The following is a 70,497-nucleotide window of genomic DNA, read 5'->3' as shown; positions in this document are numbered from 1 at the left end:
GTTTTTCAACAAAAAAATAGCAATATCAAAAAGTTACCATGTTTCAGCTAATTAAGTTACCAGCTAAGCGCTGTGTATATTACCATGCTTGGGATAGATGGCAAGAACCACTAAATTTGGAGCAAATCTCGCCCAACCCATCAAATTACGATTTCATTTTATCGAACTAGTTAACTCAACTAGAAATATGCATAAAACCAAGACAATTAACATTAGTTAGTGGGTTGGTCTGTTCGCGCTGAAACTTTCAAGGGGTCGTGGGCTCGAGTCCTAGTACTCACAAATTATTTATTTTTCATTTTTTCCATCAAAACCAGCAACCACCAGAAACGGGATAAGTGGGAGGTGAAGATCACGGGCAGGATAAGCGGGACATGGGAGATCATGGGCGGGATAAGCGGGACGTGGGAGATCACGGGATTAGCAGGAAGTGGACGCAAGAAAGAACAGATTGGAAGACGCGATCAATCGTAGGATTCAGATCCAACGGCGCGCGATTCGTGCGGATCTGTTGCAAACTGACAGTCGGCAGGAATTTAAACTGGATAGCGTGTTGATTATCAGAAACATTAGGGATTTTCTACAAAATATTATGATTGACAAGAATATCACCTCTCTTTATTAGTTTTTCTAGAACACCTCCTTTTATTACTGGGTATAGATTTTGACCTTTTTTCTCTCATTTTGGAATGGGAAATTCTTTAATATCGGTGATAGTTATTACTTTCATATTATTTGTGCACGACGACTACATGTTTTTTGCATGTGCGGCATAGGAACATCATTTGTAATCCTCGCTAGGTGTTCTATGGATCTGGATGTGTTTTTTATTATTTCGGTGTTTGTTGTACTGTCATGATTGAAGATGAATAGATCTGAAATTTCTGGCAAAAAACAGGCATAGAAACATCCTTTTGGATTGATGTATGCAACCTTTTGTGGTTGGTTGGAAACATAATGTAAATGTCATGGAAAAATAGGGAGCTATGTCTCAGATATTCTCGATTGATTTTACAAATGTATTCATACAAATTCAAAAACAATGGATTCATGCATATTTGTTGACTGAGAATTCACTAATTCTTGATCGATTTTATAAATGTCATAACTGTGTGAAATAATGTTTGCCGTGATGTAATAATTCATCCATCTAGTGATTTTTTAGTTTTTCTAATAATTCATAAAAATATGAAGTTTTTGCACGGATCTCATTGCTAGATCAACGATCATCGGTGTCAACCGAGATGTGAATAATTATTAGGCGACTAATAATAATAAAAAACATTATTGTGTACATTGCCTTTTTTATTGCTTCGGACATTACTTCCCTAAAACAACTTTCCCCCAAAAAATCTACTTTTTTTTTGGGAAAACCTAATCCAAATGATCCTCAACATCAAACAAAAATAGGGGACATAAAGATATTGACGGGCTGATTCATCAGCACCCGCAGGAAGAGCTCAACGCACGCCACGGGCTCTTCAATGTCAACAGAAAGATATTGACGTAGAACGATGCATGGTCCAAGAACAATCAAGCTGCGTCCCGTCCCGCCGTTGATAATGTGGCTTGTTGTCCCCCTTCGTCCATCTTGATGCCTGAAGAGACTGTTCACAAATGAGCTTGATGTGGGCCTCAAACTCTTCATCATCAACAAAGGCAACCGTCAACATAGAACAGTGCATGGCGCAAACACGCTCAATGCAGTTGGCAGTGTGGCACTGTATTGAAAACAAAGAAGCAGGACTCAAACCGGTTGGAATGAATTGTTCTTTTTTCCTGATTATTGATATTTTTCTTTGAAACTTAAATCAAGCTTATATAACCGCAAATGAGCGAATACCCGGCATCTGCATTACTGCATAGCAAAATGCACACGATCAAAATTGGAATGAATATCCTGGTGGTAGACCGTTGGCCACATCTACTTTAGTGTTCGTTTGCGAAGGAATTTTGGTCTCATCTGATGATCTCCCATCAACGTCTGGCTAGCATCGTTCTCATTGCTACTTCGGTTCAGCAGTGGTGGTCTAGGGATCAGTATGAGCACCCCAAAAGATGACCTTACCTTGGACATAACCATCACTGTTTATGCTGCCTGGAATTTGTCGAACAGGAGGAATAGAAGGGTTTTTTCAAAGTTGGACTATGATATTTGGCACATGTGTGCCATATAAGCAAAATTGCCACACCTCTACTTTTTTCATTTTAAAGTACCACACGATTCATCGTCCTTTGACCTCGCCTCCTCCCAAACGACCCTGTAGGCTCGCCCGAGAAACATGCTTCTCCCGCACATCTCGGGCGCCCACCCCTGAGAAAACTGTCACTTCTTCACGTCTACCACATGATTTCTCCTCAGGACAAAGTTACCATTGTATTTGTATGCAAGTTATCAGGCCTGTGTTGCATAACTTACCGTGCTATTTACATAGAATGTACCAGGTATCTATGCTTCAACAACTACATCCCTTCAAAGTTACCATTGTGTTTTGTACACAAGTTATAAGGTATTCGATGTGTAAAATACCATGGTACTTACACATAAGTTATCAGGGTATATGTACATCAACCTCCCCTGGTCAAAGTTATCATGAGGGATTGTACATGAGTTACCGGGTCTACAGTTCGTATATTATCATGGTACTTGCACCTAAAAACCTGGATGTGTTTCGGTAGCTTTTTCATAGGTCAAAAATTACCACGAAGTTTTTGCGTAACTTATCACGCCTATAGCACGTGTGCCCCTCATGACACTAAATATTATGTGACTTTCTCGTGGCACGCATGCGTTCTGTTCATCCAAGAGGCCCACGCGCGAGGCGAGTGTGTGTTTTTAACAACTTAGTTTCCTTTGATAAAAAGTTACCATCATGTTTATATTGCAAGTTATCGGTTATTTGGTGCTTATATTATCATGTTATTTACACAAAAAATAGAGGATGTTTTGAACAACTTTTTCCCAGGACAAAAAGTTATCATGGTGATTCTAGGTAACCTATCAAACCCGTAGTGCTTAAAATATCATGCTATTTACACAAAATTTATCAGGGGTATGTTTTAGCAAATCCCCCTCCCCCCACAGGTCAAAAACTAATCATGGTGTTTAGTATCGCAGTGCATATGTTTTCATGCTATTTACACATAAAAATGCCAGGGAAGGGAGGTATACTACCGTGCTATTTACACAGAAGATGCCGAAGTATCTTTTCAAAAAATAAATCCCTACGGTCAAAGTTACCATAGTGTTTCTACCTCAGTTATCAGATGTGCGCTGCGTATATTCACATAAATTATCGGGTATCTTTTCACATTTGTCTTCCCCAATGGTTAAAGTTACCACGATGTTTGTATCTAAATTATCAGGTCTATGGCGTGAATGTTATCGTGCTATTTACAGAAATTACCGGGGGCGGGTTCAACAAATTTATTCCCAATGATCAAAGTTACCACGAACATGCCAAAAACAATATTTCCCTTAGCTTTCTCAACAATGAGTGTCATAGGTGAGGTGGTTAGCTCTTTATCGATTACCTGCAGAACAAAGATCAAATTAATCCTAGTCCAAGCATTATGTTTGCTGAAAATCGGGAAGGCGTGTGGACCATAATTGACGATTACGAAAATTAGGAAGGCACAAGCGGGTGTGCCCGATAAAATCGGGAAGGGCGTGCGGGAAAGGAAAGAAATCGGGGGAGGTCGTGCGGGAAAGGAAGGAGACCGGGAGGCGAGTGGGAAAGGAAAGAAATCGAGAGGACGTGCGGGAAAGGAAGGAGATCGGGAGGGAACTGCGGCGCTGGATGCGTGTGGCAGTTTCGCAATCTGCCACACGGTTGCCAAATACATTTTTCGTTTTTCAAAATCTGCCGGTGCAGCCTACTGTGCTCGCTCAGATGATCCATGACAATGATGCCCTTTTCGACGAGGCCCTTTCCTTGTAACTGATCCCTGTTTTCATGTATGGTTTCCCTCTTTTCATTCAGTCTTTGTAATTTAACAACCTTTTCTTCCCTTCTATAATGCAAAAGTAGAGCTCCCGCTGGTTTGGGTCAAAAAAATAAATTTGGAACGAATATTAGCAATAACGAGGACGCGTTATGTCAGGACCCCGACTCAATGCCACATCGATCTAGCATGTAACACCTCATATCACTTTGCGGCCTCACGCACGGTATTCCCACGGGTGTCGCCTTACCTTTGCCCGGGACCGTTTGCGCCTTTTGGCACACGTATATGATAGTGTCGCTAGCATCCATATGATAAGGAGCCCGGGCTGACATGGCTAGTCGTAAACCTAAAGTGGCACAAACTTACAGGGACAGGCATCCATGACCCAGCATCGAACGTGTCGGTCATCAGCGAGTGAATCCAGGATGTAGCACTGGGCTAACAGGACTCCGGTGAACCGGGCTGTAGCGGGCTAACAGGACTCCGGTACTCAACGCGTGACATTTCCCCGAAGGGACAGACACAGGAACGAAGAAGGACACATGCCGGCCAGCCTAAGTGTTCCGGAGCAGTAGCAAGCTACCATGGCTCGGTGGAAACACTAGGAGACATTTCCCGGTAAGAGAGGCTACTAAAGATAAACAACTAGATAGTCAGATCCCACACATACCAAGCATTTCAATAACATACACACAATATGCTCGATATGTGCAAATACAACATGGCATCACATCATGACTCTACGACTCAAGTACTTATTCATTAGGCTCCGAGGAGCGAGATATTGCAAACATGGGTCTCTCGACCCAGCATTCAGAGCATACAAGTCAAGCACAAGCGGAAGCTAACATGTCTAAGTACAGACATCTACAAATGAAAAAGGCTTGAAAGCCTGACTATCTACTAGATCCTGCCGAGGGCACAAGATCGTAGCTGAGGTAACAAGCTAAACGTCGAAGTCCACGTGGAACTACTAGCGAGACTGAAGTCTCTCTGCAAAACATAAAATAGGCAAACGTAAGTACAAATGTACCCAGCAAGACTTACATCAGAACTAACTACATATGCATCATTATCAATAAAGGGGATGGTGGGGTTTAACTGCAGCAAGCCATCTTTGACTCGGTGGCTATCCTAAACTATGACTGCAAGTAACTCTTTTGAGGTGGCGCACACGAGTCCACATATTCATCATATCAATACACCACTATGGATCCGCTCCCGTCTCCCTACGAGAACGCCATCCATAGCACTCACGCTTATCTTGCGTATTTTAGAGTATCCACTTTCACTTGTCTATGAACTGTTATAGGCAACCCAGAAGTCCTTTACCGCGGACACGGCTATTCGAATAGATGATGTTAACCCTGCAGGGGTGTACTTCTTCACACACGCTCTCACCACTTACCGCCGTTTACACGACATGTACTCGGCAACCTTCAAGCGGAAGCCCAACGTGGGTGTCGGCCACGACCTACCTAAACACTCAAGTCCCTAGTCCAGGTTTATCGCCTATTCGGGTTCCATCCATGAGGAGATCCGACCGAAGTTTCGCTCACAGCCCCAAACGATGTGAACAGGGTTCCGTGACACCAAACGGGCGCCCGGTTTACCCGGCCACGTGCCTACCGCATCACAGCCCACCCCTACGGTCAGCGCTGCGCACGGCCTCCAGCATACTACAAACACCAGAAACTACTTGCAACTCCTGGACAGAGGACAAGGGTGATTAAGAAGCCGAGAGGGTCCATTGGTTTCGGGCCCAATGCGTGGTAATAGCTGAATCATGGATGACAAACACAGAACTCAGTTCCTGAGGATGGCTGCAATGAGACAACCCACCATGTACTCCGACATGGCCTCTCACCGCTACCTTTACCAAATCGTGTTCACACACTTAGCTCACACATAGTAGGACATGTTCACACACACCTGATTCACCCCCGATGAATCAGACCTGACTCAACTCTAAGCAGTAGCAGGCATGACAAACAAGCATTAATGAGTAGGCACAACAGGGCTCAAACAACTCCTACTCATGCTAGTGGGTTTCATCTATTTACTGTGGAATGACAGGTCATGCAAAGGATAAAGGGGTTCAGCTACCGCAGCAAGTAACAGTTGAATCGTTGTTGTCCTAATGCAGTAAAAGAGAGCAGGAGCGAGAGAGTGGGATTGTATCGGAATGAACAAGGGGGTTTTGCTTGCCTGGCACTTCTGAAGATAACATTGAGTCTTCATCAGTGTCAACGATCACATCATCGGTACAGCGTCTACCGAGGGGGAACAACACCGGCAAACACAGAAGAAACACGATCAATGCAGTGCATAATATGATGCATGCTATGGCATGGCAACATGCTAGTATTTTGAGCTAATGCAGCTAGCAACAAAGTTAAATGAAGTTGGTTTGAATCCAAGATTCAAATTCAAACTCCATATGTGATTATTCAAATGCCCTTTATATGATTTGTGCTAAACAGCAGCTATAAGTTGTTCTAACATGCATGAAAATGGTACAGATGGATTCCTTGAATTTTTCTGATAATTTTTCATATATAATTTATCTCATTTGGAGTTACGGTTGAATTCCTATGAATTTTAGAAGTTTAAATTATTTTCTAGAATTTCCTATATAAAAAATAAATCCAGAAAATAAGTTACTGCGTCAGCCTGACATCATCATGACGTCAGCAGGTCAACTGGGCGCCTCCAGGTCAAACCTGACGCTGGGACCCACATGTCAGTGTAACAGCTAGTTAACAGGATTAAGTTAATACTAACTAAACTGTCAATGGGCCTGGGCCCGCATGTCAGTGGTTAGTTGACTAACTAAACAGGGTTAGCTAGTGTTAGGTTAGTCACTAATCCAGGTTAATTAGCACTAAACTAATCTAACTAAAATTAGCAAGGGTGGCCCACATGTCATTGACCCAGGGTCAAACTGGGCCCACCCAGTCAACGGTCGGCGGGTCAAACCCGCCGGCGTCTAGCCGCCGGCGAGTCCAGATGCGGCGGAGCGGCGCGGGATTCGCCTACAGGGCGCCGTTTGGCGCGCGGAGCACAGCTACGGGATGCGGACGCTCGTCCGCATCCAACCGTGGTGGTGGCGCGGCCGGGGAGTGGCCGGAGTGGCGCCGGCGACGAGCTTGGCGGCGGCCGAAGCTCGGGTGCAAGTGGGGATGGGGCTGCGGTGCGCAAACGAGCGCGGCGAGGTGCCACGGAGGCTCTACGCGATGCGGGGAGCGTGTTGACGCGATGCCCGGGACCAAATGGTCACCGGAGCATCACCGGCGACGAGTGCGGGCGACGGCGCGTCCGGGTGAGTGCGGTGTGGTTGCTACGGTGCACGGCAGAGCGAACGGAGAGGGGGAGGATAGGCAGAAGCTCACGGTGATCGTCGTGGGGTGGACGGCGAGCTCGGGGGAAGGCCGAACGGCGACGGATTTGACGACGGCGATCCTCGGTAGCCGACGAGGGGGAAAACGTCGGGGCGGCGCTCCGGGGCTCTTCTGGTCGCGTGAGACGATGAGGAGGACGAGGGAGGACCGGCGGAGCTCGAGGGCGTGTCGGAGAGGCTTCGGGATGGCTGCGGCCGCGCGAGCGCTGGTCGGCGGCGACGGCTCCGTTCGGTCGCGGGAGGAAGAGAAAGCAGAGGAGAAGTTGGGGACGAGGGAGAGTGCGAGGGGGTTCCAGGGGGTGGCGTGGAGCTGCGGGAAACGCCCAGGGAGAGGAGGAGGCAGCCTGGCAGGGTGGTGGCGTGGCGAGCTCGGCGGCGTCGCGGTGTCCCTCCTCTGCCTACTTGCAGAGGTAGAGGACGACTGGCACCAGGCCAGTGGGCTGGGCTGTCCACTGGGCCGGCCAGGTAAGGGGCCAGGTAAAACTCTCTCTCTCTCTCTCTTTCTGTTTTAATTCTGTTTTCTATTTTGCAGGTTTGTTTTGAATTTGGTTTTGAAACCAATTCAATTTATTTTCCTTCTAACAATATTTTTAGGAGCTAAAAGAATTAAAACAATGCTCCACAAAATATTTCAGAATTATTGGACCTATATTTATTTAATAGTAGATATAAATCCAATTCAAATAATTATTGATTTAATTCAAATGCCCAAAATAAATGTTTCTGAGACACCAAAAATATTGGTTTGGATTTTACCTCTTGCCAATATTTCCAGAGGATAACAGGAACATTTTCTTGGACTTATTTGAAGCGATTTTATCTTGATCATTTTTAGAAGGAATTTGAGGCTTTGAAAATTCCCCAATTCAAATTTCATTTGAATTTAAACATGAGGCAACACTCTAATGCATGCACTAGGCATTGTCAGAACTAGGGATGTGACAACTCACCCCCACTAAACAAGAATCTCGACTCGAGATTCAAGCGTAGGGTAAGATAAAAGGGAAACGCAAACTAAAATAATCTTCACGATCCAAGTTGCACTTCAAATGAACGTTGATTCGATCACCATCATTGTCTCGAAGTCTTGCTCTGAGAACTCCAACTAACATGACAATGAGAGGAAAGGGAAACTCTAAAAGAATCGATCTTCTCAGAGATCAAACAGCTTAGGATCAGCTCACGGGGTGAGTCATAAAAACATCTCGCAAGCTGAGATACAAAGCACACATCTAGAGGAATGGAGTGGAACAGATGACGAGGGTTCACTAGGTAGACAACAATTCCACACCTAAGAGGGTGGTGAACGGTTGTCAACGTAGCGAGATTTTGAGTTGCCATGATACCACAGCGAGACATCTTAGAGGAAGGCAATTCGTAGATATATCCCCTTAAGTGGCAAAAAGAATTACCTTTGATTCAGAGATCATTGAAATTCTTTATACCAGCCTAAGGCAATTCACCATCGATCATTTGAAGGAGTCCGAAAGAATGACATTCTCGGGCCAGAATGGGTGATGTGGATTACCTTGTTGAAGACAACACAAGGGATGATTTTGCTTATCATCGGAAATGGATGGGACCCAAGATAGGATGGCACAATGACGGTGCAAGCTGGGAACAAAATACAAATGCTGGAAATGATCCTAGTAACTGGGGAGAAACCCAACAGCAGAGAGTGATTCCACTATTGGAATGGTTATAGCATAACCGAGGAAACTGAGAGCAATCCCAGTTAGTGCCGATGATAACACCTAGCGCTTGTGGGTGCTCTCAAGAACTTGAGCATTTCCATATTCATCAAGGTTTTACCAACATCCGTGTCAAGGGTGCTGACAACACAACATACCACCATGATGAATAGCGATGGACGATGCAGATGCAAAGGAAGATAACACTTTCTCAGATTTCACCTTAGCGAGGCCAAGGAACAGAATCTGGATGATCGACCGAGAGACATTTAGCACTCCGCTTCTAATATTCTCCTTGATGTACTAGCGTATCCCATTCATAGATATGGTTTGGTATCTAGAACATCAAGTAAAGGTCGGACTTCGGGAGCACAAAAATCCATAAGGGACAACTAGGGAGTAAATCCTACGAAGTCCTTATGGGGAGGTGGCCAACTTCTTCAAACAAGATACTACAATAATAGGTCTTCCGGCGGGGTGTGTTGGCCATGACATCCTCTTTACCGGTTATCGAGAGACCAATATTATAGTTCTTGGGAGATGTTCCATCCATCATATCTGCCTGAGATTCAGATCTGGTTGGCGTCAGAGTATTCCAGACTCATCAAGTCTAGAAAGTAAAATGAAAGTTTGCAACACAAGTCGACGAGAAGACGTTGCGAGATTCTCGGGAAATGGACTACGGTAGTAAGCTCCAAAATATGAGCCGGTTCTGCTGCAAACATGTGAACACGTTGTCCCAGACAGACATGATCCCATGGTAGTCTTACAATAAAACACTACCGAGTTCAGGAGGGGAACCATCATCGAGGATATCGAAGTCCTTGCATAGGGTATACTCTTAAGAAGGAACTTCTTCTCCTTGAACAAATCAATCAGTGGCTTGGTGTGCTAGGGATACATATAGAATGAAGGTTGCAAGTCTTCGAACCACAGAATACTTCGCACGTATGCATGAATGATTTGGGATGATTCCAAAGGAAGCAACATTGTCTTTCTCGAATCCACGGCGGCAACTTGCATCAAATGCACATGAACTAGAGGAAGTCACTTCTTACATTCGAACATATGCTTCATGAGCTAGCATGAACAAATGCTTTTAAAAATTTCCAACACTAGCTTAATGTCCAACAAAACTATGGAGAAGACAGGATGTTGTCGATGGGATCAATAGCAATTCATCCAGACTCCCATGGAGATGGAATTCCATAACTATGTGAACAAGGTGATAGTATTGGTCAGACCCAAAAGATATAATGGTGTATGCTCGAGGAAAATCCACGAGTAAGACAACATTACGAACATCGTTGGTTCTGATTTGATTTGAGAATAGCCCACATTCAAATCAAAGTTTTCGCAAGACGATAGCTCCAACAACTGGTTTCGAGGACCAATTGATGAAGATATCATCTTTCTTCATCACACGCACACAAAAAGATATCCCTTAACCTGAGCTAAGTCGGACAAGCTTTTATCTTCCAACTCTCCAAGTTGTTGTTTGGCTTAACCAACTAGCTCAGGGGTATGCAACACAGATTCTTGGAGAAGGGGTGGTTTATATGAAACCAACTTGATCACGAACTCAACATAGCGGTCAGGTGACAACCTGGTGATACCTCCGAGAAGATATTCGGAAAATCACGAACCACCGATATGTTACTAAGCTCGAGAACAATCTTGCTTTCAGAGCAAGACGATATGATCAAATAAGCAAGGGACTGGATAATCCTAACTCATTGATCGAGGAGTGCACCAGAAATAAGGACTAGGTAGCACAAGCAACCTTAGGGTGACGATTCAATAATCAACACGCTAAGAATGAGGTTATCGTCCATTTAACTACCAAGCAACGGAGTTGCCAGCAGTATTGATTTCACACACCACGATTCACTTGTCGGCATTCCGGTTACAATAACACGGAAACCGAGGAATGAACAATGATGGCGAGGAGTATTACTACATAAAGAATTCATAGGATGGTGCGCAATTCCCATGACATTCTCGACATAAAGATGGTAACACTCCAAGGTAGAACAGAACAAAAGCTGGATTGGCATTTTGATCTGTTGAGTACGACTGCTTTGACCCAATCCTGGAAATGGACAAGGTACTGGAGTTCGTTTCTCCTAGTCATTCTGGAATAGAATGGCTTGACGGACCACAAGAATAATAGGCACCGATGAACGAATGCACACATACTCTTGACTATCAATTGACAGACGAGGGTCAGGACACAACTAAAGAGAACAACTCAAAGGAACATATAACTTTCTGAGTTGTGGATGCATAGATTAGTATGTCGAGCGAAGCTCAACATTTCTTCCGGATAACCCATGCGGAAAGGGTAGAACTGGCAGATTCACAATTATGAATGGAGAACTCCTCAAGAGTACTCTGATTGTGATCCTTCGGTTCAGCGAGGAACTTCTGCCATAAGCGGTTCATAGTATTTGGAAGGAGGAAATACCATGGACCTCGAGGACTAATGCAAAGGTTACTAATAACCTAAAGGAACGAGCAAACACTATCAACATGAAGTAGGTAGGGTGAATCTCGGGTTCAAGAACCCCGGAATGGAATACCTACTAACTAATAACATCACGGGATGCTTTCGAGAATGATGGCCAGAATCATCACACTGGGATACAAATCATGGCTAGATTACTAGATGATCCCCTAAGACACCTAGGGTCATAAATAATAATTCCAACATATACGTCGAGGCAATAGAATACCTCAACTCACCGATTAGTGTGGTTAATCTGGCCCAAAGGGACATCGGAATGGGAGGAAGGGATTTTACAAATGCTTCAGACTATTTAGAAACCTGGGATGACTCGGACAGCATAACGGTTGTAAATGCTCAAAAAGTTTGGAGACATACAACAAAATGGTGGTATAACCACTTAACATCACAATATCAAGGTTTCGAGATCAACAGTTATGAACATACGGAAGTAGTAAAACTGAGCTGAGATTTGAAACTAACAATTCTATAAGTCTATGGATTAGTAACACGTCATCCTGATAGATAGATGCGAAGGCCTCGTTCTTAAACCCCGTAGAAGAGATGAGGTTGACTCAGATCAGAAGGCCATGAGGTATAAGGAGTAAAAAGAGCCTTACGTTCCAACCCACAATAAATTCCCTTACATAACTAAAGCATTTCTAGACACAACTTCGACCAGTTTGGCTTGGTAATCCTACAGGCAGTCAAGCTCTGATACCAAAGCTGTCAGGACCCCGACTCAATGCCACATCGATCTAGCATGTAACACCTCATATCACTTTGCGGCCTCACGCACGGTATTCCCACGGGTGTCGCCTTACCTTTGCCCGGGACCGTTTGCGCCTTTTGGCACACGTATATGATAGTGTCGCTAGCATCCATATGATAAGGAGCCCGGGCTGACATGGCTAGTCGTAAACCTAAAGTGGCACAAACTTACAGGGACAGGCATCCATGACCCAGCATCGAACGTGTCGGTCATCAGCGAGTGAATCCAGGCTGTAGCACTGGGCTAACAGGACTCTGGTGAACCGGGCTGTAGCTGGCTAACAGGACTCCGGTACTCAACGCGTGACATTTCCCCGAAGGGACAGACACAGGAACGAAGAAGGACACATGCCGGCCAGCCTAAGTGTTCCGGAGCAGTAGCAAGCTACCATGGCTCGGTGGAAACACTAGGAGACATTTCCCGGTAAGAGAGGCTACTAAAGATAAACAACTAGATAGTCAGATCCCACACATACCAAGCATTTCAATAACATACACACAATATGCTCGATATGTGCAAATACAACATGGCATCACATCATGACTCTACGACTCAAGTACTTATTCATTAGGCTCCGAGGAGCGAGATATTACAAACATGGGTCTCTCGACCCAGCATTCAGAGCATACAAGTCAAGCACAAGCGGAAGCTAACATGTCTGAGTACAGACATCTACAAATGAAAAAGGCTTGAAAGCCTGACTATCTACTAGATCCTGCCGAGGGCACAAGATCGTAGCTGAGGTAACAAGCTAAACGTCGAAGTCCACGTGGAACTACTAGCGAGACTGAAGTCTCTCTGCAAAACATAAAATAGGCAAACGTGAGTACAAATGTACCCAGCAAGACTTACATCAGAACTAACTACATATGCATCATTATCAATAAAGGGGATGGTGGGGTTTAACTGCAGCAAGCCAGCTTTGACTCGGTGGCTATCCTAAACTACGACTGCAAGTAACTCTTTTGAGGTGGCGCACACGAGTCCACATATTCACCATATCAATACACCACTATGGATCCGCTCCCGTCTCCCTACGAGAACGCCATCCATAGCACTCACGCTTATCTTGCGTATTTTAGAGTATCCACTTTCACTTGTCTATGAACTGTTATAGGCAACCCAGAAGTCCTTTACCGCGGACACGGCTATTCGAATAGATGATGTTAACCCTGCAGGGGTGTACTTCTTCACACACGCTCTCACCACTTACCGCCGTTTACACGACATGTACTCGGCAACCTTCAAGCGGAAGCCCAACGTGGGTGTCGGCCACGACCTACCTAAACACTCAAGTCCCTAGTCCAGGTTTATCGCCTATTCGGGTTCCATCCATGAGGAGATCCGGGCGAAGTTTCGCTCACAGCCCCAAATGATGTGAACAGGGTTCCGTGACACCAAACGGGCGCCCGGTTTACCCGACCACGTGCCTACCGCATCACAGCCCACCCCTACGGTCAGCGCTGCGCACGGCCTCCAGCATACTACAAACACCAGAAACTACTTGCAACTCCTGGACAGAGGACAAGGGTGATTAAGAAGCCGAGAGGGTCCATTGGTTTCGGGCCCAATGCGTGGTAGTAGCTGAATCATGGATCACAAACACAGAACTCAGTTCCTGAGGACGGCTGCAATGAGACAACCCACCATGTACTCCTACATGGCCTCTCACCGCTACCTTTACCAAATCGTGTTCACACACTTAGCTCACACATAGTAGGACATGTTCACACACACCTGATTCACCCCCGATGAATCAGACCTGACTCAACTCTAAGCAGTAGCAGGCATGACAAACAAGCATTAATGAGTAGGCACAACAGGGCTCAAACAACTCCTACTCATGCTAGTGGGTTTCATCTATTTACTGTGGAATGACAGGTCATGCAAAGGATAAAGGGGTTTAGCTACCACAGCAAGTAACAGTTGAATCGTTGTTGTCCTAATGCAGTAAAAGAGAGCAGGAGCGAGAGAGTGGGATTGTATCGGAATGAACAAGGGGGTTTTGCTTGCCTGGCACTTCTGAAGATAACATTGAGTCTTCATCAGTGTCAACGATCACATCATCGGTACAGCGTCTACCGAGGGGGAACACCACCGGCAAACACAGAAGAAACACGATCAATGCAGTGCACAATATGATGCATGCTATGACATGGCAACATGCTGGTGTTTTGAGCTAATGCAGCTAGCAACAAAGTTAAATGAAGTTGGTTTGAATCCAAGATTCAAATTCAAACTCCATATGTGATTATTCAAATGCCCTTTATATGATTTGTGCTAAACAGCAGCTATAAGTTGTTCTAACATGCATGAAAATGGTACAGATGGATTCCTTGAATTTTTCTGATAATTTTTCATATATAATTTATCTCATTTGGAGTTACGGTTGAATTCCTATGAATTTTAGAAGTTTAAATTATTTTCTGGAATTTCCTATATAAAAAATAAATCCAGAAAATAAGTTACTGCGTCAGCCTCACATCATCATGACGTCAGCAGGTCAACTGGGCGCCTCCAGGTCAAACCTGACGCTGGGACCCACATGTCAGTGTAACAGCTAGTTAACAGGATTAAGTTAATACTAACTAAACTGTCAATGGGCCTGGGCCCGCATGTCAGTGGTTAGTTGACTAACTAAACAGGGTTAGCTAGTGTTAGGTTAGTCACTAATCCAGGTTAATTAGCGCTAAACTAATCTAACTAAAATTAGCAAGGGTGGCCCACATGTCATTGACCCAGGGTCAAACTGGGCCCACCCAGTCAACGGTCAGCGGGTCAAACCCGCCGGCGTCTAGCCGCCGGCGAGTCCAGATGCGGCGGAGCGGCGCGGGATTCGCCTACAGGGCGCCGTTTGGCGCGCGGAGCACAGCTACGGGATGCGGACGCTCGCCCGCATCCAACCATGGTGGTGGCGCGGCCGGGGAGTGGCCGGAGTGGCACCGGCGACGAGCTTGGCGGCGGCCGAAGCTCGGGTGCAAGTGGGGATGGGGCTGCGGTGCGCAAACGAGCGCGGCGAGGTGCCACGGAGGCTCTACGCGATGCGGGGAGCGTGTTGACGCGATGCCCGGGACCAAATGGTCACCGGAGCATCACCGGCGACGAGTGCGGGCGACGGCGCGTCTGGGTGAGTGCGGTGTGGTTGCTACGGTGCACGGCAGAGCGAACGGAGAGGGGGAGGATAGGCAGAAGCTCACGGTGATCGTCGTGGGGTGGACGGCGAGCTCGGGGGAAGGCCGAACGGCGACGAATTTGACGACGGCGATCCTCGGTAGCCGACGAGGGGGAAAACGTCGGGGCGGCGCTCCGGGGCTCTTCTGGTCGCGTGAGACGATGAGGAGGACGAGGGAGGACCGGCGGAGCTCGAGGGCGTGTCGGAGAGGCTTCGGGATGGCTGCGGCCGCGCGAGCGCTGGTCGGCGGCGACGGCTCCGTTCGGTCGCGGGAGGGAGAGAAAGCAGAGGAGAAGTTGGGGACGAGGGAGAGTGCGAGGGGGTTCCAGGGGGTGGCGTGGAGCTGCGGGAAACACCCAGGGAGAGGAGGAGGCAGCCAGGCAGGGTGGTGGCGTGGCGAGCTCGGCGGCGTCGCGGTGTCCCTCCTCTGCCTACTGGCAGAGGTAGAGGACGACTGGCACCAGGCCAGTGGGCTGGGCTGTCCACTGGGCCGGCCAGGTAAGGGGCCAGGTAAAACTCTCTCTCTCTCTTTCTGTTTTAATTCTGTTTTCTATTTTGCAGGTTTGTTTTGAATTTGGTTTTGAAACCAATTCAATTTATTTTGCTTCTGACAATATTTTTAGGAGCTAACAGAATTAAAACAATGCTCCACAAAATATTTCAGAATTATTGGACCTATATTTATTTAATAGTAGATATAAATCCAATTCAAATAATATTGATTTAATTCAAATGCCCAAAATAAATGTTTTTGAGACACCAAAAATATTGGTTTTGATTTTACCTCTTGCCAATATTTCCAGAGGATAACAGGAACATTTTCTTGGACTTATTTGAAGCGATTTTATCTTGATCATTTTTAGAAGGAATCTGAGGCTTTGAAAATTCCCCAATTCAAATTTCATTTGAATTTAAACATGAGGCAACACTCTAATGCATGCACTAGGCATTGTCAGAACTAGGGATGTGACATGTTAATAGTACTACTATAAGTGAAATAAAATTCATAGCAGCGAAATGTCAGTACATTAAGGACAGTAAAACTGAACCCTTTTCTAGCTCTCTCACGCCCTCACTAATGTGACCGCCGGATCTCGTTTGTAGATCTTCCCAACCGTTGGATGGCTGCTGTGTGGCTGCTCCCGTAGAAAAAACGGCACGACATGGTTAACTGGGCCTCGATCCCGCACAAAGCCCATTGGATGCTGGCCCCAGCAGCTACACCTTCTGCCTTCGTCTCCCCTTCCTATTCTCTGTCCGTCCGCCTCTCTCATCTGATCCCCATGACCGGCGACGAACATGGCGTGACGGATCGATCCAAACATCAAGGCACGACGTCCTCACCACTCCTCTATGTCCTCTCCTTGCTCCACCACAGCGATGGTGATCACGACACAGATGGTTCCCGTCGGCCATGGCGATGGGTACGGCGCTCAACTCCCCGTCTCCGACCTCTGGCGTCGACCAGACCCCTCCCCCTCTAGGTACGCCATCGCGATCTGCAGAACAGAGCCCATCCCGTACACCGGGTGTGGCATGAAGGGCAATTGCTCTCGTCAGTGGGGAAGAATGCTCGTAATTTCTGATCTGGGATTATACCAAGAGGTCCTAAATCGAGGTGCTTACCGATTCGTTTTATCAAACTGATATTGTGCAATAACGTTGTTGTGCTTTTGGGACCCTCAAATGACTACTGAAACTTGTTAAATAGTCCACGAATTTTACATACAAGTTAGCAGGATGATACATCTTTGATGGTACGTGGAAGGCTAGCTAGCTTTGTCGCACCCTCTTTCTTGCATTATTTCAAGGAAGACCCAGTACATAAAACTGCTCAATGGTCAGATATTGGTTGTAAAAGCAGCTAATTATATGTGGATATAAGATAGACAAGTATGCAATGAAGCGCTGCGGTTCCAGTTCCACGATCATTGAATATTTTGATGCTTTGCAACATTTTAATCTTCCACCGATTGTAAGCTGCTATTACTTTTGGATTTTTCTTGTGGCGAAGCAGTTCGTGCTTGTTCTCTTGAAATGATTTAGCATGGATCTGGCTTCCAGGTAAGTCTAGAACCCTTGAAAATTTTAGTATGATATGCATGTCAGAGATATTTAACTATGTGGGTATGTGAATTGATAACGATTTTTAATCTACATTGTTCATTAAATGTTGTTTCCAAATTTCTTTACCGTATCGTTTTTATTGTCAGACACCAGCAGCTAAAGGAAATAAATTGATGATAGGTACACTAGAACCAAAGATTCCTTCATCAGATGGTACTACACAACATAAAGTTGCAGAATCTAGAGCGCTTACTGTTGTATTTGCACTCGACTGTAGTTGCAAGTCAGAGCATTTATTGATTTATATCAGGTAGTTAGAAATAGTTTCATACACTGTTAATGTTGATACGACACAAGAACTGCTAGATTAGTTTTTTAGTGTTAATCTGTGTTCATATAATTTTATTTAATGCATCAAAGAGATTTTATTAATCTATCATGAACCAACATGAAAATTTCTTAATATCTATTGATTGTAGGAAGGCTTCTTGTGAAAAAAAGGCACTGGGATGGCTGTTGAATGTTGATCCAAAGAACAATGTCATACAAGATAAACCGTCACTCCTACTGTTTTATTTAGAAAAAGTCATCATACTGCTGCTCCCAACATCTTAGGCTTATTAACTAGGAACACAGTTACCAATTTTCTAAAAGCAACTCTTGCCAATATGCCAAAATTCACAACTCTAATCATCACAACTTAATTGTTTCCTTTCGGCGGATGAAAAGCAAAGTCAAGGAACCTTCCATGAGCGCCTTTGGTCGGGTGAGCTTAGCAACTCTTTAATGTTCACTGTTGCTGCGTAGCATTGGCACTGATCGGGCTGCATCAATTCTAACTTATAGGTAAAGAAGCGGAAACAATTGGATGCCAAGAGGTACAAGACGAGTGATGTGAAAGATGGTGTATGTAGAAACGAAAGATGAATCGAGGATGGCAAGCAGCAAAACCGCACTTAGATATGGGTTATAGAGGTGCCATATTTTTATCTATTTAATACTCTTCCATCTCACTATGTTAATTTATTCATGTACTGTTCCGCTCTTTTGATAACGATGGCATAAGTGTTGTTTATACAATGGTGTGCTACAATTGGTTCAGGGCTTGGTTTGCTGAGGTCTCATACTATTCATCCTGAGCTTTGCTGCTGTTCTTGCTCCTATGTATTATTTCCCATGTAACTATAGTGGTTGACATCATTATGCTATTACCTAAGATTTGGACATCCACTAATGTTGTGATAGAAATAAAATGAAACAAGAAATTCGTTTACATGAGTGTCATGCATGTCTCTTGTGTTGTAATACCGATACAATTATGTTTCCTATTTTGTGAAACCGATTCGATCATTCACTTTCATTACTATCAATATATGAGTAACTTCATGCAAATTCAACTTCCATATTCTCTGTATCAGTTTATTTAGAAAAAAAACACATAATTCCATCGTAGAAAAGGATGGGCACGGCAATGTACACTACTTTGAAGACAAACTTCAGTAAATTTATTTTCATATTATAAATTTTTAGCAGTTTAATGTAAAAATGGACGGGCGCAGCAACGCGCGCCTTTGATGATCTAGTACAATAGAAAGAAGGACGGACTATCCTCATCAAAAGAAAAAAGAACGGGCTGACACTACTAGGGAAAAAGCTAGTAGCAGCGCGGGTTTCCAGGCTAGCAGCAGCGTGGGTGGCCGCGCTACTAATAAGGCGCTACAGCTAACTTATAGTAGTAGCGCGGCCCCAACCCGCGCTACTACTGTTGAACGATATCAGCAGCGCTTTTTGGGAACGCGCTACTATTAACTAGCTGTAGCGATTTCTTCATCCCACGCTACTGCTATATCTTTCATCATTTTCCCACTGCCCCATTCCCTTTCAGTTCTCCTTTCACTTTCAGTTCTCCTTTCAGATGCTAGATACTAGGTACTACTAGTAGATATCAAATTCATAAACCATTACTAGGTACGGTAGTACTCCCTTCGTTCCAAATTACTCGTCGTGCTTTTAGTTCAAACTACGACGAGTAATTTGGAACGAAGGAAGTACTAAGATAACAATTTCATGCATAGCCAACATGCATCCTCAAGCAGTACATGGTCATATCAACGGCCATCATCATATGTAGTTCTAGATGATATCGACGACGATCATCATATGTAGTTCTAGATGATATAGCCACACACACATATGTAGTTCTAGCTAGATGATATAGCCACACACACACATATGTAGTTCTAGATGATATAGCCACACACACATATGTAGTTTGATGATGTCGAAGACAATCATCATCCTCAAGCCTGGGCGGTTGGTGTTCCTGATAGTAATTAGGATGGCCTGTCCAACACGAAGATTCTTGCCATCGAGTAATTTCTTCCACCCAACCGAGCTTAAGTGTGTGCGACCGTCCATGTCCACGCGGTAAGTACAGGTTGTGACGGAGCCCCTTGCAGTAAGGCGTAGTCCAGCTGAGCCTTCTTCATCAGGCTCGATACCATAACTCACAGATATGCTCTTTGCCAATTTCTGAATAACAAAAACATATCAATTAATAAGCATGTGATCGAACTCTACACTAAAACATATATATCATCGACTAGATTCCACACAACATACCATATCATTGGACTGTACACTAAGTAATTCACACTATTAATTTGCATTTGTAAGTATAACATACCATATCATGTCGATCAACCATGGTATTTGTCAAGCGGGTCACGAATGGCACCCCGACAAAGTCAGCACGTGGCGGAATTATGTCCCACAGGTTGGACACCTCCTCCTCACTCAGCCTTGTTCTTTGAGCTACGATGGCTTCATGAAGTGGGTCCTCATCATCTTCATCAAGTGGGTCCTCATTATCTTCATCATCTTCATCATCTTCGTCATCTTCATCATCTTCCACCAGGTTGAGATAAATGACAGCTAGCTTGGGTCTTTCTGCTCGGAAGTTGAAGCTGATCAACTCACCACTAGTAAGATGCATGCGAGCGACGAAACGGGCCCATCCATTTCCTCCAATCTGCGACATATTGCGTCCTTTCTCGACCTCCATAGTGTACGGCCCCCCAGGAGCCTCAAATGTCACAGTGTCTCCTGTTAGCTTGTTGAATTTCAACCTCACATTGCATGGGACGATCTGTGTAAACTAAGAAAAATGACACAATGCAGTAATGCCAACTCTAAAAATAAAATAGTTATTACATTTCATCTAATTTCTTACCGCCGCATGACGAAAACTCGGCTGGAAGTAGATGCCGAACAGCTTGCCAGTTGCAAGGCTGCTGGCGCATCTTGACTTGCACAGTTGACATAGTGGTGGTGGTGGTGGCGCCATTCTTCCTAAAGCAATATGAGCAAAGGATTACTAAATCAACTAAATCAAAATGTTCCTAAGTCAACTAGATCAACTAGCCTACTAAATCAACTAAATCAAAATGTTCTAAGTCAACTAAATCAACTAACCTACTAAGTGAACTAAATCAAAATATTCTAAGGCAACTAAATCAACTAGCCTACTAAATCAACTAAATCAAAATGTTCTAAGTCAACTAAATTAACTAACTGAATTAGCCTACTAAATCAACTAAATTAAAATGTTCTAAGTCAACTAAATCAACTAACCTACTACGTCAACTAAATCAAAATATTCTAAGGCAACTAAATCAACTAGCCTACTAAATCAACTAATCAAAATGTTCTAAGTCAACTAAATTAACTAAATGAATTAGCCTACTAAATCAAATAAATCAAAATGTTCTAAGTCAACTAAATCAACTAGCCTACTAAATCAACTAAATCAAAATGTTCTAAGTCAACTAAATCAACTAGCCTACTAAGTCAACTAAATTATATCAACTAAATCAAAATGTTGCATACAAGCAGGAGGGAGAAGGAGGCGAGGAAGGCGGAGCGAGGAGGGGCCGGCCAACGGCGAGTGGAGAGGGAGGATGGAGGAGGAGGCCGGTACCGAGTCCAGCAAGGAGGAGGAGGTGACGGCGCGCGGCGCAGACGGAGGAGGGGCGACGGGGGCGCGCGGCGCAGACGCGCGGAGGAGAGGGGCGACGGGGGCTCGCGGCGCAGATTTTGAGTGGCTGTGTGTGAGTGGATCCGAAGGGAGGAGATCAGGGAGATGGATGGCTTAGCAGTAGCGCTCTTCCGCAAAACACGCTACTGCTAAGCTATCTAGCAGCAGTGCTTTTCACAGTAAAGCGCTACTGCTATATGTCAGCATGCAAAAATACACATTGATCATCAACGATCTTTTTGTGTACAATCTGATTTGACAATATGAGTCCTCACCGGTTTAGGAACAGGTGAAGACTCATATTGCAGCCACAAATTCTATACATAGAGTTCAATGAAGATCAGGTGCTTGTCAAAGTGTGAGAAGTAACATATTTAAGGTGGTAGAAACTCTCTTCACGGAGCGAGGTGGGACTAAATTTTTGTAGGAAACTTAGCAGTAGCGCTTGTCGGGGAAATGCGCTGCTACTGTGCTACGTAGCAGTAGCGCGTGTCGTTTAAACGCGTTGCTGCTATAACTAGCCTCGCGGCGGCCTCGTAGGAATTATAGCAGCAGCGCGTCTTTGGGTGGACGCGCTACTGCTATATTTGTCTCAACAACGAGTTTCACCGGTCCGCGCTACTGCTAGTTAGCAGCAGCGAGTTATTTTGAAGCGCGCTGCTGATAAGATTCTGTGTATAGGCTTTTCCCTAGTAGTGTGACAATGAAGGTTGATGCAGAATTCACTGCCCATAAGAGCATCTCCAGCCGTTCGGCCCCCCAGGGCGCCGAAAAAAAGCCCCCTGGGGACAAGCCGGCGCTAGATTGGCGCATGGGGGCGACCTAGCTCCCAGTCGTCGGCCCACGGGTCACCCCGGGTTCGGCGATGTTGCGTACAAAATATATGTAAACTCGGCGACTTTTGCACGAACTCAGCGAAACTTACTTGAAATTTGTACAAAAACTTAAAACATGCATGAACTAACTTAAAAAACAAACTGAAACGCCTAGTCGATGCCGCCATCGTCGCCGCCGCTGCCGTCTACATGCCGAGAAGCCTGTAAAAGCGGGTGTAGTCGCCGCCGTCGTCGTCGCGCGCCTCGCCCGCAGCGTCCCTGCTGCACTCCTCGCCCGGGTCGCCGACAGCGCATGACGGCTCGGTCTCGACCTCGTCGTTGCTGTCGACGACGATAACGTCGCCCTCCTCGGCACGGCGACGCTCCTCGACGCGGCGACGACGGGCCTCGGCGCGGCTGCGGGCCTGGGTCTCTAGGTACGCCTGACGCTGGCGGCGCACCTGCTCGCGGACGTAATCCTCCCTCGCCCATTTGAGGGTGGACTCATCGTCGGGGGCCACCATGCCGGCGTGCTCCGATTTCATGGGGGGCGTGTCCGTCTCGGGCTTCGGCCGGACAAGGCGAAGGGAGCGCCTCGTCGGTGCCATCGCAGGCGACGGCTCGTTGATGACGAGGGCGCCGCTCCGCGCGCGACGCCCGAGCGGTGTCTCCTCCGGCTCGGGCTTGACTGGGCGGACGGCCGGCGAGCCGGAGCCCAAGGAGGAGGACAACCCCGGCTCCATTCGCCGCGGTATCCAGGAACTACCGCGGCGGCGAGAGAAGGAGGGGCGCGTCGGGTACTCCAGCCCGGGCACATTGCCGGTCTCGATGTGGTCGAGGACGGCGTCAAGTGTGCGGCCGGGGACGCCCCACCACTCACGCCGTCCTTCGGAGTTGAGGCGACCACGGGGGATGACGCCGTTGATGGAGGCGATCTGCTCCTCGCGGCGGCGTTCGAAGTAGAGCGTCCACAGTGTTTCGCTGTCGGGCGCATACCTCGGCTCGTTCCGCTGCTCCTCCGTCGGCAAGGAGCGGATGCGAGCGATCTCCGCCCGCCGTGCGGCTCCTTCGGGGACGGGCGGCACCGGGACGCCGCCGGCGCTTAGCCTCCATGCCCCAGGCACGCGCATGTCGGGGGGCGCCGGGTACTTGGCCTCGTACAGAAGGCGCACCTCCGGCTCCTAAAGGTGTCGGCGGCCGAAGCCGTTCGCCGCTGCGCCGTCGCCTGGGTATCTCTCGGCCATTTCGCTCGTCGGCGGTGGAAGGCAGTTGAGGGAGTCCTGGACTAGGGGGTGTCCGGACAGCCGGACTATCAATGTCCGCCGGACTATCAAGAATACGAAGATACAAGATTGAAGACTCCGCCCGTGTCCGGATGGGACTTTCCTTGGCGTGGAAGGCAAGCTTGGCAATACGGATATGTAGATCTCCTACCATTGTAACCGACTCTGTGTAACCCTAGCCCTCTCCGGTATCTATATAAACCGGAGGGCTTTAGTCCGTAGGACAACATACAATCATACCATAGGCTAGCTTCTAGGGTTTAGCCTCCTTGATCTCGTGGTAGATCTACTCTTCTACTACCCATATCATCAATATTAATCAAGCAGGACGTAGGGTTTTACCTCCATCGAGAGGGCCCGAACCTGGGTAAAAACATCATGTCCCTCGTCTCCTGTTACCATCCGCCTAGACGCACAGTTCGGGACCCCCTACCCGAGATCCGCCGGTTTTGACACCGACATTGGTTCTTTCATTGAGAGTTTCTCTGTGTCGTCACCGATAGAGCGGATGCCTCCACCCGTCTTCAAAGACGGTATTTTCGCCGGAGGGGCCTTGACCGCCGGCCAAACTATCCGGCTTGGTGGTTTTCTCATGACCGCCTGTCCGGCCGCTGCTTCGGCAATGACTTCTCAAGTCGTCGAAAGCAATCTTTGCGTCAGCCCTAAAGTTGCCGAACAGTTAGATCCAATAGGGCTCTCGTCTGTTAACGAGCTCTTGGATCGCATCGCCGCCCTGGGAGTTGCTACGGACTACAACCAGATTAGGCTTAAAACCGATCTGAGAGAGATTAACTCTCCCCAGGCCACCCACCACGTCGCAGTGGTGGAAGAGCAATACGGCAACTCTTTGCCAGTGTTGAAAACAATTCATGTCCGGATTCCCGAACCCTCCATGCCGGATTCCCGCGGAGGGACGGACTTCGATCAAGCATCGAACTTAAAATCATGCATCGCCCCGGACTCGCTGGATTGTCCCCAGCAAAACACACTTCCGAATTCGGAAACCCCTTGGCCTTTGAGCCTCAAGATGGGCAGGGATCCGGATTTTATTCCACCCACCCGCCCAGACATATGCGATCTATCTCTAATACGGCAAGAGCCTACAATAACAGTACATCACTACTGGGCCAGATTCCTCCTGGTTATGGACAGGATAAAGGACTGCCGAGAGGAAAACGCAATATCAATCTTCCGCAATAACTGCACGGACAAGGGAATACTAAACGCCATTGATCGTCGCAAAATTACGCGCTTTACCGATCTGGCATCCATTGTACGAAAGTACTGTGTGATGGAGAGTTTCCGGAAAACCGAAAATCAATTTTGGGATAATCCGGCCCCAAACCCAGTCCGCAGTAAAAGGGCGCCTTACACTCAGGCCCCAGATGCAAAAACGAAAAAACAAAAACCCAGTCAGGGAAACGGAACCGTACTGGAGGGATGGCTCAATGGACCCTGTAAGCTTCATAATACAGAGGGAGCCGTCCCAACACATAGCCTTCGACCATGTTGGATATTACGGTAGGTGGCCAAAAGTGGCGAAGAGCTTCTAGCTCCGGGAAACCACTCCAACAATACCAACACGGTATCAACAGTCTTCGAGACTTTCGCATCAAATAATATGCGAAAACGATCAATCCGCGAACTCGCCGAAGTCTACCAAGTAGCAACAGCAAATCCATGGAGCGACACAGCCATTACCTTCAATGGCAGCGACGAGCCCACATTCCGAACAACCAGAGCCCCAGCCACACTGGTACTTAGTCCCATAGTGGACGGCTTTCGACTGACAAAAGTCCTCATGGACGGCGGCAGCGGACTAAACCTCATTTACGAGGAAACTCTGCGAAAAATGGAAATTGATTGGAGCCGTATTGAGCGAAGCAGCACAACCTTTAGAGGAATAATCCCTAGCCGGGAAGCGCACCGGAAAAATCACACTCGATGTGGTGTTCGGCTCTCCGGACAATTACAGATCCGAAGAAGTCACGTTCCAGGTGGCCTCGTTCAGCAGTGGATATCACGCCATATTAGGACGAGAGGCATTCACAATTTTTCAAGCAATACCTCATTACGGGTACATGAAGCTTAAAATGCCTGGGCCCAGCGGAATAATCACTCTCGCTAGTGATCCGGACATAGCATTCCGCGCCGAAAACAAGACAGCCGCACTAGCCCTCGAGGCACTATCCGAAGCCTTAGCGGCAGAGGAACTCACCGCGCTGCGCTCTATGGTGAACAGGGACGATGTGATACTCGATAAAAGATCCAAGTCCACCTCCTTCAAACCAGCAGAGGAGATAATAAAATTCCAGGTCCATCCAACGGACCCAACAAAGACGGCCTCCATTGGGGCACAGTTGAACCCCGAAGTAGACGCCGCACAGCGCGAATTCCTTCGGGAAAATTGGGATATCTTCGCCTGGCATCCTTCAGACATGCCCGGAATCCCTCGCAGGTTGGCTGAACACAGCCTCAACATCCTAAAAGGATTCAAGCCAGTCAAACAGGCTCTTCGACGATTTTCCGAGCCCAAAAGACAGGCAATGGGAGAAGAGCTAGCCAAACTATTGGAAGCCGGATTCATTAGAGATATCAAACATCCGGACTGGCTAGCAAATTTGGTGATGGTACCAAAGAAGGATAAATCCTGGCGCCTCTGTGTCGATTTTAAAGACCTCAACAAAGCTTGCCCAAAGGATCCCTTCCCTCTCCCCCGCATCGATCAAATTATCGATGCCACAGCAGGGCACGATTCGTTGTGCTTCCTGGACGCATACTCTGGCTATCATCAAATCAAGATGGCGGAAGCAGACCAAGCCGCAACGGCATTTATCACTCCATATGGACCATTCTGCTTCAACACGATGCCCTTTGGACTCAAAAACGCCGGTGCAACATATCAGCGCATGATTCAAACATGTCTGGCCACCCAGATCGGCAAAACAGTCAAGGCATACGTAGACGACGTAGTCGTCAAAACAAAACACGTCGAAACTTTAGTAGACGATTTGAGGCTCATATTCGACAACCTCAGAGCATATGACATCAAGCTGAATCCGGAAAAATGCGTCTTCGGCGTACCAGCCGGAAAGCTGCTGGGCTTCATTGTATCCGGTAGAGGAATTGAAGCAAATCCGGCCAAAATCCGAGCTCTGTCACAGTTGGATATTCCAAAAGACCTCAAACAAATACAAAAATTAACAGGATGCGTGGCAGCATTAAGCCGCTCTATCTCCCGTTTAGGAGAAAAGGCGTTGCCCCTCTATCGCCTCCTCAGGCGCACCGAACACTTCGAGTGGACGGATGCTGCCACTGCCGGACTCGAAGAAATAAAGGCCATACTGGCAACAAATCCGGTCCTGGCTGCGCCCACTCTGGGCGAACCAATGTTGTTATACATCGCAGCAACACATCAAGTTGTAAGCGCAGTGCTCGTCGTCGAACGAGCGACAGAAGGGCATAAATTCCCTCTTCAAAAACCAGTGTATTATGTATCCACTGTGTTAACCCCCTGCAAATCCCGTTACCCGCACTATCAGAAGATAGCATATGCGGTGTTCATGGCGTCTCGAAAGCTCCGGCACTACTTTCAAGAGTGCTCGATAACAGTGGCCTCTGAGGTACCACTCAATGACATTATAAATAACCGCGACGCAACGGGCAGGATAGCAAAATGGGCCATTGAGCTCTTACCATTCAACATTACTTATAAACCTCGACGAGCTATAAAGTCACAAGTTTTGGCTGACTTCGTCGCTGAATGGACTGAAGCCGAACTCCCTAAAGAGTACGGCGCATACTCCAATTGGACTATGCATTTCGACGGCTCCAAAATGTTGGCCGGACTGGGGGCTGGCGTCGTACTGACGTCCCCCACCGGAGATACAGTCCAGTATGTACTTCAAATAATGTACACGGACTCCAACAATGTAGCCGAATACGAGGCCCTGTTACATGGTCTCCGGATGGCGGTCTCCATGGGCATTCAACGCCTAGAGATGCGCGGGGACTCAAACCTTGCAATATCCCAAATAAATGGAGACTTCGACGCCAAGGATCCGAAAATGGCAGCATATCGCAACGCTGTCCTAAAAATGTCAGCTCAGTTTGAAGGACTCGAATTCCATCACATAGCCCGAGATAATAACCAAGCGGCCGACGTCTTGACACGCATCGGTGCGAAACGTGATGCTGTCCCTCCAAATATCTTCCTGGAACGGCTCTTCAAGCCATCCGTACTATGGGAAGAGGAGCCCGGTAGCTACAAACCGGAGAAAACCGCACCAACTGGTGATTCGGCAGACGACATAACACCCTCCGCCGGATTCACACCATTTTTTATGGTATACGGCGCAGAGGCAGTTTTGCCCTGTGACATTATTCATGACTCACCTCGAGTGCGCATGTATGAGGAAAGAGAGGCCGAGCTTGATCGGCAGGACAGCTTGGACACATTGGAGGAAGAACGTGACGTCGCGAAGGCTCGTTCCGCATTCTATCAGCAGCAGGCCCGAAGATATCAAAGCAGAGAAGTACGGGCCAAGACTTACAACATTGGTGAACTAGTTCTACGCCTGCCGGACAAGAAAAAGGACAAGCTCAAGCCCAAATGGGAGGGTCCCTTCATCATCGATCAAGTACTGACCGGCGGAGCGTACCGTCTACGAAATGCGTCGGATCACCGACTCGAGCCGAACCCATGGAACGCAGCCCGCCTCCGACGATTCTATGCCTAGCGCCGGACTAAGAGTTCGTCCCCTTCCCCCGTCCAAAATTTTACACTTCGGCTGTCTTTTGTTTCTCTTTTTATCCTTCTCATTTAAAAGCCCTTTCGGGCCTATTTTTGCATTCTTTGCATACGCATGATGTGCCATCCGCACTCATTATTCCTGGGGGATTCTTTTACAGAAGCTCAATTATACGCATGATGTGCCATCCGCACTCATTATTCCTGGGGGCTTCTTCTACAGAAGCTCAATTATACGGGTTTTATACCCATCACATGTGTCAAGCTTCCACATGTACCTTTTATTCGCCATTATATGCATCGATATGACTTAAGTTTTGGCCAAGCTGGGTTGCCTGGCTCCTGTGCTTACCCCTACGTTCCCGATTGTTCGGCTAGGAGGTAAAGGGAGCACCTCTGCGATTGTTACTGCCGGGTCAGCCGGATGTGTACCTCAGACTGGGTGAAGCCGAAAGCTAGCGTTCTTAAGGGAATATTCGGTCGGTGACTTAAAAGATGACTTTTTACCTATTTATCTATCTGCCCCCAGATGTTTTACTGCTTTCTTTGCAGTCCGGACATGCACTTTAGGGCATGCCTCCCAGCGAAAGGAACCCTTAACGGAACTATTCTCCCGGGAAGATGTTTCTTACTAACCATGTAATATAACATAACTAGTTGGGCACTTGTCTGATAAAGCACTAATGACCCCTACGCCTGGTCTCCATGCATACCACGGTTGTTTCTTAACCAAAAAGGTATTCGGACACACTCCGGACTTTAGGGTCCTGAGGTCGAAGCGAAAAGGTCGGCAAAGACAAACGATCTACAATCCGGCTAGAAGGCATTTCACATGTCACTTTAAAGGATAACATACATTGTCAAATTTATTGATTGTATTCCTCCTCAATCCCGTCTAACAGGCTGTCTAGTTTACAGTCCTGTTGGGAAAATTTAGCAGCCAACTCTACTTGGCTATACACTAAACTCACAGGGATCTCCTTCCCATCGGGCCCCACCGGTCCAACTTCGGCCATGTGGTTGGGATCTGCTTTCTTGTACCGCGTCTTCACCATGGCCCAAGCCTCCCTCGCACCTTGACGGCAAGCCGAAATCTTCCACAAACAGAAACGCTGCCGCACTCCCTGCAGCTTCTCCGCAAGCTCCCCGAGGCCCTCGGGTAGGGTGAGGGCTGGCCATAAAGCCTGAACGACGCCGCTCATTGCCTGCCGAACTCGTTCGAGTAGCTGCAACAGTTCGGGAAGTTGATCACCCATTGATATGGGCATCTCCTCTGCAGGACGATCCGTGAGTATACCTACAAGACATATCATGTCAAAACGCTTCCTCGCCAAACTCTTCTTTTCAAAAGAGTTCGCTCAAGCACTTACTATAAATGCTGCGACGAAGCCGCTGATTCTCCTTAATGGAGCCGGATAGCTCGGCCTGAGCGCCTTTCAGCTCTTCTCCGAGCTTGGCGTAGGCATCTTGGAGCTTGTTCCTTTCCTGCTGAACCCTATTCAGCACACTCTCGCCGGCCTTTAGCTGGCGTAGCAATGCTTGCCTGTCCGGATCTTGTCCGGCGGTACCTGCAAATGTCATTATTAGACTCGCGCGCACGCCGCACAGCGCTTATATTTATTAATAAAAATGTGTTACCAGGAGGGGTCTTTCCATCTCCTCCTGCGGCAGCAAGTGCGGCCTCAAGTTGGGCCTTGCAATCTTGCAGCTCCCAAGACAGCTGGGCGTTCTTCTCGTTAAGTGCCTGAAATTTACAATGATCCTTAAATCAGTTAGCGTAACTAATTTAAGTCTCGGGGGCTACTGGTATATACAACCATTAAAATTCCCTTACCCGTATGTCTTTCACATACTGCTCCGGGGCTCTGGTAAAACCATTTTGAGCAGCATGGAGATGCGCGTCCCCTGCGTTAAAGACATCCAATGCCTCAGGGGAAAAGCACGCTTCTTGAAATACTGTCTGGCGGCGCCTATGGTTCATGGCGCTCTCCACCTCAGACTTGGTGGCGGACAGTCTGTCTGTATCCTCCGTTGGAGAAGGTTCCGGCTCGCCTCTTGCACTTGCCTCCCCCTCCAGGCCGGGCGCTGGAGCCTGGCCGGTGTTGGTTGGATTGGCAATTCCTGCGCTCACAGTCCGGCGAGCGCTTTTTCTCCTACAAAAATTATGGGCACTTAGACGTTTCCTCGAAACGTTGCTCTAAAAATTCATATGCAAGCTATACCTTTGCGGCGACGTTTCCGTCCGCACTGCGCTCCTTTTTCGCCTGCTGGTTCGGACTGACCTCTGTTGGTCGGCCGCCGCGGGCTCGGCTTCCTGCCGTAAAGGCGCTTCCTGCAAAATACCATCGTTCGCGAAGGTCAGAAATGGGCAGGGATGAGATAATGGTGTCCGGACTTCGGTCGCGGTCACCTGGGAGGCCGGACTTAGTCCGGGGTAGTCCGCCGTAATGGCGACCAAAGCATTGTCTATGCTGAGCTGGTGATACACCCCGTCGATCAGCTCCACCTCGATATCCGGGTCCTCTTCGGAGGCCGGACCCAGGGATCCTTCTGGATCCTCGGGTTGCGGAGCAGGACTTACCATGTCCTCCACAATCCGGCGTAGACCCTGCGCCGAAGACATAATGTAAGAAGCTTAAACTTCGAAAGCATGGGTTGGGCCCTTCAAGGTGTTCACTTACCCATCCTCTGGGGTTGATCATGGAAAACCCATTCAAAGGATTCGTTCGAAGGAAATCCTCCTTCTCCCCCTTGTACAGACTGGACAGGATCTTCACCAGATCCTCGGTCGAATCCGGCCCTTTGCGGCCATGCCGGGTAGCATCGTCTTCCCCATTGAAATCCCACATGGGATGACCTCTGTATTGCAGTGGCTGTACCCCTCGCTCGATGCATGTCGCCATGACTCCGATCATGGTCAAGCCGGAATGAGCCATTAATCTTATCCATCCCATCAAGTAATGGACGCTCTTGTCTTCCACCAATCGGGGGCTCCGTGGGCGCCAGCTGAGGCGTTTCTTCAAGGGAGCAGCACTAAAGTCCGGGAGGCCGATCCGAACTGGGTCTGGCAGCGGAGCGTCTTCTATATAAAACCATTCCGAGGGCCAGTCTTCGGACGCCTTCTTGGGAGTGCCGGATAGGTATCCGGTCCCGGCGATGCGCCATATTTCGGCGCCGCCCACTTGATATATGGACCCCTGGTAAGAACGGGGTACGAGGCAAAACAGCCTCTTCCACAATGCGAAATGGGGCTCAATGCCCAGGAATAGCTCGCAAAGAGCTACGTAGCCCGCGATATGCAGGACAGAGGCGGGCGTGAGGTGGTGGAGCTGGAGTCCGTAGAACTTCAGGAGCCCGTGGAGGAACGGATGTATTAGAAATCCGAGTCCCCTTGTCAGATAAGGGACAAAACATACTCGCTCCCCCTTATTGGGGCTTGGAGTGTCCTCCGCCTGTCTCCCACCTTGATAAGTAACCAGTCCGGCCCGGACTGGGATCATAATGGCCGGAGGGAGGAATCCCCCCGTTTGGAGCTTCTCGAGCTCGTTGTGCGAAATAGAGCACCTTCTCCAACTCCCCGGCGATGGGCTGGGAGCGCGCGAAGAAGAGCCGTGTTGACGATCCATGGTGGAATGGATTTCTAGGTCAAAGGCGCTTTGATGGAGTATTCGCGGGAGGAAGACGGTGTGGTTTGGATCTGGATTCTTGCCTCTTTTGTAGGCGGTCGACTCGCACAATTGGGGGGTGAAATGCAAAAAACACCCTGGCTTTTCGCATTCGTGCGACGCGTGGAAGAGGGCCACTATTTGGCGTAGAAGCCGAGGAACACAGTATTCAAGATGAAGCCGGACACTGTTCGGCAGGTACATGGAATTTGAAGGGAGAACCCTCTTTGCAACGCCGAAGACTATAAACGTGCTGGACTTATCGTCATTGAAGCCTGGTTCGGGGGCTACTGAGGGAGTCCTGGACTAGGGGGTGTCCGGACAGCCGGACTATCAATGTCCGCCGGACTATCAAGACTACGAAGATACAAGATTGAAGACTCCGCCCCGTGTCCGGATGGGACTTTTCTTGGCGTGGAAGGCAAGCTTGGCAATACGGATATGTAGATCTCCTACCATTGTAACCGACTCTGTGTAACCCTAGCCCTCTCCGGTATCTATATAAACCGGAGGGCTTTAGTCCGTAGGGTTTAGCCTCCTTGATCTCGTGGTAGATCTACTCTTGTACTACCCATATCATCAATATTAATCAAGCAGGACGTAGGGTTTTACCTCCATCGAGAGGGCCCGAACCTGGGTAAAAACATCGTGTCCCTCGTCTCCTGTTACCATCCGCCTAGACGCATAGTTCGGGACCCCCTACCCGAGATCCGCCGGTTTTGACACCGACAGCAGTGGTGGGAGAGCTCATCGACGGGAAGAAGGCTACCGCGGGAGGGGAGAGGGGAGGGTGTGGCGCTCACCGGCGGGGAGGGCGCCTTTTATAGCCGAAGCGGGGGTGGCGGTGGACAGCATGCGGGCGGACGCGTGGCGCATGCGAGCGGACGCGCGTCGACGGCGTCTTCACTGCGCCGCCCGTGAGGCATCAATGGAGGCTGACCGGCGCGGCGCGGCAGCCTTCGCATTGATTCCCGCGGAAACCGAGGCGATGAGGTCGACGAAGCGGCCGTCTCGCTGACTCGGCGGGCCCGCGGCTGCTTCGCGCCAGAACTCTCGCCCCGGCATCCCCGAGCGCCCCCGGCGCGTCGGGTTCGGCCTGGGTCAGCCGACGCTGATTTCGGCCAAAGCCGGCGAAAACGGGCTCGTAGGGACGTGACTGGACCGTTTTTTTGGCGCTGGCGAAAAAAAATCGCCTGGAAAGGCCGGCGTGTGGAGATGCTCTAATCTCTACTATTAAAGGGGGATCGAACGTCGTGATGGTTCGACCTCGTTCGATCCCCCTCCCTTCGAACTCCCACACGCACGCAGCAGCCCACCAACATAGCCCACGTACGAAAAAACACCAACTCAGCGCCCACAAAAAAAAATACAACAACTCAGCCCACGTACGAGATCCACAGTTCAACACACGAACCATAAGTCCATGGAACCCCACGATCGCGCCCAGTCAACAAAAAAACAGCTCCGCAACCCACGAACGAGGACGAGGTCCATCGACCAAAAATCAAACTTCTTCGACCCGCCAACGAACGCCAGTTCTTCCTGGCGTACGAGCTCCATCAAGACGCCAGTTCTTCCTGGCGTACGAGCTCCATCCACACGCGAAAGCACGCCGCCAAAACAGAAACGCCGCTTCAATCGTCGTCCGGCCACATCGTTCGCACGCGAGCTGTGGGAGCTGCAGCCTCTGCTGGTCGCCTCCAAACACAACCTCCGCTCGACGGTTGTTGCTGCGTCATCTCCTGAGCGCGCCTACCGTCTTCTTTCTCTCCGATGGCAAAGGAAGTTATGTTTCATGGTGCCTGAACTCCCTAGGTTTGCCATCCTGACCTGTTCAAAACTTCATAATGTTAATACTCAGATTGCATCTTTAACTTATTTGAACATATCACTTATTCCCCAAAGTTGCAAAATCTAATCAGTCTATAATTCTGCCCAGTAAATTTTAACACCATTTGGTAGATCATGCAGGAGAAAGATTGCAAGTGTACAGTGAAGTTAGGCCATAATTCTGCCCAGTAAAGTTAGGCCATAATTTTGCACAACAGTAAGGCACCCCATAACTAAACAGAAAACACAGAACAAAGCAGAAAGAGGCAACTAAAGAGGCACATACCTAGCATAATGTACTGACATTGTAGTTAGAGAAGCAAATTGTATAAACTTGGGCTTTGGCAAGATAACAGCAGGTATGCCCATTGAGAAAAACATGTAGCAAGCTTCCAATCTACCACCAAGGATAATGACGTTTCTATCTAGCATCTACCCAGTTTCAGTAAATTAAAACAGGCTGATTGTTACGGTCTTGTATGTTGTCACCTGGACCAAATCCCACCATGTTTTTGTATGGAGGACGATGCAAAAAATGCAGGAGAGAGAAACAAATAAATCTAATTTTGGCAATCCAGTACAGACAATATGTATTATATCACGTAGTATGAAGAAACAAAGTCAAGCACTTACGAGAGCCTTTGGTGCAGTGAAATTTTGAGTGGGAGTCTGTATTATTACAGTTTGGTACCATCCAAATGACAGCCCCGTAAATCAGCTCCAGCCGACACACACCTTTGCTTCCACAGCTCATGCATAACCAGCCGACACACACCTTTGCTTCCACAGCTCATGCATAACCACATACCCGGGGATTCAAATCAACCTACAAGAATATTAATCCATTAGTCAGATCCAAGATGACACCAAACCAAATTGGTTAGGATGTGTGTCGATGCTTGGTGGCTTCGCCCGCCATCACCGAGCTATCAAAATCACAAGGCTACTGCTCGCATTTCACAAACACATCATATTACAATCACATGCCTCATTTGGACGTCATATGCCCGAACTCCCTAGGTTTGCCATCCTGACCTGTTTCAGCAAGCAAAGTAGTTATACTAGACTCCTGTTCAAAACTTCATAATGTTAGTACTCAGATTGCATCTTTAACTTTTACTCCAACTACATTGAACAAGTTCTGGCATCTCAAATGTGTCTTTTCAGCAACTACATTTGAACATAGCACTTATTCCCCAATTTACAAAATCTAATCAGTTATGCCACCTGTTCTGTTCCCACAGTTAAGTTCCTATAGTATGTCATATCATTTTTATAATGCAAAAAGACTGTAGGTTTATTTTAGTAAGAAGAACATGTGTTGAAACTGTCAAAATAATCTAGGAAATTCTGAAATTGCAGTATAAGATTAGGTAACCTCAGACCATGTTTACTTTTACTGGATTCTAGAAGAATCGTAAATGAAAATGAAACATTACATCATGGGAACAAACATGCCTCGCGACAGGAATAGTGATAGAAGGAAATACTTTCATTTAAGCTCACCTCCAGAATACTTTCTCTCCACTCCTTTCCCTCCACCTTCATTCTTGTCGCCATGTCTGAGCCCTCTTTTTACTGAAATATACAAACTTCATCCGTCAACATATAATAGCACAATCATTTTACTTTGGAAGAAACCATATGCGAAGAACATGTCTATGAAAATGAACAAGTGAGTCCTAAAAGCATGTTAAATGAGTCACCATAGGTCATATCATTTTTGTAATTCAATTCATATCATTTTTTAATGCAAAAAGACTGCAGGTTTATTTAAGCTTCTATAGGACAGAAAGATGTCACAGCACAGAGAGCGTCTCTATGATAAAGGAAAAAAAGGTATGTGTATGCCAATCACATGTCTGCACATAAGGTATTCAATAAGCTTCACAACTTAACTTACATTAATCTTATCAGTTGTCGAATATGAGAGGACACCCAGATCACAACTCACCAATACACACCGACCACCATCTAGTTTTTTCATACGCAAACAAACACGCACTACTAACTACAGTGTTTTGTCTTCCGATGATGATGACAATGTGCCCACGCAACTGCCTATGATGATTCCTATAGCCGGCAATCTCAAGGCCTTTCAGCCAGTGCCGCATGTGGAAACATCAATCAGTATCGCCCTTACACACGACTTTTTTTTAGTTTGCATTTATACATTTGTTAAAACAAAATGGTTCTTCAGGAAATCATTCTCGGGAAGGCACTTACTATGATCACCATGCATCACTGCGAGTAACAGAGAGAAGCATTGATCATAATATTGGTTCAGACATAGCACTTGGACTCGACACTGAAGACAATGTCCCCGAGCACATTGCTTCAAATGATATCATTAAATCAGATAGAAAACAGAAAAGGCGAGATCAATATATAGCACGGCGAAATAGATTAACACTTGAACAGAAGGAGGAAATCAATGCACGTCGCAGAGAAGCTAGGAAAAAAACAGAGGAGGAGAGGACTGCCCGTCAAAGAGAAGCCAGGCAACGAATGACACCAGAGGAGAAGCAACAGAGTAACACCCTTAGAAGGGCGGCGTACCAAAATATGTCAGTCCATGACAAGCAAGAGACAAACGCCCGCCGAAGAACACATCTGCAAAACATATCACCTAAGGAGAAGCAGAACATGCTAGCTCACCGCAAGAAGAGACTCGCGGCTAGGTGCAACACCCCTTGCGCTGAATCCATCGCCATGCCGCGCCCTGATGCAGATACCTTAGCTACACCCAACCTGATGTCGAGCACTCATGCATTGGCATTCAGAGAATCTGAAGCTTCAGCTCCTGCCCCTGCCCCCCGGTTTGCGAGTAAGGCTGGGAACAACTTCGAATCAGACGGTAACCCTTCCATCTTTACTTTACTTGTTGTGTCCATGTGCATTGAACCAGGATTTAACGGCTCCACAATGGTGCAGGCGAGTACCTTAGTCGTACCCTGGATGATAATGATGCCCCCAGCGAACTCATAAATCCCTCGCAGCAAACCAATGAACACCAAATAGACGACCAGCAGAATCAAGCCCGTGAGAAGAGGCAGGAGAGTAGAGCACAGCGTAGGGCTCGGGAGCGAGCTCAGAAACAAAGTATTGGAGCAAAGAACATTCAAGGGAGTGCCTTAAAACGAAGAGTGCGCGGGAAAAGCATACCAGAAGGTGAGAAGTCAGCGTTGCTAGATCGTCGTAATGCAAGCTTTCAAAAAAAGCGGAGGCCTCCAGGCCCAGATGCAAGTACCTTAGATGTGAACAGAGCAGCAACAAGTTCAGAAGCACCGCCCACAGGAGTTGCTTCACCAGCTTCCTCCCCTTCATCAAACATGCCATCGTACACTATCGGAACCAATGGTAACCCTCTCATGTTTACTCCCCTCTTGGTGTGCACTCACAATTAAAACCATTACTTACCGGCTCAACAATGTTACAGTTGACATGGAGGCCTTCCTTAGCGGCATCATGGACGAGAATGCACTCTCTGGTGACCTCATGGATGATGAGTACTACCTATTTGCCGGTGAAGGTACTCTGAGGCGCCTTTCGCTGCTCATCCCTCTATATTATTGGTTTATGATGTGCATCCCATTATGACTTGTTATATCTCCACAATGCTTGCAGCATCCGACACTGATAGCTCGGACCTCGATGAGCCCGTAGAATCCTCCAACACGGGATCTATCAACCTAGATCCTTTCGACTATGTCTACTCGAACATCCCAGACAGCACGCACATCCTGAAGCACGCGGCAAACTGCGAGCATTGCAAGGCCAAGAAGTTCCAGTACGAGACTGACGGCTTTTGCTGTCGGAACGGGGAGATTGAGCTAGCTGAACCAGAGCCTATCCCAGAGCTGATGAGGTTATGGTCAAGCGCGGATGCAGACTCTCGGCATTTCCGAGAGAGCATTCGGTTCTTCAACGGGCACTTTGCCTTCACTACCCTTGGCGTCAGCCTAGACAACAACTACACAAACATGAAGTCCGGGGTGTACACGTTTCGGGCACATGGCACTATGTACCACAAGGTGCACTCGTTCGGTCCAAGATCTCGCCCTGAACATCTGCAGTTGTACTTCTACAATGACGATCCCAGCTTAAGCCATCGCAAGGAGGCCACCAAGCAATTGGACCAGCACGTTGTCAGCAAGTTAGTGGACGTCCTTAGGGAAAACCCCTACTCCCAACAGTTTAGGAGTTTGGGTGCCCACAAGGAAAACCTCGAGGAGTACCGGATAGACCTCAACATTGACCAGAAACTAGACCAACGAAGATATAATAGACCCGTGTCATCCGAGGTGGCTGCGATTTGGGTCGAGGGAAGCGATCTAGCAAACAGGTTCAACCGCAGCATTACACTCTATGGGGACAACAACAAGAAGTATAGTATACATGCCACAGATGGCTGTTATGACCCGCTCTCGTATCCCCTCTTTTTTCCAAGGGGGGAGCTTGGTTGGCATCCAAATATCCCTAAGCACAATGTCCCTTGGGAGGTTGCACAACAACCAAGAGGAAACCGTGATAACGATTCAGGTGCACCTGGTTGTTATGCTTATATGCCAGAAAAAGTTCTCTATCCTTCCATATGGTACCTAACCTTCTTCTTTCACGTCTTTCCACAGAGGGGAACAGCCGGTTGTGTGTCTCTGTTAGGGACTACTACTGTTACCGGCTACAGACGCGCCCTGCGATATTCAACCCCATACTACATGGAGCACGCCTGTTTCAGCAGTGGGGTGTCGACATGTTCATCAAGATTGAGGGATGTAGGCTAAAGTGGATCAGGGACCACCAGAGAGAGATACGTGCCGATCTATACCAAGGCCTTGTGGATAGCATCGCGGTTGGGGAGATGCGGGCGAGCGCTGTTGGGAAGAGGATCGTGCTGCCAGGGACGCATCAAGGAAGCAACCGAGACATGAAGCGGAGGCAGATGGACGCCATGGCACTGGTGCAGACATATGGGAAGCCTGACATCTTTTTGACTATGACATGCAATCCTAGCTGGGAGGAGATACTGAATGAGCTGCTTCCTGGCCAGACACCGCAGGACCGACCAGATCTTGTCGCACGCGTGTTCAGGGCCAAGCTAGAGACCATGAAAGAGATGTTGTTCAAAAAGCACATCCTTGGTGTTGTGGTAGCGCATGTGTATGTCGTCGAGTTCCAGAAGAGGGGCCTCCCCCATGCACACTTCCTGTTGATCATGAATTCAAATTATAAACTCGTGGTGCCAGAGCAGTATGACCGCATCATATCTGCAGAGCTCCCAGACAGGCATAAGTATCCAGAGCTCTATGCCATGGTCGTGAAGCATATGATGCACGGCCCATGTGGCAATCTTAATCCCAAAAATGTGTGCATGCAAGACTTGAAGTGCAAGAGCAAGTACCCACGACCGTTCAACCAAAACACCTTACAAGGGAAGGATTCATACCCGGTTTATCGACGGCGAGACGATGGTCGTCAGGCTAAGGTCCGTCGTCAAATGTTGGATAACAGATGGGTCGTGCCTTACAACCCTTATCTGTTGCGGATGTTCAACTGCCACATAAATGTCGAGGTGTGCTCCAGCATCAAGGCCGTCAAGTACCTTTACAAATACGTATACAAGGGTCACGATCGAGCTTCATTCAGCATTGACCAGCCTGACAGCAACGGGGTTGTAGACGAGATTAAAAGGTACGTTGATGCGAGATGGGTTACTCCACCAGAGGCAATGTGGAGGATATTCGGCTTCAACCTTTCTGGGAGTTTCCCGTCGGTCCTACAGTTGCCGCTTCATCTCCCTAATATGAATAGTGTCACGTTCAAAGCAGGAGAGGACCTGACTGATGTCGTCGCCCGTGATACTGCATCTAAGTCAATGCTGACAGAGTATTTCCTCGCTAATCAGCAGCATGTGTGGGCTCGGGATATCCTGTACAAGGACTTCCCGGGAAGTTTCACATGGCAGAGACAGAAATACTGGAGGCCGAGAGAAAAGCAGCACCAAGTAGGTCGAATCGTGTCGGCCCATCCAGCCGAGGGGGAGCGGTACTTTCTGCGAGTGCTGCTCAACCATGTACCAGGCAAGACATCCTTCGAGGACCTGCGGACCGTGGGCGGTGTGCTCTGTCATAGCTTCCGTGAGGCTGCCGAGAGATTGGGCCTCATCGAGGCCGACAACACGCTTGACGAATGTCTTATAGAGTCAACACAGTTCGCGATGCCAGCCTCACTCAGGAGGCTCTTTGCAACAATATTGGTATTCTGCGAGCCAGGTGACGTGCGCGGTCTATGGGATAGGCACCTAGAGGCAATGTCTGATGACTACCGCCGATCACACACGTGCTCAAAGGCAGTGGAGCAGATGGTGTTGCTTGACATAAGGGGCATGCTACAATCCATGGGCAAAGACATAGTGTTGTTCCCTCTTCCGGACATCGATGAGACCTATGACACTACTGGAGGCGAGGCCAGAGAAGTCACCGAGGAGTCCTCCATCGAGGTTGACGCGAACGATGCTGGTTTAGCGTCCTCGCTAAACCCTGAGCAGAGGCTTGCATACGACGAGATACTGGCAACAGTCGATGCTGGTGATGGGGGTGTATTCTTTGTCGATGGCCCAGGAGGCACTGGGAAGACCTTCCTATACAAGGCACTGCTCGCAAAGGTTCGAGGCGAGGGCAAGATCGTGGTGGCTACGGCGACGTCGGGCGTCGCGGCTTCCATCATGCCTGGAGGAAGGACAGCCCACTCGAGGTTCAAGATCCCACTCAGCATTGAAGATGGGGGGTCGTGCAACTTCACCAAGCAAAGTGGAACGGCCAAGCTCCTGCACATGGCTTCACTCATCCTATGGGACGAGGCCACCATGACGAAGCGACAAGCGGTTGAGGCACTGGACAATAGCATGCGGGACATCATGGGACGACGGGACCGACTATTCGGGGGAAAGACTGTCGTGTTCGGTGGGGACTTCAGGCAGGTGCTTCCGGTCGTCAGGAAGGGGTCACGGGGTCAGATAATTGATGCGACCTTGCGGAGTTCGTACATATGGAAGGGCATGCGCCACCTAAGGCTCCTCACCAACATGAGGGCGCATAACGACCCGTGGTTCGCAGATTACTTGCTAAGGGTAGGCAACGGCACCGAGGAAACCGACGAGGAAGGCAACATAAGGCTCCCAGAAGATATTTGTGTGCAGCCAACAGAAGACGGCGTTGACCTAGAGAAGCTAATCGACCATGTATTTCCTGCTCTAGACGACAACATGGCTGATCCAAATTACATGACATCTCGAGCGATCCTCTCCACCAAGAACGACAACATTGATAAGGTAAACACACGCATGATAGAGCGCTTCCAGGGCGAAGAGAAGATCTACCACAGTTTTGATATTGCAGAGGATGACCCACATGGCTACTATGCCCCCGAGTTCCTGAACAACCTAACTCCCAACAGGCTGCCTCCGCATGCGCTCAAACTGAAGTTAAATTGCCCCGTTATACTGTTGAGAAACATTGATCCAGCTAATGGGTTGTGTAACGGCACAAGGCTTGTGGTCCGGGGTTTCCAAAGGAACGCCATCGACGCAGAAATCGTGCTAGGACAACATGCTGGTAGGAGGGTGTTCCTTCCTCGGATACCTCTCTGCCCATCCGATGACGATATATTCCCTTTCAAGTTCAAGAGGAAGCAGTTCCCTATTAGGCTCAGTTTTGCCATGACAATCAACAAGGCACAAGGGCAGACCATCCCGATTGTCGGGGTGTACCTACCAGACCCGATATTCTCTCACGGTCAGCTCTACGTCGCATTGTCTAGAGCCACTGCGAAGAGGAACATTAAGATTCTCGCCATCAAGGACAACGACAATGGTAAGGGCAAGGGCAAGGGCAAGGGCAAGGAACAAATCAATAATTCAAATAAGCGAAAAAGATCTGAGCCCTTATTAACGACCATGAAGAACATAGTCTACAAGGAAGTCCTTAGCACATGAAGTCGCCGGATCAAATTATAGCAACTCAAGGTAAAGTATTCAATTCTGCATTACAACCACATACTATTGTAGATCTTAATGCACACTGACCTGAGTTTGTTGCTGCGTAGTACTCGAGGGAGCATGGTCAGTCTTCAGAAACCATGAGTATTCCTTTCGCGACATCTGCCCGTCCTATACTTGGTCAAAGATGGACCTGTTTAAGCTGGAAATAACAAGAGACAGCGTGAAGTTTCCAACATATGCAGGAGGAAGATGCTTGGACAGTGACTTGGTAAAGAAGAACAAAATTACTAAGGTTTCATATTTCTTTCTAATTCATCTGCTTCTCAATATGGTAAAAACCTGAGGCATCTAATATCATATAGAAATAAAAATAATGACTTAAACTTCAGTTGCATAGAATCTCTTGTTAGAAATACATGGATAAAGAACTACGTATCTCTACTCCTAATGGAGCAGTTCGTACGTCATTCGTTGGTACTATTAGGTGGTGTTATATATACTGATATTTTTTTAGTGAAATAAGGGAAGGCACATTGAAATTCAGACAAACTGAATCAGCCGGAGTCAGATAATGTGAGCAAAGTGTGTGCAATAGCTGCAGCAATTGGCGTCTCCCGGTCTGTTCCAGCAAGGAGCTCTATCATAAATAGTCTCATGTGCATATAACTAACAAGTAAAAATAAGCACATTATAAGCTTGGAATTCCTCTTACCTTATCAATATGATTTCCTTTAACTGCTTTGTCAGCTCTTCAAATAGAACCTACAAATATTGAAAGTAAGCTATAAGCATTGTCTCTTCAGATTGCTTGTAATGGTAGCATAATGCTTGCTTCAAGCAAACAATTGGTGTCGGTTAGAATTAGTAACAAGTTTTCTGTCATCGACAATGGAGAGAAGACAAACAAAGAACTGGAGGATAAAAGACATGTTAGTTCAGCTGATGATTAATCGCTTGGAAGCATAAAACCATCTGAAGTTACTGTGCACTGGGAGAATGTTTGTATAGGTTAAAGCATAGAAGCCACACAGTATGATCCTATTTGAACACTAAAATATATTACATATATAGACATCACTTACAAGGCATCCATAATCACTGACATCAAGCTTCATAATCTGCTTCTTCAAGATTCTGATAATATGCGTCCTAACCTGAAAATCATTACTGTGTTAAATTGCAAAAGCACACTGGAAATAAGCGAGAAGGAAAATAATACTGAATATGCAGTGTGAGGCACTAACTATTATACAGTTCAATTTGCATGACTATTTAGTGTCTCTAGAATCTGCAGAAGTTAATAAATAAATATCGGATAAAACAAATGAGTGGGCAAAGTTAAACCAAGTGATCACTCTGAAATATGTCTCTTAAGATATAATAAGAAAATGGAAAGAGAAAAAAATAACAGAAAATGTACCTTGCCACTCTCTTGAGTGTGAGAACCACTACACACATGTCTGACAAAAAATGGTGGCTATCAGAATAAGTACCAAAACACCATATGCAACGCATTCATAAAGAATGAGTGTCAGCAACTTAGTTGAAGAACAGATGCGTTTACATGGGATCCAGAAATTCCAAATATTTCCAATCCATTTTACGGAGGGCCTCGGTAACTAGCCTGTAGAGATGAGAAATCCATGTACATAAGAAGTTGAACATATGTCGCAACTCACAAGGCTTTGATAGTGACACTTACTTGATTATATCCTCCTTGCTCAAATGACGACCTATCATCTTTCCCCATAGTACTTCGATGTCCTGTTAATATTTAGGTGCCGCGAGCAAACAAAATTAGAGTTGCCCAAAATATGGTACTGAATCATCATAAACAGAGGTGGCGATTCAGGCACAAATTGCAACTTGTCTACTGGAATAAAATTATGGCATCACATACAGAAACTGATACTACTGGAAACATGATGAAAGTAACAATTACTTTCTTAAGGTTGTAGTCGGGCTTCCTCGACTCCGACACTTCCTGCCATGCAGTCAAGAACATTCCGGTTTCAGCTCAAACTCAAGCAGCCCATACTCTAAATCAACACCCATGCTCCAACGATGCGTACCTTAGCTGTGACCCGCTTTTCCTTGGCAGTGACGGGCTGCGGCTTCCCCTTGGTGCCGCCGCCGCCGCCTCGCGATTCCTCTTGTTGGTGGTCGCGGCCACCGACCATGGCGACGCTAGGTGGTGCTGGCAAAGGGAGGAAGACGGACGGAGAGCGAGGGTTTCTTGGTAGAGCTGGAGGAAGGCTCTGTCATCGCGCTAAGCTTCGCCGCCGCCCCATCGTCGGAATAACCTGTCGGGCGTGGATGGCGGTGGATCGAACCAATCGAGCCACCGTGGCAGTCGGAGGAGGATGCGGACGAAGCCATCGAGGGAAGGGAGGACGGGCTCGGCGCGCGACATGGAGGAGAGATGGCTGGGAGAGGAGGGGCCGGCCGACGCCGTGGAGGGGAGACAAGAATGCGGCGACGCCGTCTATGGACGGGAAGCGGCAGGGACGGGATCAGGCTCGAGCTGAGAGAGTTAGAGGACTGTGTGATGCCGTGAGGATAAGATGTATAGTATTTCTTTGAGAACTGGATAAGATGTATAGTAGGTGGAAAAGAAAACACAGAAGAAATCTATCAGTCTCTAGCTCGGCCCGTCCACTCTTGGGCTGGCCCATCCGCTGCTCAAAGAGTTTTGGGCCCTGGATGAACGCCTCAGGCTGTCTAAAAAAATCTAATTAGGGGTACTCAGTTAGTTTTATTTCCTCGTCAAATAAAAGTTAGTTTTTTTTGCAAATTTGTCTAAAAAACATTTTTGCAAATATAAAAAGTTGTGTTAGTCTCACTTTTATTTTAATTTATTATAAATGTTTATATAATGTAGTATAAAATATTTCTTATATTTTTATATGTTTATATGTTTAAGTTTTCTTCAACGGAGATTAAAAAGTGATGGACTTGGATAGTGTTTTAAAAATAGCAACTGACATAGGCAATGACGTAACAATGATGGGTCGTACTGAAACATCACGAGAAAATAATCCTTCTTTATATGTATGTTATACATAATAATACAAAAGGTACATGTTAAATATGATTATTTGCATATATGTGAGAGATAGAGATGTATTCTGGTGACGTTCACGAAGTATTCATGCTAACTACATAGTGTTTTTGCGCAGGATGGGAATGAGTTGAGAAAGAAGTTTGTATTATATTTGATCAAATATCGTGTGAATGATGTTAAAGACAACAATCCTGATATTATGTGAGAATATTTTAAGCGTATCAAGCAATTCTTAATTTGTAACAAATTGTTAGTTGGATAATCGCTCTATATGTATACATCGTCAAATTGCCTTTTTTAGTCATTTTACATTGCAAGTGAGGTGAACTTCAATTATTACCTGGTTATGGTTGTGCTATCTTTTTTCTATATGTAAAATTTAACATGCATTATGTTCATATAACATCTGTAAAATATTTCAAAAGCCCGTAGCAACGCACGGGCATTCTACTAGTAAAACAAGTAATGCAGTAATAAACGAAGTCAGGAAGCAACAACGCGATTGCCATTGTATACACAGGGCTGATTCGACCGAATTTTTTTTTCCGAAAGACCTGTGCCCAGAGCTCAGCATAGGTGGCCCACGTACGACGGTATCTCCGTGGAGGGCGGAGATGATCGGGGCGAGGCGTCGCGTCGGTTTCAGTTCGTGCTTCCCACGGAAACTGCAGCTTGGCTTACTGGCAGTTACGCGTAATTTCAGGAGCTGATAGGTACTCTGCGAAAAGGGTTTGGGCCGTTGGATGGGGAGTGGGGGCCGGGATCGACGGCACAGAGGCGCACCGAGCGCGACAAAGAATCGGACCGCGGGACTGATGAGTTGAGTACAACTTGCCTTCCCCCATATATCCCCCGCCCCGCGGCCAACGAACTCGACGGAAAATCTATCGGCAATTCCCTCCCCTTCCCAGTGCGATCTCCGGCCGGTGTCGGTGTGTGTGCCGCCTTGTTTCCGCCCCGTCTCCCCTGCGTTTGTATCGTGGTCTCTCCCAAGTCCAAACCCTCCTCCCCCTCACCCTCGGAACCGCCGCTCCCTGGTCTGATCGACCCTCGCCGGCCGGCGGCATGAGCCGCGCATCACCGTGGACGCCGGAAAACCTCCAGCCAGGTCTCCCTCTCCCTCTCGATCGGCCGATCAATGCCCTCGATCGCAACTCTATTTTTAGTACAGTAGGATTAGTAATTAATTGCTACCGCGCCGTACCCCGCGGTTCGATCGTTAATCGAGTAGCCACCCAAACACGGTTTGCTTACCCTTAGCTAGGGCCTAGGGTTGTCCGCCGGTGTGAGATTAAGGCCTCGATCGATCGAGTAGATAGATGATGGTTGAGGTAATTTCATGCGTGTCGGTCTCGTTCTCGTGGGTTGTTACTTGTCAGTATAATATAGCACTGCAACGCTCCCAAGATGTAACTACTAACTACTACTAGTTGAATTTGGTGTGCTTAGTCCTGAACTGAAATCACATTCATGGTTCTCAACTGAACCAATGCGCATTAATTGCTCTTATTTCCAGCAGATTATCGCGAGGATAAGAAGAGGAGATTACCCCAGGGACGCACTGGGGAAGTAATAAGCAGCAGATCAGCACATGAAGATCTCGACAACATGTTTGCGTCGCTGTCCATCGACAGCGTCCTCGCTCAAGAAAATTCAGGTTGCGCTGCTACTTCCATTTGTCCGTGATCCCATTTATATATATAGCGGTTTAGTATCAAATGAATTGTTTATTAAAAAGTAAATAATCGTATCTTGTGCCATTTTATATATATATATAGGTTGTCTCTGCTGGTCAAATTTTCTATATCTAGGCTTATGCCCAATTGATGCTACGTACAGGAAACCCACATTCTACCTCTCTTATTTGGAGTCACAAATATATGCTAGTGTTATATTACTAGGCCCTTTGATGTTAGGAACAATAAACATATTATATATCTCTTTCAGGAGACCATTCCAAGGACAGGAAGAGAAAATCATGCCAAGAAAATGCTGGAAATTTGACTAACGCTTTACCGGATGATGTTTTGGAAAACATGTTTGCGGCGCTTTCGATGGATTCTAGAGTGACAAGTACTTCTTCCACGAGATCGGGGAAAGGATCTTTTATTATTCTTGATGACAATATTCTTGCTGGAGGTAATTCAGATTGCACCACTTCCACTGACTCTAGCAGGCCAAGATCAGAGGTATTCATTGAAATGGTAAATGACCTGTTGCTGCGCCATGCTGGAACTGGTGTTCGAGTGTTCGAGGTTCGTTTTGATTTGAACTGCACTCATGCTGCCCACCTTGACAAATGGGTCCAGTTTGCGTCAGAGGCGGGTGCACAAGATGTGAAACTCAGCTTGTGTAAAAACATGACATCTTGTCCGGAGCATTTGGTGACTGCAAATCGCTATAACTTCCCTTTGCATTGCTTTGGCGATGGGCGACAAAGATCCTCGATGCGGAAGCTAGACCTGACGAATTGCATATTCACGCCACCGCTGGATTCCGGTGCCTTTTCCTCCCTTGTATGCCTTTATCTAGTGCGTGTCACAATAACCGACTCCGGCGTCCAGAACATTTGCTCTTGCTGCCCCATTCTCCGCCATTTGAGACTGGCACGATGCGACGATCTGGTTAATGTAAGGATTACCCATGAAGTGCTGATATGTTTGGATATATTTCGTTGCAAAAAGCTGGCGAGTGTTGAGATTCACGCCACCTGCCTACTCATCTTCGAGTATGATGGGCATGAGGTACACATCAATTATGCTAGTACCCCCAGTATGAGGCTTTTGGGAAATACGTTCAAGAACCGAAATGGTTATCTTTCGGACGGTGTAGAAGCCATGAAAAGGATCAGAAAAATCACCTTGACATTTCTTTGGCCATGGGAGGTTAGTTCAGATCTATGTGTTTTGTTCCCCTATCTTCAAATGTTATGTAGTCACTCAGTTAGCAGTTTCTAACTGTTGTAGTAACAATGAATTTCCATAACTGCTTCATTTGCTCTTCTGCAGAAGCCCAATTATACACTTTATGCGATCAAATTCCCAGCATTACAGTTCATCAACCTATTTATTGTGCCATCTTGGAATAATGTTCGTGGAGTAGCTTATCTCGTCAAGGCAACTCCTTATCTTAAAAGACTCCGGCTAGAAGTATGTCCTAAATGCTCTCCTTGTTCTTCTTCTTCGGATAAAATAATTAGAATGTAATTTTCCTTTTTACAGATAAAAGAATGAACTATCTTGGTCCTCTCTTTGTTACACTACTTGCCTGCTAGGTTACGATAAATGAAACTGCTTCATGCAACGTACTTGGGCCGGCGGATCAAATACTAGCATTTATCATCAGTTTTACATTCTCCATGTTGACAAAAAATTTAGTGGTGGGGTAATTTCTCTTATGTACATCAGATCCTTCTTTAGGTCTGTATAAACAACCCTTGTTCTGTCCTGAAATGAAGTCATCTACAATTATAAAACCATGGCATATAATTTACTTAAGATTGTATCAAGCATTTGATTTGAAGCCATGTAATTCGACAAATTTGAAGTGAGCTTCATTCTAGCCTGTGCCTCACAATTTCCTACACATACCTATAATATACTGATGCCAAACCAGTGCAGTATAGTACTTGAATCTTACATCAGTACATCATGGACTCACTGTACTTGGGCCTTCCTTGCATGCAGGCACGCAGCGGAGACCACCATTACCGGGACGACGTCCAGGTCAGCTGGCCCGAGGGCATCTCTCTCAAGAGGCTCCGTTTCATCACCGTGGGCGGTTTCGCCGCCCAGGCCCCGCTGGTCGAGCTCTTGGTGTGCATGGTGCACGCAGGCGCCCGGTCGAGGAGGACGTATCTCCAGATCGACCCGCACCACCATCTCTGCCAAGGGCTGGGCAGGTGGGTCAGGGAGGACGTCGGCGACAAGCCTGCGAGGGACCGCGCGAGGGAGGCCGCCAAGGAGACCCTCAGCTCCAGGCTCCCGCCGTCCGTGAAGCTCGTCATCAAATGATCCGCGTGTGATGTCCCTGTGATAGGTAGAATCGCCTCGATCAGGGTGATGATTTCTCGTTCTGTTGGCCTGGCTAGTGTCATGTGCCGGCAACACTTGGATTCAGATGGCTTGGGAAGCTCAGGACTGACTGACTGACGAGTTGTGGAGAAACATGGGACATGCACATTCTTGCAGTGACAACTAACAAGTCCCTCCTCTTGTCTGTATGGTTTATTTATATAGACTGCGGAGACTGAATTGAGCTGTGGAATCCGAGGCAGGCGATCGGTGCGAACCGCGCGTGTCTTTTTTTTTCTTTCATCTCTGTAGAATATCAGGGCGTGCGTATCTGAACCTGAAGCTAGCGGATACAAGCTCCTGTCTTAAGCTTGCTCTTACTCGAGCTCAGAGGAAGCTCCATAATACGCAGCTCTACAAGAATGTTGAGATATGTCTTGGATTAAATTACTGTCAGCAGCAATAGTTCGCCATGGTCAATCCCCACCCGCCCCTGAAACCTGAATGACCTGTTGCCCAGAAAGCGCCCTTGGTAGTCTTGTTATGAACCCAATTACACACACACACACACACACATCTCACAAGTTTGCTATGGATCGGAGGTTCTACAAGGAACACGCGGCTCGATACAAGGAGAACTGGGATGAGGAAGAAAGAGGAATTCAGAGTAGTAGGTGAGATGAGAGGGGATTCCTTCTTCAAGTTCTGGTCCAACGACCAATCCGCCTCGGCGCTGGTGCTTGCTTGTTATACTCGGCGCACCCAATCCTTACCAACAAACTTCCGGTTCGGCCGGTGTGGTTGCAGTGTGCATCGGGGTCGAACCGTTGTTGCGGTCGTTGCTTCCGTGCCCAGGTTAGAAAGCCCTATGCTGCCATGGTGTTGTCAACCGTCGATCATCGAGAGGAGTGAGGCTTTGTTGATCGGTGAGGACGATGAACTCGGAATGCTGAAGGTATGGGCGCCATTTGTCAATGGCTAACAATATTGCCATGCATTCCTTTTCATATAGGATAACCCTGACTCTTGGGTCCAAGAACCTTGCTTAAGAGTGCCACTGGATGACCCTTTTGCATTAGAACAGCACCCACTCCCAATTGACTGGCATCAGTTTCTATTTCAAAGGGCAATGAAAAGTCAGGAAGGGTTAACACTGAAGCTTCAAAAGGGCAAGCTTAACTTAGCCTGGCTAGGCGAGGCTAACAAGTGATCCAAACCGACCCTACATAGCTCCGCCACTGTTAGGCAGGGCTGGGGGGCAAAAGGTCTAAAAAAGTTCTCCTCTAAGCCCTCACAATTCTTTTTAAATCATAAGTTGCTTCAATGTGGGGGCGGAGGGGGGGGGCACAGCCCCCCGGGAGGCTACATAGCTCCGCCATTGTTAGTAGGATTGTCAATAACCCGCAAAAAAAAAACTCCGCACATGTGTGTGCGAAGCTTGCTTGCACACTCACTTGACTGAGAGCTGGCTAGAAAAAAAAATTCCAACCGGGCCTCACTCCCTTTCCATTAATTTCTTAAAGGAAATACATAGTCTGTCAACCAGAGACTAAAGTAGCTACGATACCATGACTGAGAATAACCGAGAGAGGGGAGAAAGCGAGCTGGGGCACTAGTCAGGGTGGACACGGTCCGGGCCGGTTCGGGCCTTAACCGAGCCGCCAGTTGGACCGGCCGCCGGCGGACCGAGCCGGACCGGACCGACCAGCTTCGCGGTCCTGTTTGCAGGGACCGGACCGGCGGCGACGAAGCCCGAGCCGGACCGAGAGGACCGGCCATGGAGAGGTCGTGGTGACCATGGCGTCGGCAACGACGGCAAGAGACGGATGTGGTGACCATGGCGGGGGCGTCAGGATGTAGATGTGGTGGTCGTGAGCTTCTGCGCGGCGACCATGGACGCCGGAAGGCACGAGAGCATTTTCTCAGCCGCATGCAAATAAGGTAGCACGTGCATGAGCGCACAAATTTGGGTGTGCTAGTCCTCCGTGATTAGTGGATCATACCTAACGTGGAGCTGAGTCCTAGTCGTGGGCGTAGTGGACGCAGAAGCCGGACCATTAATTTCGTTAATGAAAGGACAGGGAAACGGCCGTATCAGCGTCTTTCACGTTCTTTCTGTTTCTCCTACGTTGAATGAATGGAAAGGGAAACGGCAGAGAAACTCCATCCTTTTACGCTGAATGAAAGGAAAGGGAGGGCCGCCATTGTCGTGCGCCATGTCGACGGACTTCTCGCCGCCATCGTCGAACTGCCTCATCGCTGCGTCCAGCTGCTCGAATGTGTATTGACCACGCCAGATTCAGACCCCATCGCTGGTTCACGTCGCCGGAAGGCTGCCGGATTGAGAAACAACCATGTTTGTTTCGGTCCAAACGGTCCAACCGAGTTAACCGAGCTAAGACCGGACCGGACCGGTCGATTTTCGGGCCGAAATTCATGGCTCGGACCGGCCATATTTTCCAGCGGGCTAGGACCGATCGGTCCGGTCCAACGCGGTCCACGAGCGGGCCGAAAAGCCCGCTCGGTACGTCCAGGCCTAGGCACTAGCTGGAAACCTGCTACCCGGAGCTCGGAATCGATACTCCAGTTACAGGGCAAAAACCAGCTAACACCAATACTATCAAATAGTACACCAAAATCACTACACAGGGTACAACTCCTCATAGCGACAAAAAGAAAAACAAGCCAACTACTGGTAGTAAAATGAAACAAAAGACTGAAGCCTAGGAGGCAGCTCCATCACCCAGCACAGCCAATTACCCAGCGATCACACAAAGCAATGTCTTCTCAGTTCTCCTCACGCTTCTAGGTGTTGTAAGAGCATTTCCAGTCGTGTCCCCAACAAGGCCCCCCAGGCGACTTTTCGGCCGTCGGCGCCAAAAAATCGGCCCAGTCGCGTCCCCAAAGGCCCAGTTTTCGCCGGCTCGGGACGAATTTGGCGTCGGCGGATCCAACCCGAACCCGGCGCTGGGGCGCTCGGGGGCGCCGGGCGAATCGTTTTTGGCGCGAAAGAGCCGCGGGCCAGCCGCGTCAGCGACACCGCCTCGTCTTCTCCCAACGCCTCGGTTTCCCGTGGGGAATCAATGGCAAGGCTGCTGCCGGTCAGCTTTGCCATTGATTCCTCACGGGCGGCGCGTCACGAGACGGCGCGCCGACGCCTCCCCTCCCTCGGACGCGTACACACGGACGCGGCGCGGCTATATATGGCCTCGCTCGCCTCTGATGAGCGCTACCTCTCCCGGGCGCCGCCGCCGAGCTCCTCTCCCCCAGCCCTCCTTCTCCCGTGAGCCGCCGCCCAGCCCCTCCATCTCCCTCCCCTTTCCCAATGGCCGAGCGTTTCCCCGGAGACGAGGCGGCGGCCAACGGCTTCGGCCGCCGTTCGCTCCGCCGAACAGGAGTCATGGCTCCTGTTCCAGGCGAACATCCCGGCGCCGCCGGACATGCGCGACGGGCCGACGGGCTGGAGGCTCAGCAACGAGGGAGTGCCCATTCCCCCGTTGCCCGATGCCGTGGCCAAACCCTCCTACTTCACCGACGAGGTCGAAATCGTGCGTGCCTCCCTCACCGACGCCGAGCTCTTCCTCCCCCAATACGCCGCCGACAATCACGCGGTTTGGGCGGCGTACTTCGAGCGCCGCCAGCAGCAGCGGCTGGCGTCCACCAACGGTGCGCCGGTGGTCAGCGGCCCGAAGAACAGCGAGGGGCGCCACCTGTGGTGGGGCGCCCCTGGCCACACACTTGAGGGCGTGCTGACGCACCTCGAGGGCGGTAACAACCCGCCGTTGGCGTACCCCCCGGCGAGGGCGGCCGACGCGACGGGCAATGGGCGCCAAGGAGGTTCGTCTCCTCCTCCTCTTCTTCCTCGTCGCGCTCTTCCTCCCACTCCTCCGGCACTCCGACGCTGCTCGGCGTCAAGGCCGAGTCCGCGGCGAAGACGCCGCTCGACCGGCGCACTCGCAGCCCCGGCATCGTCATCAGCGAGGGCGGCCGGCGTGCCTCCGCGTCGGCTCCTCCTCCGCGCTTCGTCAAGCCGAAGACGTAGCCGGGGCTCGCGCCGGTGAAGACTGAGCCGGGGCTCGCGCCGGTGAAGACTGAGCCGGGGCTCGCGTCGGTGAAGACGGGGTCGGGGCTCGCGTCGGTGAAGACGGAGACGGGTCTCCCCGCCGTGAAAACGGAGCACGGCGAGGTCGAGCTCGACGATGACGCGGCCCTTGAATGGGCACGCCAGGACTCCCTGAAGATGGCGAGGGAGCGCCAGTGCGCCGCCGAGGCCGCGACGAAGGAGGAGTCGTCATAATCGACGACAGCGACGACGAAGACGACGACGCGCCGCCGCCGCCACCAGCTGGGGAGGGGTCCAGCAGGGGCGCCCGAGTCAAGAAGGAGAAGGCCGACGATGGCGGCGACGACGGTGACTACTCGGCGTTCGTTTTTTTAGATTAGTTTATATATTTGCTATGTATGTAATGAAAATCCGCAAACATATCTAATATATGCCCAAGTTTGCCGAAATTTGGCCGAACTTCGCTGAACTATGCCTAAATTTGCTATACATTTTTATTTTTTTAACGCGCCTGGGGGTGGCGGCTGGGGACCAACTCGTCTCAGGTCCATTTTTTGCGCCGGGTCACCCCAGGCAGCGATTTTATGTGCCCCCTGAGGGGCCAACGGCTGGAGATGCTCTAACCTCCTTCACCAGCCGGTACCACAAGTGAGATGTTTCTTTCATCAGCACTTGCACCCCACTGATTAAGGGTAGCGGCTACATAAGGGGCCGGAGTTCCTTGTGGACAGCCTACTGGCTGATTGTAATCGTCTGTTAACTTTGTAAAGATCCACAAAGTTTCGATGCAAAAGAAAAATGAAAGATGCCCACCCTCTCCTATCCGAAATTTGCGCCAACTTACCGAACCTGTAGCTCTATCGACCCTTCCTTTCATGATTGCTACGCAAATATATCCCTTGATGATTGAAGCACATCGCCCAAGGTTTCGTGGTGTAGTTGGTTATCACGTCAGTCTAACACACTGAAGGTCTCCGGTTCGAACCCGGGCGAAGCCAAATTTTATTTTCGTTTTCTTTACCTCCTTTTTTTTGCAACATCTATTTTTGCTACTCGTTCATCCAACACATAGCCACACTTCCAGACACAGGCAAATGCCCGTTCTACCACGACGCATGCAACTGACAAACTGTACAAATCCAGGAGAACAACAGCACAGGAGAGGCAGATCATTCCGCTCAGACACGCGTCGAGGCGCGTCATTTTCATCCCGAAGAAAGCGCCGCGACAGCGCGAGCGAGCGAGCGAGCGAGAGGGCAACAGATGAGCAGCAAGCTCCGGGGGAATCCGGCATTTTACCGGTTACGGTAGACAGGAAAGCTCAGGGGATACGATCCCACGGCCAGTTGCACCGGGCAGGCCCCGGTGAGCAGCATCTGAATCTGATGGTCGCCAGGAGGACCATGTAACAACAATGTCGTGCACTTGGCTGGGTTGGGTGCCGTAGACATCAGGCAAAAGCAGGATAGAAACCGCAAACTCTACCATCACCACAGAACCCTCTCCCAGAATGTGAGCCACAGGAGCGAGGATGCCGAGAGAACTTTGTCGATAAGCATAACGCCGGAGTGACTGTGCGCACACGCAGCAGCGCTCGCGGGCCGGCACGGCGAAGCGGACAGCTCCGTGGCGGCCCGGCAAGTTCTTCCTCCCCCTGCAGACCAAATCTTGCCACAAAAGGGAGGTGATGGTGTTAAAAGAGTGGTGCAACATAGGTAAGAGGCCAGTGGTAGGCAACCTTGGTTGATATGTAGTACCTTGGCTTTAAAGAAGAGTAAGGTTTGATATCATGATTGTTTTGACCTCTTCTGTTCCTTCCCCCCTGGATCTGGTTGGTTGGATGTTGGCCATTTGACAACAAGAACTTAAAACCTTTTCTTTTCCCTTCTCTCAGATAAACCATCTCGGAGACGATAACACCAATAAAACAAAAAGAAAGGTAAAGTTTGCCATAGAACTATGTTTTCAAATGGCTGCAAACCTAATACTATTATGATTAGTACATTTTTCTATACAAAGTTGTGATTAGTATGTACAGAGGGAATTGGAGTTAGACGCGTACTGACGATATACTTTTCTGACATAAATGGGAGGGAACAGTGTTATCTGCATTTACAATTCTTCTAGTATTTATGCCAGACGCATATTGATCGAGACATATAACAGCAATATGGGTACTATCTGCTCATCATGTTGGTATTTTCAGAAAATTCCAGAAGGATGGCCCATGTGCAGGTTGTCGACACAGTCCATACCCTGTGAATGTCAAGAAAGGGATGGTTAAACCAAATGGTTCTGAGTTCTCAAGTTATCCACATCTTCACTGATGATGAAATGGACGTGCAACCGTTAAAATTCATTGACAGTGTTCAAAGATGTCAAAACTAGACAGATTAGCACGAACGAACAGTCTATTATATGACAGATCAGATGAAAACAACTGGTCAGCTTTCATGAGAAAGGTTAAGCTAAAAGAGGATTGCTTTGCATACTGCTCATCCAGAGCCTTCTTTTTTTTAATAAAATGTGAAACGGTATACAGCTCTGGTTCCATATACAAGATGAATAATGATAGGCACAAATCGGTGAGTTTTTTTTTTATGTAGGTTGGCTACCGCAAGAGCTTAATAAGCAGTCAAAGAATGATCAGCGCCGATGTGCTGATACGCAGCTCAAGTTATCTAGACATCACAAATGCCGTTGAATAAGAAACATATGTGGATTAGTACAACTTCTTACTAGTTCAAGGTCACTCTAAATTCCATCAGGTGCAGGTGGTTGTCCGGGCCCAGAAATTGGCGCAACAGTACAATCCGGCACTTCCGGTATCTGGCTTTTCGGTGCTACTTGTGGTGTATAAGCATATGGTCCTGCTACCTGCAAAGAATTGGTACCAAAGCTAGGTGAACAAATGAAAGAGGGCTGAGAAATCCCCTGTACTAAAATTGAGAACATATGAGACCTGGTACTATGATCGATTTGTACCTGAGGTGCCGCTGCTAGCCCGCTATCTGGGTGAAGGAAATGGTTACTTGCTTCTCTCAGCTGAATGTTTTGCATCTGGTTTGCAATGTACATAGGGTTCATTGCTGGAGATGGGTTCATAGGGATGTGGTTTGACAATGAATGGTTCATGTATGGCATTCTTGCCATCTGATTTAAACCCTGTGCCGCAGGCATGCATGCCGAATTCATGCCCACGGCCATCGGCGGCATGAACTGGTGAGCACCAGGAAACATCATTGGCGCCATCCCGGTGGTCATCCACATGATCTGAGGTAGATTTCAGTCTCAATTAGGTACCAATAATAGATGCCATATTTCTATCGAACAAAAATTGATGTCATATGGGGTTATGTCTGTGGGTTCAGGTAGAGGAAGCAGTAAACTCCTAACCTGAACTTGCATTTGGAGGGACTTTAAGTACTCGATCGCCTCATCTAATATTGATGCTTTGTCAGCCTGAAATTCAACAATAAAGATTGGAAAGGAAAGAAACATATGTAAATGGTAAATGAGATATGTCACCATTATTAACCAACAGAAATGAATCAAACCAAGGACTTGCACCTGATTAGAAAAGATGCATAATACTACTCATTTCTAACCTTGTTGCAGTGGGGTATGAGTTCTTGAAGTGACCGCATCTTTTCGTTGATCCGGTCCCTTCGTCTCTGCATCATCAGCACAAATTACATTACACCATAAGAAACAATCCAACAAACAACAAGCCACCTTGCTCAATTGTAATAATATTACTACAACAGAAGTAGCATCTGACTCTGATCTCACCCTCTCTGACTGGTTATGAACTTCAGCTGCTCTGCTCCTCCGCTTCGACCCGTGTCGCCTCGACGATTTGGTCTCCTCGGTCGCCTCACACTCCACATCCTGCAATTTCCTCTTGAATTCCATTATTCAGTTTCAGCTCAAGCAAATTTTGTGCAGGTAAAAAATTGCAACTGAACGATAGAGGGACAAACCGGAGCAAGAAACGCACCTCGCTGCGGCTATCGGAGTCGTCTTTGCCCCTCCCCTTCCTCTTGTGGGCACGGCCGCCGCTCTCGCTCGGCAGGCCGGAGCCCCCGAAGTTGCTCCCGGACCCGCCGGACGACGAGGTGCCGGCGCCGCCGTCGCGGGTGCTCGCCCCGCGCGTCCCCTCGGACGGCGGTGCGGCGCTCGCTTCCTCCCTGCCCCCCGCCGGCACCTCCGGGACCAGGTTGCTGCCGCAGAAGGTGGAGCCGATGTCCCCGCCGGTCCAGCTGGAGGCGATGCGGCTCCGCATCGGCGGCGGCGGCGGGGGAGGGTGGGAGCTGGGCCCCGGGAGCGCCGCGCACGCGACGTCCGGGGCGGCGCCCACCGCAATGCTGTTCCAGAGCTGCGCGTAGACGTCGTTTCCCAGCACGTCGACGTCGTCCCGGAACCACGCGGCCGTCTCCCCGCCACCGCCGGCGAGGCCGCTGGGCGCCGGCCTCGGGTGCGTCTGCGGCTGCGCGACGACGGCCCCGTTGTGCCACAGCAGCTCCACCAGGTCGTTGTCCGCGCTGCGGGTGCCATGGCCCATGGATCAATCGATGGATGCCCGAAAGAAGGAACGAAAAAGGGGGAAATTTCTCAAGAAGAGCAGAAAAGAAGTCCTTACACGAGAGGCTTCTTGTGGCTCGCCGCCGATCTCCCATTGCCGTCCATGCCGCCACGGCCGCTGGGACTGCAAGGAAGATCAACGCTCCATTATCCATTCATCCAAGCAAGCAGCGACGGCGGGAGCCGAAGCAAGAAGCTTGGGCGTGGAAGCCGTCTATCCCCAACACCAAACGAAAGCTATCCAGGGAAAACAAACCTGGAAGATGAGCGGCAAAGCAGACCTGGAAGGAAGCAGAAAGGGGAGCGAGCAAGCCAAGCTATCTACCCCGCTCCTTCTTCTAGCTCCAGCCTCCGGGCAGCAGACCCACGGGGAGGATCGCTTCACTTCCAAAAAGGAATTAATGGAGAAGAGAGAGCAGCACCTCGTGCGCGCACACGGAGAGAAAGAGAGAGGGAGGTAATCAGTCCACTGCTCCGAGCTCCTGACGCTGAGCTGACCTCTCGGCTGAGCACCGGCACCGCCACTGTTCTCCGCTCGATCAGGAGGAGGAAACCCAGCCGCGTGCCGAGAGTGAGAGCCGGGAAGTGACAGGACAAGTCTCCTCCCCTTACCCTGTTTCTGTATTTCTTGGCGAGCCGAGGCAGAGCAGAGCAGGCGAGCAGCTTTAGGCAGTGAGCCGAGGTATATGTATGGAGTACGTACTTGGCTGGGGCTGGCTCCTCTCTCAGTCGGAAAGGGTGGAGGAAGAAGAGGAGCAGAGCAGCCCTGCGCTGCGGCTGCGGCAGTGGCAGGACCCGTGGGCGACTTGGCTTGGATTTTCCTCGCCGAGAAGCCGAGATTTTTTCGCGGGGTTGGATGGCGGAGCGGCAGCGGCGCTCGGCGTCCTTGTCGGATCCCTTGGCGCCGGTCCTCGGAATCGGCGGCTTTGGACTCGAACTGGACCGGGAACCAGCCCCGATGGATGCACCGCCGGATTCGTTGGATCTTTCCCTTCCTTCTTTACGCGAACTACATGCGTTTCAGGTATTCTTCTGCCACTACACGGGCAGGTAGGTGATGTCGCATGTGCCCGGATTAGAGTCTTTGTTAATCCAGTGGACTACTAGGTATAGTTCAGTTAGAAAGAAAAGTATATTAGTTAAAAAGCATCTACGGCTAGACTCCTCACACACCACTGTATGTTTGGGTGGATGTCCTGCTCAGTGACGGGTCAAGAAATCACAAATCAGCTGCATCCTTCGTATTGGTGACATCATTCATATCCACACCATATGTGGGGTCGACATGGGAGGCCCGGGCGCATCCGCCACGTGAGATCCGGCACACACGAGGCCACCCTGACCCACATATATTCATCTCATCCACATCTAGGACCAAACCCTAGCGACTCCGCCCCGTTCCCAAGCTCTTATCCAACCTTCTCTGACATGACAGGCAGCGGATCCGACTCTGAGATCTATTGATCCGTCGAATGGGACCTCATCCCATGCGAGGGTGAGGAGGAGTTGGCATCCAGATGGGTCTGCGCTGGTCTCGGGAGAAAATCCCAGCTCTGCAGTCGGAATCGCTCCGTTGCAAATCCGTTGCGTCTGCGCAAATGGCGCTTGGACTGCCCCCCCCCCCCCCCCCCCGCCAAAAGAGGAGGAGGAGGAAGGCATTGACGGATTAGACATCTTTGATAGTGAGCAAATTCGGCTCAATCCATTCTTGCACTACTTCCGCAACAAAAACGGCAACGACAGGGGCAAGGGCGGCCTTGGCTGAACTTTCTTCATAGCTCCAGTATTTAGAACATGCCAATCTTTGGTAGTCTGATTACATATAGTAGCTGTATGCTGTGTGTGATCAATATGTAGTATGTGAGTTTAGTCTATGTTGCATGGTATTGTATGGATTTAAGGATATACTAATGGTTGTGGACGTGGACATTAGAGGGGTTAGAGGGGAGTAAATAGCATAAAACTACTACTTTACGGATTAAGGTTCCAAAAAACTACCGGATTTATTATTTTCACTGATAACTACCAAGTCAGGGGTTGACTGTTTCAAAAAACCCCAAATCCTCTTTGTTAAAAAATTAAACATGTTTATGACAGGTTGGGCCCGCCAGTAAACACACCGTTTGGTTGACTGTTTGTTTTACTGTTAACTGACTTGTGGGGGCCACATGTCAGCACCTCATCCACACATTTTTACAGATTAGCCCTTACAAACATTTTAGAAAAGTAATCGGGTCCCTGGAATCAGCCTCCAAAGGGCTCTGCCCGTGGCCGTCGCCGCACGCCATGGGGCTCCGCCCGCGGTCGCCGCGCGCGCCATGGGGGCCTTGTGTGCAGGCCGCCGCCCGGAGCAGTGGCTGGAGAAACGGAGGCTGGAGGATGGCCGGCGGCAGAGCTCACCGGGCCTGGCAGTGGAGGGTGCACGCGGTGGCGGCCATGGCCACGAGCAGCAGCTGCGCAAGCTCGGCGCGGAGACGGCCGGCGGCAGAGCTCGTCGGGCCTGGTAGTGGAGGGCGCACGCGGTGGCGGCCATGGCCGCGAGCAGCAACTGCGCGAGCTCGGGCGCGGAGACGGCCGGCGGCAGAGCTCGCCGCGCCAGGCAGCGAAGGGCACACGCAGTGACGGCCATGGTCGCGAGCACCAGTTGCGTGAGCTCGGGCGCAGAGATGGCCGGCGGCAGAGCTCGCTTCGCCGGGCCTAGTAGCGGAGGGCGCACACAGCGGCGTCCATGGCCACGAGCAGCAGCTGCGCGAGCTCGGGCGCGGAGGCGGGCGCACGAGGTGGAGGCGAGGAGAGGCAGAGGCGGGCGGTGGTGTGGCAGTAGGTGGCGAGGGCGGGCGCCGGCGCTGGAGGCTCGCAAGATGTCGTCGGGCGCAAAGGTGGGCGCCGGCCGCGAGGAGAGGAGCGGCTCCTTGATTGCTTTTTTTAGAAAAATAGCAGGGACCCGATTGCTTTTTCAGAAATGTTTATAGGGGCTATTTTGTAAAAAGTGAGGACATATGAGATAGAGACACATGACATGTGAGCCCCACTTGTACCTTAACGGTCAAACAGACGGTTTCTTTAGGTGCGGGCCCGACCTGTCATAAACATGTTTAAATTTTAAGCAACGGTCATTTGGTGTTTTTTGAAACAGCCGACCGCGCATTTGGTAGTTATCTGAGAAAAATTAAAAACCGGTAGTTTTTTGGAACCTTAACCCGTAAAATAGTAGTTTTATGCTATTTACTCGGTTAGAGGGGGACCGGTCACTGGCCACGAATGTGTCTGGGTGCTTCTATGAATGTTTAGGAGGTCGGATTTGCTAGGTCTAGCTATAATGCCTGTAAACGTTCGGACCACATGGTCCGGACACTTTTTTTCATCCAATGAGCGACCTCAAACGTCCGTGGTTCAGTCCACATGTCCAAATTTCACTAAATTGAACGCAAACTTAGGAAACTTTACGGGAGTCGGAGACCATATGAGGGTTGCGGGGGTTCCACTTGGTTCACTATTAGTTAAACCACATGTTCTGATAATCCATGTGCTTTGCCCTCTAGGTTCGCCTGACTCACCCCCTCTATCCAGTTTTGATGCACATAGTTGTATGACTAGCTCCTGTATTTGTGTCCGCGGACATGTCTGGACGCGTTTATGGACGGATGCCGTCGAAGATGCCCTAAGTACAGTGGACAGTCATATCATCGTTGGATAACATTTTGTGAAAAGATTGTTAACCTGTGATTTGGAGCTTTCCTGTCCTTGTCCTGCAGGCCTTTGAAACAGCCCGAGGGGAATAGTGTGGCTTTTCTCTTTCTTTCTTTCTTTTTCCTTTTTTTTTGAGATGGAAGCGGGGTGCATTTGGGTAGCATGAGAATGATGGTATTTGGTGCTTGATGGGCGCCATGCCGAGCGCTGCGCACCACACACACACAGAGCACCGCCGCGGCCGGCACGCACATGATTCTTACTTGGGCAGCCCAGGCTGTTCAACTGCAGTGCAAGTGTGACATGATTCTTACTTGGGCAGCTCGGACTGTTCGACTGCACAGTGAGTGTTACACTTGGTTGGTAAAAACAGTTGCCAGTCGAGTTAAAGGGCCGTAGGTGAGAGCAAGCACCAACGACTCCGTGGCCCAATGGATAAGGCGCTGGTCTACGAAACCAGAGATTCTGGGTTCGATCCCCAGCGGAGTCGTTGCAATTTTTTGGTGTTTACTTCGTTGAAGGAATGCAAATTATTTTATTTTTGCCACATTTTCCATGGATGTCATATGATAATGAAATTCTGCAATCTATGGAATTTTTTTTCAATGTATCACACAGAAAAAACAGATTTTTTTCTATTCTGTACTTTGCCAACTCACACGAGCTCGGGCTTAGAACATCAATTTCTGTTTAAGAGTGTCATCACTGTATGCAAATTATTTTATTTTTGCCACATTTTCCATGGATGTCATATGATAATGAAATTCTGCAATCTATGGAATTTTTTTTCAATGTATCACACAAAAAAAACAGATTTTTTTCTATTCTGTACTTTGCCAACTCACACGAGCTCGGGCTTAGAACATCAATTTCCGTTTAAGAGTGTCATCACTGTAGGCATCGACCTCCATCTTCGCCTAGAGCCCTATGCCTTCCTACCTATCCAAAGAAATGTTTTGGTTTTGTTAAGTTGCAATTGTAATAGAGAAGAAACTGTCATCTCTCTTCTTTGTCGGGAAAGCCCTCTAGCGCACTTTATTACATAGTTCCTTCACTGTCAAGGAAACGGACTAATGCAGTGATTTCTCTCTACAGATGAGTACTTTAGAGAAGATGTTAGTTACGTTTTCTGTTGAGTTGCAATAGATCTATGGAATTTTTTTTCAATGTATCACACAAAAAAAAACAGGTTTTTTTCTATTCTGTACTTTGCCAACTCACACGAGCTCGGGCTTAGAACATCACTTTCTGTTTAAGAGTGTCATCACTGTAGGCATCGACCTCCATCTTCGCCTAGAGCCCTATGCCTTCCTACCTATCCAAAGAAATGTTTTGGTTTTGTTAAGTTGCAATTGTAATAGAGAAGAAACCGTCATCTCTCTTCTTTGTCGGGAAAGCCCTCTAGCGCACTTTATTACATAGTTCCTTCACTGTCAAGGAAACAGACTAATGCAGTGATTTCTCTCTACAGATGAGTACTTTAAAGAAGATGTCAGTTACGTTTTCTGTTGAGTTGGAATAGATCTATGGAAAAAAATTTCAATGTATCACACAGAAAAAACAGATTTTTTTTCTATTCTGTACTTTGCCAACTCACACGAGCTCGGACTTAGAACATCACTTTCTGTTTAAGAGTGTCATCACTGTAGGCATCGACCTCCATCTTTGCCTAAAGCCCTATGCCTTCCTACCTATCCAAAGAAATGTTTTGGTTTTGTTAAGTTGCAATTGTAATAGAGAAGAAACCGTCATCTCTCTTCTTTGTCGGGAAAGCCCTCTAGTGCACTTTATTACATAGTTCCTTCACTGTCAAGGAAACAGACTAATGCAGTGATTTCTCTCTACAGATGAATACTTTAGAGAAGATGTCAGTTACGTTTTCTGTTGAGTTGGAATAGATCTACGGAATTTTTTTTCAATGTATCACACAAAAAAAACAGATTTTTTTTCTATTCTGTACTTTGCCAACTCACACGAGCTCGGACTTAGAACATCACTTTCTGTTTAAGAGTGTCATCACTGTAGGCATCGACCTCCATCTTCGCCTAGAGCCCTATGCCTTCCTACCTATCCAAAGAAATGTTTTGGTTTTGTTAAGTTGCAATTGTAATAGAGAAGAAACTGTCATCTCTCTTCTTTGTCGGGAAAGCCCTCTAGCGCACTTTATTACATAGTTCCTTCACTGTCAAGGAAACAGACTAATGCAGTGATTTCTCTCTATAGATGAATACTTTAGAGAAGATGTCAGTTACGTTTTCTGTTGAGTTGGAATAGATCTATGGAATTTTTTTTCAATGTATCACAAAAAAACAGATTTTTTTCTATTCTGTACTTTGCCAACTCACACGAGCTCGGGCTTAGAACATCACTTTCTGTTTAAGAGTGTCATCACTGTAGGCATCGACCTCCATCTTCGCCTAGAGCCCTATGCCTTCCTACCTATCCAAAGAAATGTTTTTGTTTTGTTAAGTTGCAATTGTAATAGAGAAGAAACTGTCATCTCTTTTCTTTGTCGGGAAAGCCCTCTAGCGCACTTTATTACATAGTTCCTTCATTGTCAAGGAAACGGGCTAATGCAGTGATTTCTCTCTACAGATGAGTACTTTAGAGAAGATGTCAGTTACGTTTTCTGTTGAGTTGGAATAGATCTATGGAATTTTTTTTCAATGTATCACACAAAAAAAAACAGAATTTTTTCTATTCTGTACTTTGCCAACTCACACGAGCTCGGGCTTAGGTCATCACTTTCTGTTTAGGAGTGTCATCACTGTAGGCATCGACCTCCATCTTCGCCTAGAGCCCTATGCCTTCCTACCTATCCAAAGAAATGTTTTGGTTTTGTTAAGTTGCAATTGTAATAGAGAAGAAACTGTCATCTCTCTTCTTTGTCGGGAAAGCCCTCTAGCGCACTTTATTACATAGTTCCTTCACTGTCAAGGAAACAGACTAATGCAGTGATTTCTCTCTATAGATGAATACTTTAGAGAAGATGTCAGTTACGTTTTCTGTTGAGTTGGAATAGATCTATGGAATTTTTTTTCAATGTATCACAAAAAAACAGATTTTTTTCTATTCTGTACTTTGCCAACTCACACGAGCTCGGGCTTAGAACATCACTTTCTGTTTAAGAGTGTCATCACTGTAGGCATCGACCTCCATCTTCGCCTAGAGCCCTATGCCTTCCTACCTATCCAAAGAAATGTTTTTGTTTTGTTAAGTTGCAATTGTAATAGAGAAGAAACTGTCATCTCTTTTCTTTGTCGGGAAAGCCCTCTAGCGCACTTTATTACATAGTTCCTTCATTGTCAAGGAAACGGGCTAATGCAGTGATTTCTCTCTACAGATGAGTACTTTAGAGAAGATGTCAGTTACGTTTTCTGTTGAGTTGGAATAGATCTATGGAATTTTTTTTCAATGTATCACACAAAAAAAAACAGAATTTTTTCTATTCTGTACTTTGCCAACTCACACGAGCTCGGGCTTAGGTCATCACTTTCTGTTTAGGAGTGTCATCACTGTAGGCATCGACCTCCATCTTCGCCTAGAGCCCTATGCCTTCCTACCTATCCAAATAAATGTTTTGGTTTTGTTAAGTTGCAATTGTAATAGAGAAGAAACTGTCATCTCTCTTTTTTGTCGGGAAAGCCCTCTAGCGCACTTTATTACATAGTTCCTTCACTGTCAAGGAAACAGACTAATGCAGTGATTTCTCTCTACAGATGAGTACTTTAGAGAAGATGTCAGTTACGTTTTCTGTTGAGTTGGAATAGATCTATGGAATTTTTTTTCAATGTATCACACAAAAAAAACAGATTTTTTTCTATTCTGTACTTTGCCAACTCACACGAGCTCGGGCTTAGAACATCACTTTCTGTTTAGGAGTGTCATCACTGTAGGCATCGACCTCCATCTTCGCCTAGAGCCCTATGCCTTCCTACCTATCCAAATAAATGTTTTGGTTTTGTTACACTACAAGAAATATGTCAACTTATGACCTTCTGTCAGTGACTCTCGAAGAATTGGTCATAAATTTATGACCATTTTAGACCAATTGGTCAAAAGCTGTTCAGGGGGCTTCAAACCCTAAACCATTGCGACCATTTTGGTCAGAAAGGTCGTAATTTCCCTACACGAAATGGTCACAAAGCAAACAGTGCTAGTCCGCTGCCTTATTTCTAGTTGTTAATGACCAATATAGATGGTCATAACCTTGTAGATTGTGGTGGGTTGTGATGACTAGGCGCCATCTCATCAGTTTTGCCTATGTGTCATGTCCATGTGGCAGTTTTTCCCCTAGGTTGTGAAGCAACCTATATTTCTATCTTTCCCAAAATTCCCAAAAAAATCTCATAAATTCTTTGGGTCATATCTTCATCAAATATGTAAAAATCTTCCTTGCTTAGTTCAAAAATAATTCAAAAATATTCATTTTCCTATTCTGTTCAGAGTAACAGTTTGTGAAGGAAGTACCACTTTGGCATGTTCAAATAGTATCCATTTTCTACAGTGCTTTCCTATGACCAAATAACGATCCTCCACCAAATGCCAGCTCAATCCATTCATTATTTTGAGCCGAGCTTCAACATTCGTATTTATGTCCAGTGTGGTGGTTTGCAAAGCAAGTACCACCTAGGCTCCTCCTTTTGAGCTGGAAATTTGTGAAGACGGTCTTCTTAGTAACTGATCATCCTCAGCCAAAACTCACGCCCATTAGCCATGTACATTTCCCGTACCGCTAATCAAACACTTGGCTGCTAATTCATGTTTGAGCATCGATCGGTCTCCTCGTGAGAATCTTATATTATAATTTTCTTCCTAGCACCTACCTGGGGAGTGCCCAACCAACTAGACATGCCTAGGCCGCCCAGAACACATGGCAACACCACGGTCACGCGGTGACCACGCGGCGGGCATGCGAGTTTACGCGCTCTAGAGTTGGGGCCCTCGGCCACCACCCAAACCTCGACGTATCGCCACCAAACCATGTATTTATGATTAAATAGGTACTTATGTAAGTAGAAATGATTTTTGGAAAAAATGAATAGCAAACTATGAGGCAGCTGCAGTTCAAATTTGACCCGCTTCCAACTGAATCGGCGGAAATTTGTCTTTTTCACGAGAGGTGGATAAAAACATTTTACACCCAACCATTTTGTCAATTGTGCATTAAATATGGCCTAGTATTTTATAAAAATGATTTGGTCCAATTTTACAACAATTATTTGGTAGTTCTTTCACAAAAAAACCTCCTTTCGGGCACTCAAAAATGGAAAATGGTTTTTTCGTCCAAAGAAAATGAAAACTTACTTAGGCAACATTGTTTGCCATTCCAGTATGCACCCTTGTGGACAATATGAGATCAATTGAACAAACTATGCCATGGATGTGGCCATAAGATTGATCATTTGGCTTGAAAGCCATTGATCTCCACACATGATAGCTCGTTTCTGAGAACACTTTTTTAAAATAATTGCCGTATTACAAGTTTGTTATTTTTCCTAGGAACTTGGCCACATATGATGACACAATGCGAAGGTTTCCCAATTTTTTGATTTTTTTTGAATTTTTTATGCCCATTTCAAAATGCGGTCAAAACGGCGGGAATGACCGTTCCTAGCTAGTGGTTGAATCTTGGAATTTTGTTGGTGTTTCTCTGATTAACAAGATACTTATGTACCTAGAAATGATTTTTGGAAAAAATAAAGAGCAAACTACGAGGCAGCTACAGTTCAAATTTGACCCGCTTCCAACTGAATCGGCGGAAATTTGTCTTTTTCATGAGAGGTGGATCAAAACTTTTTACACCCAACCACTTGGTCAACTGTGCATTATATATGGCCTAGTATTTTAGAAAATTGATTTGGTACAATTTTACAACAAATATATGGTAAGTCCTTCACAAAAAAAATTATTTTGGGCACTCAAAAAATGGAAAATTGTTTTTCATGCAAAAGAAATAAAAAGTCCCTTTGTCAATGTTGTTTGCCAATCTAAGATGTAAACTTGTGCAAAATATGACATCATTTGAACAAATATTTGATAGGTCTTTAAAAAAACTCATTTTGAGCATTGAAAAATGAAATGAAAAATTTGTATGTAATCAATCATGACCAATTTATATGGTCAAAAAATCTTCAAATTGTTTGGTGCGCTCTGATTGGTCCCAAGGCATATGACGCGGATCATGCATCAACTACCGTCGGATGCTTCTGGATCCAACGGTAGCCCTCACCCCCTCACCCTCTCACCAAAACCCTAACTTCCCCGATCCACTCCTCTCCCCCGATCCACTCTCCCCCTCTCGTCCCACAGCCGCCACCCCCCAACCCTCTCGCTCCTCCTCCGTCTCAATCTCTCGATCCCCAACCACCCAGCCGCCGCCGCCGTCCTCCGTCCTCTCCCCCAACCCCGGTCGCTGACAACCCCTCGCCGGCAGCCCTCGCCCCCCTCACTCTCTCACCCCTCGTCCATCTCACCCACTCGTCCAAACCCTAGCTTCCCTCGCGCCGCACCCGAGCCATGCCTCCTTCCCTCCTCACGCCGCCACCCTCCCACCGCCTCCTCTCTCCCACAGCTCGCCGCCGACGGCCTCCCCTCTCCCGAGGAGATCGAGCGAGCGCCCGAGCGCGCCCGTCCTAGCAGCCTCCTCCCACGATTCCCCGCACCTGAGCCCGACGAGAGGAGCTCCGCCTGTGGTTTTGCACGCCGCCGCCGGCGCCCGCTCATCCTCGTCCACCTCCTCCTCGCCGCCGCGCCGCCGCCGCCATGTCAGGCTGGGACAAGGGCGCGGTCTTCTACAACGACCAGGCGCAGTTCCCGCAGGGCGACCCCGCTGCCGCCGACATCATCCGCCACTCCTCCCTCCGCAAGTTCAAGGAGTTCCTCCGCGGCTTCACCGACCCCACCGGCGACTTCCCCTACTGGTACCCCCTCCCGCCCCTCTTTCCTCGCTAGATCTGGTCGAATCGGTCTAGGCTAACCCATGGACGCATTTCTCTGTTTCCAGCGAGAGCCTCGTGCACAACCGTGACCATGTCACCGTCGCCATTGAGGACCTCGACGCCTTCGATGCCAAGCTCGCTAACAGGATCCGCAAGGCACCCACGAACTACCTGCCGCTGGTGCATTGCCCTCTTTGAATTGTCTTTTTTTTGTCTGACGGGCTATCTGAAACTATGTCATGTCTGTCTTTTATCTGTTGATTCAGAGCTGTGTTTAACTCTTCGTGTGGTGGGTTTCTGCAGTTCGAGACGGTTGGGTCAGAGGTTCTCGCCAGCCTTAGGTCTAAGGTCGCTGGCGAGACCGGGGAAATGGAGGAGCCCGTCACCGGCGATGTGCAGATCTTCCTGTCCTCCAAGGAGAATTGCGTCTCCATGGGATCTATCGATGTTCTGAAACTAATTCTGTAAATTAGTTGATTCCAGAAAGTTTTAGGAACTCCATGTTGATAACAAACATAGAAAGTTTTAGGAACGCCATTTAGAGTACATTTGCTTGCTCTGTTAATTTTTTTGGGTTACTCCATCTTGCTCTGTTAAGTAAAATAAGATATGTGGAGTAGCAGCAGTAAGCTAGACCCTCCATCTTGCTCTGTACATAGTCAAAGATATGTGGAGTAGCAGCAGTAAGCTAGTTACTAATTGAGTCACAGTTCATTTTTGGTACTTGGCATGATCTGTACTCAGTAGATATGCATGTGAATTAGTAATTAGGTATTGCCACATTAGTGAATTTCAGTCTGAGATATAATTTGGCAGGTGTACCTTATTCCCTAAAAGAATAAAGATAGAAAAAAGTAATTTAGGTTGGTAGGTACCATTCACTACAACTTAGAGATCACAATATTTCCAAATCTACAGAGTTTATTTTCTTGACTAAAACTACACACTCTAGATATTATGTACTTTGTCTTGCACTGAAGTTTTTCTCTGTTGATGAGATTATCTATTACTATCTACTAGTAATTCAAGAGCAATTAGTTGATGAAACGTCTATTTTTGGCAAACTTCAGTTATGGCGATTGTGTTCAGCTTGACTAATTCTTTTGTGGGGCATCGAACACTGGCATCTACTAGTAGTATTTTTCTTCTCTATTAACTAGTTATCGATGCATACCTTATTCTAAAGTGTGGAGTGTCAACTATTTCAGCAGCATCACATATTGCAAGTAACCTCTTTCTGTTTATGGAGTGTAAACAAAATAAGAGCCCACATACACTTGCATTTTTTCTGAACATTTAGCCTGTCCTGTTTAGTCGAATGAAGAAAAAATGCAAGGACAGCAAAATGTGTGTAGATAAACAGATAACAAAAATGTGGTTCCATACTAGTTGGAACACTTTTCGCTTAAATGATGTTCATGACAGATTTATCCAACCGCTGCACTTTATTGAACAGTTGTTTCCTAGACATGTTGGGTTTTTTCAAACCTTCTCTTGGGAGTAATTATATTTGTTAACTGCTGTCCTTTTGCAAGAAAAAGAAAAGATGCTGTCCTGAATGAATATAAAAATACTATAACAAGCTCTTCTTTGTCGCATTTAGGAGCATTGCAAGGCACTGCAATTACCTACAGAACCAGAAGGCCATGCTGTATTGTTATTGTAGACCATGATGATCATGCAGAACTAAATGACAAGTTCTTCTGTACATTGTTCTTTGATATCCAGTTTTGAATTGAAGATGCATCGATCTCTGCTTCGACACTGTGTCGTGACCTGATCTGGTGCGTGCAGGCGTTGCGGGCCAAGGACCTGAAGGAGATGTTCCCTGTGGTGGACCATGGAGGACGCCGTCTTCATCCCCCTGCCCCGACGCCATGGACGACGCCGTCTTCATCCTCCCGCCCCGATGCCATGAAGGATGCCCCTCCACCACTGCTCCGATGCCACCCAGGTCTTCTTACCTTCAGTTTCTTCTTCTTCTTCCCATACCCTCCATTCCCTTGACTGAGATGTGATGTGGTTTCCTGCCATGAATGAGCAGCTGTAGCCGGATGGATGTAGGACGACCGACCATGGATGAGCAACAGCAACACCCCCATGGTGAGCCCCTCCACCCCTTTGTTCTCCTCTGCTTTCTGTGATGCTAGAGTTTGGCCTCGGTTCCATGGTTGATTACTTGCTGGCCGTCGTGTCGACGACCGAGTG

The 70,497-nt window shown here is 47.9% G+C and overlaps 4 protein-coding genes and 2 non-coding genes across 9 annotated transcripts; 3 read left to right on the top strand and 3 right to left on the bottom strand.

Annotated features, from left to right (window-relative positions):
• Positions 1–33,464: 33,464 nt before the first annotated feature.
• On the bottom strand, positions 33,465–44,513 carry LOC123113551 (pumilio homolog 24). Of its 3 annotated transcripts, XR_006456077.1 has the most exons (10): positions 44,007–44,509; positions 43,877–43,918; positions 43,637–43,698; positions 43,355–43,558; positions 43,017–43,088; positions 42,647–42,696; positions 42,019–42,133; positions 35,442–35,513; positions 34,569–34,761; positions 33,465–33,935 (listed from the first exon to the last, which is right to left on the bottom strand). XR_006456077.1 is itself a non-coding variant. In XM_044534824.1 (8 exons), the coding sequence occupies exons 1-8, from the start codon at positions 44,112–44,114 to the stop codon at positions 42,103–42,105; spliced, it is 465 nt and encodes a 154-aa protein (XP_044390759.1). In that variant the 5' UTR covers positions 44,115–44,509; the 3' UTR covers positions 42,019–42,102. The 3 variants fall into 3 exon arrangements, 2 of the variants coding, with proteins under 2 accessions (XP_044390759.1, XP_044390758.1); XM_044534824.1 differs by lacking the exons at positions 33,465–33,935; positions 34,569–34,761; positions 35,442–35,513 and having other exon boundaries at positions 43,355–43,394; positions 43,499–43,558; XM_044534823.1 differs by lacking the exons at positions 33,465–33,935; positions 34,569–34,761; positions 35,442–35,513; positions 42,019–42,133 and adding an exon at positions 42,140–42,553 and having other exon boundaries at positions 43,355–43,394; positions 43,499–43,558; positions 44,007–44,513.
• A 1,315-nt stretch (positions 44,514–45,828) lies between these two features.
• Positions 45,829–49,496, top strand: LOC123117101 (uncharacterized). Its single transcript, XM_044537938.1, has 5 exons — positions 45,829–46,106; positions 46,518–46,655; positions 46,946–47,883; positions 48,007–48,147; positions 48,685–49,496. Exons 1-5 carry the CDS (start codon positions 46,064–46,066, stop codon positions 49,009–49,011), a joined length of 1,587 nt encoding a protein of 528 aa, XP_044393873.1. The 5' UTR covers positions 45,829–46,063; the 3' UTR covers positions 49,012–49,496.
• A 4,502-nt stretch (positions 49,497–53,998) lies between these two features.
• Positions 53,999–54,072, top strand: TRNAV-AAC (transfer RNA valine (anticodon AAC)). Its single transcript has one exon. It is a non-coding gene; the product is annotated as a tRNA-Val (tRNA).
• LOC123113550 (uncharacterized) lies at positions 54,033–55,045 on the bottom strand. Its single transcript, XM_044534822.1, has 2 exons — positions 54,832–55,045; positions 54,033–54,728 (listed from the first exon to the last, which is right to left on the bottom strand). Exons 1-2 carry the CDS (start codon positions 54,975–54,977, stop codon positions 54,377–54,379), a joined length of 498 nt encoding a protein of 165 aa, XP_044390757.1. The 5' UTR covers positions 54,978–55,045; the 3' UTR covers positions 54,033–54,376.
• A 79-nt stretch (positions 55,046–55,124) lies between these two features.
• Positions 55,125–58,383, bottom strand: LOC123113548 (transcription factor PHYTOCHROME INTERACTING FACTOR-LIKE 13). Of its 2 annotated transcripts, none has more exons than XM_044534820.1 (9): positions 57,940–58,383; positions 57,717–57,782; positions 57,075–57,618; positions 56,867–56,965; positions 56,683–56,748; positions 56,471–56,536; positions 56,060–56,347; positions 55,814–55,951; positions 55,125–55,330 (listed from the first exon to the last, which is right to left on the bottom strand). In XM_044534820.1, exons 2-8 carry the CDS (start codon positions 57,761–57,763, stop codon positions 55,829–55,831), a joined length of 1,233 nt encoding a protein of 410 aa, XP_044390755.1. In that variant the 5' UTR covers positions 57,764–57,782; positions 57,940–58,383; the 3' UTR covers positions 55,125–55,330; positions 55,814–55,828. The 2 variants fall into 2 exon arrangements, with proteins under 2 accessions (XP_044390755.1, XP_044390756.1); XM_044534821.1 differs by having other exon boundaries at positions 57,915–58,376.
• A 3,382-nt stretch (positions 58,384–61,765) lies between these two features.
• On the top strand, positions 61,766–61,838 carry TRNAR-ACG (transfer RNA arginine (anticodon ACG)). Its single transcript has one exon. It is a non-coding gene; the product is annotated as a tRNA-Arg (tRNA).
• The last annotated feature ends 8,659 nt before the right edge of the window (positions 61,839–70,497 follow it).

This window comes from Triticum aestivum, chromosome 5B, assembly GCF_018294505.1.
Source record: "Triticum aestivum cultivar Chinese Spring chromosome 5B, IWGSC CS RefSeq v2.1, whole genome shotgun sequence".
NCBI classification, from domain to species: domain Eukaryota; kingdom Viridiplantae; phylum Streptophyta; class Magnoliopsida; order Poales; family Poaceae; genus Triticum; species Triticum aestivum.
This window is presented reverse-complemented; position numbering and strand designations above follow the sequence as displayed.

Excerpts from the sequence above, each read along its gene's own strand:
- LOC123113551 (XM_044534823.1), bottom strand. The coding sequence starts at position 44,114 with ATGGTCGGTGGCCGCGACCACCAACAAGAGGAATCGCGAGGCGGCGGC. Across the intron at positions 43,395-43,498 it reads TTGGAATTTCTGGATCCCAT|ACATGTGTGTAGTGGTTCTC; the intron begins GTAAACGCATCT and ends ATTTTTTGTCAG. Across the intron at positions 42,554-42,646 it reads AAGGAAATCATATTGATAAG|ACCGGGAGACGCCAATTGCT; the intron begins GTAAGAGGAATT and ends TTGCTGGAACAG.
- LOC123117101 (XM_044537938.1), top strand. The coding sequence starts at position 46,064 with ATGAGCCGCGCATCACCGTGGACGCCGGAAAACCTCCAGCCAG. Across the intron at positions 47,884-48,006 it reads CATTTCTTTGGCCATGGGAG|AAGCCCAATTATACACTTTA; the intron begins GTTAGTTCAGAT and ends GCTCTTCTGCAG. Across the intron at positions 48,148-48,684 it reads TTAAAAGACTCCGGCTAGAA|GCACGCAGCGGAGACCACCA; the intron begins GTATGTCCTAAA and ends CCTTGCATGCAG.
- LOC123113550 (XM_044534822.1), bottom strand. The coding sequence starts at position 54,977 with ATGGTTTATCTGAGAGAAGGGAAAAGAAAAGGTTTTAAGTTCTTGTTG. Across the intron at positions 54,729-54,831 it reads TACTCTTCTTTAAAGCCAAG|GGGGAGGAAGAACTTGCCGG; the intron begins GTACTACATATC and ends TTTGGTCTGCAG.
- LOC123113548 (XM_044534820.1), bottom strand. The coding sequence starts at position 57,763 with ATGGACGGCAATGGGAGATCGGCGGCGAGCCACAAGAAGCCTCTCGT. Across the intron at positions 57,619-57,716 it reads AGCCACAAGAAGCCTCTCGT|CGCGGACAACGACCTGGTGG; the intron begins GTAAGGACTTCT and ends TGGCACCCGCAG. Across the intron at positions 56,537-56,682 it reads TCATACCCCACTGCAACAAG|GCTGACAAAGCATCAATATT; the intron begins GTTAGAAATGAG and ends GTTGAATTTCAG.